Here is a 72,089-nt window from a genome sequence, read left to right on the forward strand (position 1 = left end):
CAGGAAAGTCACTGAATCCAATCAACAACTTCCTTCATTTGATAAAATTTTCAAGGTACTCAACAAAGTAGGAACTATCTACTTTGTTTCATTTGACGACACTCTCTTCATATTTTCTCCAAAAGTGTCTTCTATATCTACTAGATTTAGATTTTGAAGAATTTGACTTTAAGCTTTTTGGAACTGGGAGGCTTTCAAGGATGGTGTTTCCATTTTTATCTCCACCTGTAACGCGTTCTACCGATCGCTTTCTTTTGTTCACAGCAAAAGATATTGCTGGCACATAGTTTAATTCATGAAGGGATTTGAAAGGAGTCGCTGTCGCTGAATTTGCCATTGTGGCCCTTGAGCCGAAATTACAACTTATTATCCCGTTATCATTAGAACTTGTAGCCGATAAAGTTTTCTTTTCTTTGAGATTTCCTGAAGAGGCACAGAAAGGAATTCTTACAGCTGTATTGTTGATTGATGCATCATAAATACTGAAGAGGTGCTCAGGAACTGCATCTGGATTGAAAGGATCGAAACCTCTGGCTCGAAATCCAAATGACCTCTCTATTACTACCAACGCAGCTTTCTAGATGGATAGTCAGGCTTGCTTTTTATAAGCCATCCATTGCCGTGTTTCTCTTCTTGAAATAATGCTTGAGAGACTTAAAATGTGAGCAATCAAGAGATTGAAGTGCCTGAGTTGCATAGCTTGGTAGGCAAACAATTGTGATTCATTATCCTCATTCTAGCATTTCATGTTATCTAAATGTGCTGAATGTTCATCCAAAATTAAGGAAATCTTGCCAGGATTCTTTCTTGGAGTAAAATTTTCCTTCAATCGCTTCATAAATAATTGTGATGGAACATAGGACGATTTTGGATTCATATAAACCCCCGTTTCTGCTAGGAATCCGTCAAAAAAACTTCCATTTTTCGTCTCAAACATTGCCGGTGGAAGAAATGTTCCCTCCGAATTGCAACATGTTATGACAGAATCACTTCCACCTTTCTCGCTTGAAGTTAGACTTCAACATCTTTGAATCCCTTTTTCTCAACCAATTTTCCTTGTAATTTTGTTTAGTTGGATGCCACTTTCCTCTATTTTATGTGGCTTTCCTACAAATTGCCTTCACATAGAGTTGTTTCCAGTAGGTCAAAATACTGCTTGACTTCTTGTCTCGACATACCTTGAACTCTTCAAAGAGATGGATGATCCTTCTGACTGCCTGACAGGTAACTGAAGGTTTCGCTCTAGGAAGAATTGCAGCCATTGGATATTTCCTGAATACTCCACTAGATTTCAGTCGGTGGATTGTTCTCTAAATAATTCCATAACAGTGCGATGCTTCATTAATTCCCAATTCCCCAAAAAGTTACAGTAAGTTTGAAGAAATCTCTGGGATTGCATTGACTAACGTTTGGTCGTGAAACGTCTTTTTCAAACATAACTTTGGACATCCCTTAAAATTTTGAAGGCCCTCAACTTTGGGCACCTATTGAAAATGTCGCTGCAACAAATTTAGAATACCGGTATTCCTTAATATGTTCATGGATTTCAACTTTGGACACCTCTTGAAAAAATGTGATCCTCTAGCAAGTTTTGGTCATCCTTTAAAATTATTGGCCTCTAATACAGTATATAATAATTCTATTCCAATATAATAATTCAATTGAAATTCCAATAAATTCAGCAAGGACACTAATAATAATTAGTTATGTACGGTAATATCATTCTTAAGTACATGGGGCGTCTCTCCCTCAAACAGGTGGGGCATCTCTCCCTTTAGCATGACCATTACGCCTTATGTATTTAAGGGCAACCGTAATGGACAATTACTAAATTTTTTTTTTAGAATGGAGTACAATGCATGTACTTGTCAAATATATTGGATTAAGCAACATACACATACCCATTATCCCAATTACGAATTTTGAAAAATTATAAATATTATAACAAAGCTTACGAAAAACAGCATTTCCTTTTTCTATTCACTTTTCACACACAAAAAAACCGTCACAAAGATTACACTGCTTGCCTTCGAGGGTCATATACGAATTAAACAAATGGTCCTAAGGTCGATTCCTTAGAGATTTTCAGATAAGGAGAAAAGGAGGGTGGGGCAACTCTCCCCGTGGGGCATCTCTCCCGGAATTACCTTACTTATGAATAATTTCAAGTTAGAAATATGGTCGAGCATAAAAAGTCGTATGAAACTTGCCTATAATGGTAATTAAGACGCTCGTATGAAAATTATGAAACTCGCTTACGCTCGTTTCATAAACAAACGTACTCGCGTCTTGATTACTACCATTATAGGCTCGTTGCATAATGTACTATTATTCTTGCATTCTACTTTCTTCTTCTATTCTTGCACATACTCGTCTTTCTTTCAATAAAGGTGTGTTAAATTTACCAACAAAATGGTGTACATATCAGCCCATAAGTCAAGGGAACTAGTGTCGTAAAGGATCAAATACATTTTACGCCACTATATCACTTGACCTATAAGAGATATGAGCAGGAAGATAAATATTGTTCGTCACTTTGCACGGATTCGTTTGTGCTGGGTACCGTATGAAAACCTAAGAATATAGACGAAGATGCTGAGAGAAGAAGCACAAATTTCTGAGCCTAGTACACTTGCAATATAGGAGATATAAACTCGACGATAAAAATGGTCATTCTCATATTCTTCTTGCACATATTATTATTTTTTCAGTATTTATAATTCTATTCAACAAGAGTATAGCATGTCATATCAGCACATAAGTCAGATGACAGAGGTCTGCATCGGACATTTTCGCTCGACCGCCAAGTAGTTCATAGCATAATCCGATAGATAGCGCACATGCATGATGGGTAAAATTGTCACCAGCGATAAATCCTCGAACGGTGTAAGCAGAGCGTTATGTCAATATGTCACTTAAGCGGTAAGAAGAGGGAAATTGTTGTGTGTGTTAGGTTGGGAATACTGAATGTGGAATTTTAGACTTTCCGCGGATTGGTTTTGTACGGAAACCAAGCAAATACGCACGATCTCGCACAAATTAATTTACAAGAATATTGTATATCATATGAAACTAAAGTGACAAAACTGCAGGGAGAAACAAAGTCGTTTTTCTATGTCTGCTTCAATTACCATACAGAATATATGACCTGAATAACAAAATTGCCTTTTTTTTATTCATCTCCATCTTCTTTGTATTGCCTTCATAATAAGTAACTTTACCAATGATGTAAATGCCATATCAGCTCCCAAATCAAATAACGTAGCCTAAGTAAGAATCAAATACATTTTTTCATATAGTCTACAGGAAATAATGCAAAAATGGTAAATGTTCTCATTCTGTCGACTCCCTTCGTTTTCTTGCACATATCTTTCTTTCCTTATTCGTTGGGTATATTAATTGACAATAAATATGAAATACCATGTGAAAACGTAATAAAACTGACCACGTTTCTGGTAGAAACAAGTACATCCTTTTGTGCATCCTTCACTTGCACTATTGGATATACCTGAAATGTAAAATTTGCTATTCTATTTTCTCCTTCTATTTTTGAACATACTATTCTTTATTTCAATACAGGTGAGTTAAATTTGCCAACATAACATACATATCAGCCCATAAGTCAGGAGAAATAGTGGTATGGAGAATCAAATACATCTATACGGCACTATATCACCTGGCCTATAAGAGATATTACTGGGAAGATAAATGTTGTTCGTCATTTTGCACCGAATTTTTTGTGATGGGCAAATTGATGTGCAATAAATATGGAATAGCATATGAAAACCTAAGAAAAGTGACGACTTTTCTGAGAGAATCAATCACAATTGAAGGGTACACGGGAATAACGATCAAGGTCCATTTTAGAAAGTTTCGAGAAAAACGAATTTTAAAGTTTAAGCACTTAATACTTTGTTATGTGTGTATTTAATAGAAATTGACGTAGTGGAATGTCAAGAACGATGATTTCTTATTACTAGCTAGACCACATGATAGTACTCCCTTTCCACTGTAAGATAGCATTATTAACTCAATTTCGATTTTTGATGGACCTTGATCGTTTTTCCCGTGTTTCCTTCAATTTTCTGTGCCTAATTCACTTGCCATACAGGAGATAAAAACTGGACAACAAATATCGTCATTGACGTTCTTATAGTTGTGTTAGTCTTTTGTGCATATCCGTTCATTCTGTAGTGGAAGAATAAGTTATACAACAAATGTAACTTATATATAATTGTATGACACCATAAGGACTGTGGCAGTTGCTGAGAGAAACCAATGCGTCACCCTGTGCTAAATTGCCATGTAGGAGGTATTATCTTGCGTTCTTCTTCCTCTTCATGCACATTATATTTCTTTTCTTCAATAAAACGTATGTAAGTTTGTTTACCAACAATATAAGCTGACTCGTCATCCCATAATTCAGATGCCATAGGAATAGATAGAATCATATAAATCTTTCCACTCCTACGTCACCCGAACTATAAGACACATTGCCACGATGATAAATATTGCTGTTTTTCCAATTCTCTTCACATTTGAGCACATACGCATCTTTCCTCCAATGTTGGGTAAATTAATTTAACGACAAATATGGAGTAACTTGTAACTAGTATGAGGTGAACACGATTGCAGAGAGGATTAAATATATTCTTCAACTTTACTTAGGCTGAAATAGGTGTTGTCTTATTTGAAAACTAGCCGTACTCGTGCGCTCCGCTGCACCCGTTAGAAATAAATATAAAGTAATTATATAATTAAAATAAGACATTTTATCCAGGAAACATTAGTGTTCAATATGTGACTTAATTTAAATTATATTTAAATAATTAAAATGCGATCATTTTGGTCCAGAGATCACTCATTTGATGCAACGACAATTCCTTTAACACGTTTCTTAATTGTTATTACATGCAACCATAGTTTAATGAAGATTGATATCATTTAGATTTAATGTGTATACTTTATGTTACTTGCTATATTATGTTTCCATTGAATTATGGTAATAACTTGTTTTCTACGTCTTCAGTAAATGGCGCTTGGCCCACTATGGTTCTGAACCCTTCAAATAACTTAAATAGTGATACAGAATATGTAGTGACATGTAATTATATTTCTTTCTTTCGAAAATTTAAGAATTCACGATCTCCTATGTACTATTACCATGGAATGAATAAATGTGTTTTTTCTTTCTACTAAAAAATTTTATATTTTGCACATCGGAGTTATTGCAGGAACAACAACGCTATAATCTGAGGGGGCTGTGAAAATGTATTATATTGTTATTTTAAAAGTCTTGTATATCCTTTAATCGATATTACTTCATACAAACACAGAAACATTTTCTATAGTCTATGTTTAGTAGCTTTCGTTTGTTGTTGTCCAAGGCCCCTTATAGATGAAGTCATTTGTTTTTTTATTTCATTACAGCACCTTAGATGGCGTTGTTATATAAATTTTAAAACTCATTTATCTCAAGAAATATCAGTCCTATCAAAATTTTGTATAGAATAAAACTTATCGGAAATAATTTAAAAAAACTTTTGTTATGTAACATTTTTCACGAAAATTAATAATAAGGGAGATATTTCGATTTATTTAATTCAAGTTCCCTTATAACTCCCCTTTTAAAGTATTTTGAATGCCATATAGCCTAAAATCTAAGTTACAACGAACTTAATTTATATTCCAATTTTCATATAAATCACTTCAGCCATTATCGCGTGAAAAGGTAACAAACATCCAGACAGACATACAAAAAAAAATTTCAAAAAAGCGATTTTCGGTTTCAGGATGGTTAATTATACATGTTAACACCAATATTTTTTGGAAAATCGAAAATTACCAGAAACATTTAGGCTACAGATTTATTATTAGCAAAGCTCGGAACTTGGGGACTTGTGTGTCGTGAGCATGAGTAAGGTTAAGGTACAATGTACACAAAGCTCACGGTGCAAGTGCTCAGGGACAGTCGTGTGTACTAAGAAAGTGGTCACATCGAATGACAAGAAGATGGACGAAGAAACTGTGTCATGTCGAATCAAATGACGTTGAGAGAATTACAGGTAAACGGTCTGTTTGAGGAATTAGAAAAATACATATTATTCGAATGGGTATTATAGAAGTTTGAAAATACGTTTTTTAAGTTTTAGGTACAGAATTTCGTGGAGGAATTCGGAGGAGATACGTTATTTTCTTCGAACAGAAAGTTTATATTTTGTAAGTTGTGCCACACACAAACTAGAGGCATTCATTGAAAGATAGTGCAGTCCCTTAAATTGTGCAGTCCCTTGAGTTTGTGGAAAATTTGTCCATAGCCATTGGATCAAGTAGTAGTGACACACAAATTGAAAACTATTTTCGAGAAAAATTGAGGATACACTTATTTTTCTCAGACACGAGATCAGCTAGCAACTGCTCAAAATCGAACGGAAAACAGTGACAGTGAAAATATTCAGTATGTTAAGTTTGCTCTCAGTGGAATTAAATTTTTCTCGTTTGAAATTAGGTTTAACCAACAGGCGAAGAAGTTATGGGTTCGAAAATCTTCGAATGTACGTAGTCATGCACTGTAATATAATATACAGAGGAAAGCAGTAAAGTTAATATAATTCTCATGTTTATTTTTATTATATATTATATGCTAAAAATTACGTGTTTCAACCTACCCTAATACTATCAATACGTTGCTCCATCAGACCTGACAGTACCTCCGTGCTGGAAGCGGAAGATTGTTGATATTGGAGTCCGGTCGCTTAACCACGTGCAAAGACACAAGTTCCCAAGTTCCGAGCTTTGATTATTAGTATACATAGATACAGATCTTCGATTCACTTCTTCCCGTTCTCTGTTTATTTTCTTTTTTCTTCTCTATTTCATTCTGTCATTCCTGTTCTTTCTTTCTTTTCCTTTTTCCTGTTTTTCTCTCTTCATCGATTTCTTTTTCTTCTTTTTCATTTTCTTTCCTTTTGTCTTTCTTTTTTCTTTCTTGTTTTCCCTTCTGTCTATGTTTGGTAAGTAATATACTCGAAATACGGAGATACATATCAATGCATGTGAAAGGTGACGTAGTTGCCGAGAGAATAAAGTATATCACTACAGGAGTAACTCTCTTGTCTTATGGACGATAAAATCTGGATGATATATAAAACTTTCGTTCTTCATTTTCTCCTTTAACTTTGAACATATACATTTCTATCTTTCCTTGCTGGTTGCATTATTTTACAACAAATATGGTGTAACGTGTAAACACATAAGGAAAGAGGCGATGTTTCAAATTAGAACACTGGCATTCTAGTATGACTTATTATTATTATTATTATTATTATTATTATTATTATTATTATTATTATTGTATCTCCAATGGGGGTTAGCCCTATTTTACATATGTGTGTTAGGGATATAGTTTACACAAAAAAATAAGCATAAAGAGAAATGGAAAAGAAAATTAAATTAGCTTACGCGATGTAAACAAATATAAACAATCAGTAAATTAGGCATTGCGATTGCAAAGCAAACACCAGGCATCAATTTGAGACATACAATAGTAATATGCGTTACAAGAGCGGTATGTTGAAGTTTTCATGTTCGAGGAAAAGTTTGAAAAAGCGAAACGTAGTTGAGCTTTTTAATTTCCGAGAATTGAAAGAAAACATACCGCTCGTGTATCGTGCATTATTTTGTGCGAAGATCGTTTATTACATACCTGAAAGAGGAATTTCTAATTAGTTGCAATGAAATCTCCATCTTGATTTCTGTTCAATGACGGCAAATTTGTAAAACAAAAATATCTATCTTCAACATTGTTGCTTTAAAATGTTTTCTGTGTTTACTATACTCCAGCAGGCCGTGATATACGTCTGTTCCCCCCCCCCAGTCTATAAATGCGAACTTAAAACAAACGGTAAGGTTATGTAATGATTTTTGCAAATATTTAAAAACAATAATTAACAGTGCAATTTAGGTGAAATTGCATTGGTAAGTTTCCAATTTATAATTATTATTATATTGAACGTCTCTAAAAATAATATGTTAAAAGCCTAAAGCAGTAAAATCAATATGTCACTTCAGCGGTAAGAAGAGGGAAATTGTTATGTGTGTTCGGTTGGGAATACTGAATGTGGAATTTTACACTTTCCGCGGATTGGTTTTGTGCGGAAACCAAGCAAATACGCAAGATCTCGCACAAAAACCTTAACAACACACATACGTAACACTTCTATAACACAAATATGCAGCTTTCCGTACCATACATCATAAATTAATACACAATAGTCACAGAAACACAATCAAACTATAATTACGACATTGCGACGACATCAAGCATCCCATAACTATGACTCACATACATAACAAATCAAGCATCCGTTACAACACATACACTTCAACATAGTAACCACACTTTTAAAAGTTACAAATTTGGCTCCAAGAAGAATAAATAGGACACTGTTACTAATTACTATTCTTCTACAAGGTCCTAAATACATCTGTAATAAATCTGTGAAATTCCTTTAAGCAACATTGCTTCAGAAAAACTTTTGTTAATGGTGGTAAGAAAGTTGTATCGCACATGTTAAGATGGGTTTCTAGCCGGTATCTCTTGCGTTCTTGTAGCGGACACTCGAATAACAGGTGGTCGACTGTTTGTGTGGGGTGTTCATAGGAACATGATGAGCCGTTTGGGTTGTTAATTTTGAAACGTTCGAAATATGAATTAAATTTTCCGTGTCCACTAATAAATTGCGTGGATATGTATGATGGTTCATAAATCTTTGCGGTTAGTCTATCTTTAACTGTGTATGACTTCACGACTGAATAGGTTATACCTTATTATATGGATGACAAAAGTAGTAATTGCATTTTTCCTCGTGTTCATGCATGTATTCCTTTTTCAGTATGTAGATAAGTCTATATAAATTTGCGGATGATATATCAAGAGTAACACGGCACCGGTATTGTTTGACTGTTAGCATATTTTTTTGTGAAACGATCGGGGCCGGATTCAATTCCAGGTTGCAATAATATACCTGATTTGGAGTTTTTTTTCGAAGTTTTCCCTCCACCAATTGAAGGAGAATTGCTTGGTAACTTTCGGCGGTGAGATTCGAATTCACTTTGCCATCATCATTAGTTCATTACCAAAGCCCGGGTTAAGTTCAGAGTGCGTTCGTACAAGAGCGGGTCCGTTTGGCGACAAATATCATTCACAGGACAGGAGTGATAAGGATAATAGGCCTTAGGCCAGTGATGTCAAAGCAAGCGCATTTTTCTGACCTTGACGTCGTGCGCGGGCATTAAGCGCTAGGAATGCTAGGGGGAATAAGCAGCCTGTTGGATGAAGAAAACAGTGGTGCACAAACTTCAAACGGAACGTGAAATTTTATGTCGTTATTTTTATATGGCTTCTTTCTGTTTGTTATTTTCTATATTGTCTGTAAAACAAAAGTACTAACAGCTATTTCATAGCCTAATATTGCAGTTGTGTTTTAAATGTTAATAACATAATAAAGAGTAAAGAAGGAATATTCACATAAATTCCACAATAACTACAACTATACTGTACTAAGTGAATTAAACACATCATTCATAAAGAAAGTGTTATCCCAAAGAAAGACACTAAATATGACATGATAAGTTGAAATTGATATTGATGGTATCTTTAGCCTTATAAAAGTAATCAAAACAATATTATAGTACAAAGCAAAGTTGTCTAGGTATATGTTTTAACTGTAACTAATATTACATAATAAAGCTCTTATCGCATTATGCTTTTAGGTGATATTGGTGCGCAACTTTCTGTTATCAGAATATTAAATTACCTCGACATCTGCTGAAGCTATAGAGCTGACGTTTTACCAACACATATGCACATATATTTTGTTTGGGATGTAACAGTATTTGCTTTGTTAATTTATTTCCTTACAAACATTTTCCATGCGAATATTTTCAGACATTTTAATACACTATCTTCAGTAATACGTATTTACGATATATTAGATTTACGAAAACATTGTTTTAGTACCTGTAAGGCTACTAAAAAAACATATCTAAAATTTCACTTTTCCGTAAAAAAAAAGTTAAAAAAATATTTCTTTTGAATAAAAATACATACTTGTGAAAAATGAACGTTAAAATTAAAACTTACATTCTTATAATGCACTTATACTTCTCAGACAAATCTAAAAATTAACATGGATACAATTTTAATAAGTTCTCTTCCCTTTATCTATTGAATCAGTGCTGGCCATCCCTGTATATAGCTCGAACAAGCGGCATTTACTACCTCTTTCGTCTGTCTCTTTCCTTTCCGCTGTAAAGCGCTCAGGACCCCCATAATTCAAACAATATAATGTGGAAAGAATCAAATATATTTGCTCATGACATAGCGAGAACTATAGGAATTATTACTTGTATGATAAATATTTGTCCTTTCAGTTCACTTCGTAATTTTGCACATATTTTTTCCTTCTGTTACTGGTGTAATTAGTTTTGAAATATATGGAATATCATAGGAAACTTTGAAAAATGTGGCGAGGGCAATTTTATATTTCTACTTCCATTGCCAAATAAGATATATCTCAGTCTTCTTGTGCATTTTTCCCCTCAATATATCTATACATTTATTTATCAACAATGTGACATGACGTATCATCCTGGAATTCAGTTAACAGTGTTGAAAAACATACAATATATTATCTTCCCACGACTACAACACCTGACCTATAGGAGACATCTGGATGTTCGATATTGAATTCCTTTCAATTTGCTTCGAGTTCTGGCATATATCATTTATTTTTATGTTGGGAAATTTAATTTATAAATATATTAAATATCATATGAAACTAAATTGCCAAAATCACAGGGAGAAGCAAAGTCCTCCATCTATGTCTGCTTCACTTGTCACAATATATAACATGGATGGTAAAATTGCCTTTCTGTATTCATCTTCATTTTCTTCTTCTTCTTCTTCTTCTTCTTCTTCTTCTTGCATTTAACAGATACAAGTCTTATTTGGCAATGGAAGTAGAAATAGAAAATTGCCCTCGCCACATTTTTCAAAGTTTCCTATGATACAAGTCACGATGTAAATGCCATATCAGCGCCTAACTCAAATAACGTAGCCTAAATAAGAATGAAATATATTGTTCCTCAAGTACTCATCTAACTTACAGGGGACAAAGCCAAAATGGTAAATAAGCCAACTCTATCGACAGCCTTCGTTTTCTCGCACATATCATTCTTTCCTTATTCGTTACGTAAATTAATTGACAATAAATATGAAATACAGTGTGAAACCGTAAGAAAACTGACCACATTTCTGGTAGAAACAAGTCCTGTACATCCTTTTGTGCCTACTTCACTTCCACTATTGGAGATATCTGAAATGCAAAATTTTTTATTCTTGCGTTGTATTTTCTCTTTCTATTCTTGCACATATTCTTCTTTCTTTCAATACAGGTGAGTTAAGTTTACCAACATAACATACATATCAGCCCATAAGCCAGGGGCAACAGGTATATTAAGAATCAAATACATCTTTATATCACTGTGTCACCTGGCCCATAAGAGATATTACCGGGGAGATAAATATTGTTCGTCATTTTGCACCGAAGGTTTTGTGCAGGGTAAATTAATTTACAATAAATATGGAATAGGTATCAAATACCGTGTGAAACCGGAAGAAAACTGACCACATATCTCGTAGAAACAAGCACATTCTTTTGTGACTACTTCCCTTGCACTATTGGAGATACTTGTAGTGTAAAATTTGTTATTCTTGCGTTGTACTTTCTCCTTCTATTCTTGCACATATTCTTCTTTCTTTCAATACGGGTGAGTTAAATTTACCAACATAACATACATATCAGCCCATAAGCCAGGGGCAACAGGAATATTAAGAATCAAATACATCTTTATATCACTGTGTCACCTGGCCCATAAGAGATATTACCGGGGAGATAAATATTGTTCGTCATTTTGCACCGAAGATTTTGTGCTGGGTAAATTAATTTACAATAAATATGGAATAGGTATCAAATACCGTGTGAAACCGGAAGAAAACTGACCACATATCTCGTAGAAACAAGCACATTCTTTTGTGACTACTTCCCTTGCACTATTGGAGATACTTGTAGTGTAAAATTTGTTATTCTTGCGTTGTACTTTCTCCTTCTATTCTTGCACATATTCTTCTTTCTTTCAATACGGGTGAGTTAAATTTACCAACATAACATACATATCAGCCCATAAGCCAGGGGCAACAGGAATATTAAGAATCAAATACATCTTTATATCACTGTGTCACCTGGCCCATAAGAGATATTACCGGGGAGATAAATATTGTTCGTCATTTTGCACCGAAGGTTATGTGCTAGGTAAATTAATTTACAATAAATATGGAATAGGTATCAAATACCGTGTGAAACCGGAAGAAAACTGACCAAATATCTCGTAGAAACAAGCACATTCTTTTGTGACTACTTCCCTTGCACTATTGGAGATACTTGTAGTGTAAAATTTGTTATTCTTGCGTTGTACTTTCTCCTTCTATTCTTGCACATATTCTTCTTTCTTTCAATACGGGTGAGTTAAATTTACCAACATAACATAACTTACATATCAGCCCATAAGTCACGGGCAACAGTGATATTAAGAATCAAATACATCTTTATACCACTGTGTCACCTGGCCCATAAGAAATATTACCGGGGACATAAATATTGTTCGTCATTTTGCACCGAAGGTTTTGTGCTGGGTAAATTAATTTACAATAAATATGGAATAGGTATCAAATACCGTGTGAAACCGGAAGAAAACTGACCACATATCTCGTAGAAACAAGCACATTCTTTTGTGACTACTTCCCTTGCACTATTGGAGATATTTGTAGTGTAAAATTTGTTATTCTTGCGTTGTACTTTCTCCTTCTATTCTTGCACATATTCTTCTTTCTTTCAATACGGGTGAGTTAAATTTACCAACATAACATAACTTACATATCAGCCCATAAGCCAGGGGCAACAGGAATATTAAGAATCAAATACATCTTTATACCACTGTGTCACCTGTCCCATAAGAGATATTACCTGGGAGATAAATATTGTTTGTTCATTTTGCACCGAAGGTTTTGTGCTGTGTAAATTAATTTACAATAAATATGGAATAGCGTATGAAAACCGAAGAAAAGTGACGAATTTGCTGAGATAATCAAGCACATTTTTCTGTGTCCAATTCACTTAGTCCTACCATATAGGAGATAAAAACTAAACGATAAGAATTGTCGTTCTCGGATTCTTTTTCTTGCATATGTAATTTTGAAAATTTTATTGAACAACAGTATAACATGTCACATCAGCTGATAAGAAAGATGGTATAGGGCGTGAAAAAAATCAAATAAATCTTTGCGACAGTACATCACTTGTCTTATAAGCGTTATTAACAGGATGATAAATATTGTCGTTCCCTCAGTTCCCTTCGTCTTTTTGAACATGTCATATTCTTTCCTTCTCTATTGTGTAGATTTAGTTTAAAACAAATATGAAATACCTTATGAAAAACTTAAAAAATTATGTAGCTTCGGAGAGAAGGAAATACATTCTTCCGCGTCAGATTCAAAAGCCAAAATCCATTTGCATGATAAAATTGTCATTCTTGCTTTCCACTTTCTCTTCTACATATTGGTATTTCCTTCAACGTAGACAAGGTAAATTACAGATGTGTGAACTGAATAATTGGTAAAATTCTGTGTATTTTTTCAACGTATTATCAGCTGTGTAACAGTGAAAACTAATACGCTTAATAACTTATGTAGGGTAGAGTTGGGTAGTATCGGACATCGGGTAATGTCGGACAGTACATTTCTTTCATCTACCAACAGATGGTAGTACCTGAATGACATGGTTACGTTTCTGTATGAGACATCACAGGAACGTAACCATGTCATTCAGGTACTATCATCTGGTGAAAGATGAAAGAAACGCACTGTCAGATATTACCCGATGTCCAATACTACCCAACTCTCCCCTACTATTTATGAAAATGTACACTATTTTCATGTTTAGTGAAACTCTTATTTAGTTTTTTATAAATGTTTTTACTTAAAAATGGACTTTCGAATGAAAAAAGGAAATGCTGAAAATATTTCAAAGATTGAAAGTGATGGTGTTGATATTTCACTTAGGAATAAATGCTAAAAGGGAAATCAATAACGAATATTGATATATTTTTTTAAATTTTCAGGGAATAGTATATTACGATGCAAGGATAGGAAGTGCTTTTTACAAAATGGAGGAAAAGTCTAAAAAACGAGCAAATCGAATTTCTCAATTTCCGAGATTTTTTAATGTATTTCACAAAAGTATTATTCAACAATGTTTGCACCAGGTATTTCTAAAATTGCAAGTAAAAAATATAATTTGAATTGACACTTTAGAGCAATATTATTCCAAAGCCTTCGCAAAACTGCACTGTGGTGGTAACTAAGTAACAATAAGTGTACTGTAATGGATCTATTTCGGTATAGATTTATGTTATGATGAATAGTTTCCAAAGCAACAATTTTCGGTGTGGGAATTCTAACTTTCAAAGCATAACAACAACTGTAAATACAGCTAAAAACACGATCTTGCAAAAACCTATTGAATGCATAAAATGCAGCTACCCGTAACGGTAATATTTTTACAAGATCTGAAAGTAGAAAACCGGTGCAGAAGTAGCGTGTATTGAGCACATGAAATTTCAAAGTTACAGAGTTATTCATTGGTGAGGAAACAATTTTCAATTTTTCAATTTATCAGTATTCAAAGATTTATTCCCATATCAAATTACCATAACATTACGTATCAGCTCATAATTTACATGACATTGTGTTGGAAAGAATCAAATATGACTTTAAGGCATAACTTAATATATTTTAGCAATAAATTTAAATTATATCAACATAACTCATATTTACTTCGTAGGTGTCACATGTTGACATATAAAAGATTTTTTCGTGAATAACTGTCGTTCAACAAGTCCGCCATGTTAGCCCTGTGGTAGCGTGTCTGCCTCCAGACTAGCCGACCCGGATTCGATTCCCAGCGGGACCTCGAAACTAGGAGAAATGGAGGTGACATTTTCTAATCACTAAATTGTGCACCAATATGCTTGGGTTAAATCCCAAATCTCTCCGCAGTGCATACGAAGGGAAGGCATATGTCATTGTTGACAGTGGTTCGTCCGTCGAATGGAACGTTAAGCCTGGAGCCCCCCTTGTGCTCTTCGACATGACAAAGCCAAAACGGTAAATAAGCACACTCTATTGACCACCTTCGTTTTCTTGCACATATAATTCTTTCCTTATTCGTTGCGTAAATTAATTGACAATAAATATGAAATGCCGTGTGAAACCGTAAGAAAACTGACCACATTTCTGGTAGAAACAAGTCCTGTACATCCTTTTGTGCCTACTTCACTTCCACTATTGGAGATATTTGAAGCGTAAAATTTGTTATTCTTGCGTTGTACTTTCTCCTTCTATTCTTGCATATATTCTTCTTTCTTTCAATACAGGCGAGTTACATTTACCAACATAACATACATATCAGCCCATAAGCCAGGGGCAACAGGGATATTAAGAATCAAATACATCTTTATACCACTGTGTCACCTGGCCCATAAGAGATATTACCGGGGAGATAAATATTGTTCGTCATTTTGCACCGAAGGTTTTGTGCTGGGTAAATTAATTTACAATAAATATGGAATAGGTATCAAATGCCGTGTGAAACCGGAAGAAAACTGACCACATATCTCGTAGAAACAAGCACATTCTTTTGTGACTACTTCCCTTGCACTATTGGAGATACTTGTAGAGTAAAATTTGTTATTCTTGCGTTGTACTTTCTCCTTCTATTCTTGCACATATTCTTCTTTCTTTCAATACGGGTGAGTTAAATTTACCAACATAACATAACTTACATATCAGCCCATAAGCCAGGGGCAACAGGAATATTAAGAATCAAATACATCTTTATACCACTGTGTCACCTGGCCCATAAGAGATATTACCGGGGAGATAAATATTGTTCGTCATTTTGCACCGAAGGTTTTGTGCTGGGTAAATTAATTTACAATAAATATGGAATAGGTATCAAATACCGTGTGAAACCGGAAGAAAACTGACCACATATCTCGTAGAAACAAGCACATTCTTTTGTGACTACTTCACTTGCACTATTGGAGATACTTGTAGTGTAAAATTTGTTATTCTTGCGTTGTACTTTCTCCTTCTATTCTTGCACATATTCTTCTTTCTTTCAATACGGGTGAGTTAAATTTACCAACATAACATAACTTACATATCAGCCCATAAACCAGGGGCAACAGGGATATTAAGAATCAAATACATCTCAATACCCCTATGTCTCCTGGCCCATAAGAGATAATACCGAGGAGATATTGTTCGTCATTTTGCACCGATGGTTTTGTGGTGGTTAAATTAATTTACAATAAATATGGAATAGCGTATGAAAGCGGAAGAAAAGTGACGAATTTGCTGAGAGAATGAAGCACAATTTTCTGTGTCCAATTCACTTATTCCTACCATGTAGGAGATAGAAACTGAGCGATAAAAATTGTCGTTCTCGGATTATTCTTCTTGCATATGTAATATTGAAATTTTACTGAACAAGCAGTGGCAGAATTAGTAGTGTGCAATTTGAAAATGGGTCACAGTTCTGACATCTAACCGAAGTATGCGGAATCCGAATCAGGCAGAGTGAAGTGGGTAGGCATTAGACACACACACACATACACAGTCTTATCACCTTACATAACAAAACTCTTCCATCAGTTGAATTCACATGGGCACCAAATTCACTAACGTAAGCATGAAGTTTACTTTTCAATGGTTTACTGAACTTAGGCATTCTAGCTAACCGATCTTATATCTTGTGTTACCCGACATAACTGAATATTCCTCACTCAAATTTCTTTCACCTACAATAATAAACACATGTAGCACAAAATTGTAACAGTAAGATTTGAAGATATGCAGGCAAACAATTGAAAATGTTACTTGACAACTTCTATGAGATCGAGCTTAATATTTAAAATTATAAAGCTGATTGTTCGTATCCCGAAAACATGACAATATTATGTTTGTAACTGTGGATTGTTGATCACTATTCATATTACACCAGTAATATTAAAGCACAATTACAGTGGACTCTCATAAGTTCGACAAAACAGAATTGAAAGTTCAGTCCAGTAAGGGTAGTGGGTGTGGCAGGTGAAATGAATACAAATTCTTATTGGTTATCCATCAACGAATACAGTACTGTACTTGCATTTCCTGCTCGCCCCGAGATTTGTGTGTGCGCTTCTAGTACCACAGTGGGTTTCAATAGTTCGTCTCCCAAATGGTACAATTCTCAAATAGAAAAAGAAGAGTTCATTAATTTAAAATCAGTGATTAAATATGGATGTCCTAATCAATAAAATATTCTGCTTTCGTTTAACAAAAGTATCACTACAAGTCAAAGAACCAATTCCCAATCAAATGGTAAACCCATTTCTTACTGCCCATATAGTTGCATGTCTAATTCTCCTACTTAAGCAGTCGAACTATAGGATGTCGAACTTAAGAGCTTCCACTGTATTAGCAGATTAAGCTCCGAAATAAATTACTTATATAATGTACTATTGTCAGTTAAGTTAGTCATTGTTTCAAATATTTAAATTTCATACACGTTACATAACAATTAATTAGAATATTGCAAATAAACATGAAATATTGCTTTAAAATGACAAAAAAAGGCATCTATTAGTAAGAAACACCTTAAAAAGGCGAAAGAGGCAAAATAAAAATTGGCCCTATCACTTTGATTTAATCCAAATCACATTTATATCTATGCAAATAATGATTTACTTCCACCAAGTAAAAAAAAAAAAAAAAGGCATTTTGCCAAACATCTGGAATCTAGTGATAAATATTGTCATCGTTTCAATTCCCTTAGCCTTTTCGGTCAGATTAATTCTTTCTTCTATGTTGCGTAAATTAATTTCAGGAAATATAGATTAAGATACGAAACCGTTGGCAAAGTGACAAATTTGCAGAGAGAACCAGGAATATAGTCTACTTTATTTATCTTTCAATTGCCATGTAGTAAACAATATTTGAATGACACAAATTTATATTATTGCATTTCTCTTTCTCTTCTTGAACACATCGCTCTTTCCTTGGGAATGTAATAAATATGACGTAACGGTCCTTAAGGTAAATAACACAGTGTCGGAAAGAATAGACCGCACCTGCATCTTTCAGGGACAACATAACTTGCTCTATAGGAGATACTGTGCGTAAGATAGGTACCTTATCGACTTCCTTTCAGTTGATTTATTCTTTTGTACATACGAGTTCAATCTGTATTGTATAAATATGACACCATAAGGAAAGTGACAATTGCTAAGGAAAACCAGGGCATCATCATGTGTATAGTTGAATTCCCATATAGAAGGTATTGTCTGGATGATCAAAATGAATATTCTTGCGTTCTTCTCCAACTTGATGCACATTATTTTTCTTTCCTTCCATATATGTAAGTTAATTTTCCAACAATATAAGATGACCCGTCATCCCATAAGTAAGGCGTCATAGTGGAGGAAAGGATCACATAAATCTTTCTTCGACTATGACACCAAACCTATAGGAGACATTACCACGATGATAAATATTGCTCTTTTCCTATTTCTTCAGAATGTTGCACACACCGCTCTTTTATTGAGAATGTAACAAATATGACGTAACGGTCCTTAAGGTAAATAACACAGTGTCGGAAAGAATGGACCACACCTGCATCTTTCAGGGACAGCACCGCTTGCTCTGTAGGAGATACTGTGCGTAAGATAGGTACCTTATCGACTTCCTTTCAGTTGATTTTTTCTTTTGTAGGTCTACATATTCGTTCAATCTCTATTATATAAATACACAGCAAATATAGGGTAAAATGTTATGACACCATAAGGAAAGCGACTGTTGCTCAGAGAAGCCAGGGAATCAATCTGTGCCTTGTTGAATTCCCATATAGGAGGTATTATCTGGATGATCAAAATGGACAATCTTGCGTTCTTCCTTCTCCATCTTGATGCACATTATTTTTCTTTCCTTCGATACATGTAAGTTAATTTTCCAACATTATAAGATGATCCGTCATCCCATAAGTAAGGTGTCATAGTGGAGGAAAGATCACATAAATCTTTCTTCGACTATGACACCAAACCTATAGGAGACATTACCACGATGATAAATATTGCTGTTTTTCCAATTTCTTCAGAATGTTTCACACACCGCTCTTTCCTTGAGAATGTAATAAATATGACGTAACAGTCCTTAAGGTAAATAACACAGTGTCGGAAAGAATCGAGCACACCTGCATCTTTCAGGCACAGCATCGCTTGCTCTATAGGAGATACTATGCGTAAGATAGGTACCTTATCGACTTCCTTTCAATTGATTTATTCTTTTGTACATATTCGTTCAATCTGTAGTATATAAATATACAGCAAATATAGGGTAAAATATTACGACACCATAAGGAAAGCGACAGTTGCTGATAGAACCCAGGGAATCAACCTGTGCCTAGTTGAATTCCCATATAGGAGGTATTATCTGGATGATCAAAATGGACATTCTTGCGTTCTTCTCCCACTTGATGCACATTATTTTTCTTTCCTTCGATATAAGTAAGTGTCCACACCTGTGGAGTAACGGTCAGCGCATCTGGCCGCGAAACCAAGTGGCCCAGGTTCGAATCCCGGTCGGGGCAAGTTACCTGGTTGAGGTTTTTTCCGGGGTTTTTCCTCAACCCAATACGAGCAAATGCTGGGTAACTTTCGGTGCTGGACACCGGACTCATTTCACCGGCATTATCACCTCCATTTCATTCAGACGCTAAATAATCTAGATGTTGATACAGCGTCGTAAAATAACCCAATAATAATACTATAAGTAAGTTCATTTTCCAACAATATAAGATGACCCGTCATCCCATAAGTAAGGAGTAATAGTGGCGCAAAGGATCACATAAATCTTTCCGCGACTATGACACCAGACCTATAGGAGACATTACCACGATGATAAATATTGCTGTTTTTCCAATTTCTTCAGAATGTTGCACACACCGCTCTTTCCTTGAGAATGTAATAATTATGACGTAACGGTCCTTAAGGTAAATAACACAGTGTAGGAAAGAATCGACCACACCTGCATCTTTCAGGGACAACATCGCTTGCTCTATAGTTGATACTGTGCGTAAGATAGTTACCTTATCTACTTCCTTTCAGTTGATTTATTCTTTTGTACATATTCGTTCAATCTGTAGTATATAAATATACAGCAAATATAGGGTAAAATGTTATGACACCATAAGGGAAGTGACAGTTCCTGAGATAAGCCAGGGATTCAACCTGTGCCTAGTTGAATTCCCATATGAGGTATTATCTTGATGATCAAAATGGACATTCTTGCGTTCTTCTCCCACTTGATGCACATTATTTTTCTTTCCTTCGATATAAGTAAGTGTCCACACCTGTGGAGTAACGGTCAGCGCATCTGGCCGCGAAACCAGGTGGCCCGGGTTCGAATCCCGGTCGGGGCAAGTTACCTGGTAGAGGTTTTTCCGGGGTTTTCCCTCAACCCAATACAAGCAAATGCTGGGTAACTTTCGGTGCTGGACCCCGGACTCATTTCACCGGCATTATCACCTCCATTTCATTCAGACGCTAAATAACCTAGATGTTGATACAGCGTCGTAAAATAACCCAATAATAATACTATAAGTAAGTTCATTTTCCAACAATATAAGATGACCCGTCATCCCATAAGTAAGGGGTAATAGTGGCGCAAAGGATCACATAAATCTTTCCGCGACTATGACACCAGACCTATAGGAGACATTATCACGATGATAAATACTGCTGTTTTTCCAATTTCTTCAGAATGTTGCACACACCGCTCTTTCCTTGAGAATGTAATAAATATGACGTAACGTTCCTTAAGGTAAATAACACAGTGTCGGAAACAATCGACCACACCTGCATCTTTCAGGGACAACATCGCTTGCTCTATAGGAGATACTATGCGTAAGATAGTTACCTTATCGACTTCCTTTCAGTTGATTTATTCTTTTGTACATATTCGTTCAATCTGTAGTATATAAATATACAGCAAATATAGGGTAAAATGTTATGACACCATAAGGAAAGTGACAGTTCCTGAGAGAAGCGAGGGATTCAACCTGTGCCTAGTAGAATTCCCATATGAGGTATTATCTGGATAATCAAAATGGACATTCTTGCGTTCTTCTCCAAATTGATGCACATTATTTTTCTTTCCTGCGATATATGTAAGTTAATTTTCCAACTATATAAGATGACCCGTCATCCCATAAGTAAGGTGTCATAGTGGAGGAAAGGATTACATAAATCTTTCTTGAACTATGACACCAAACCTACAGGAGACATTACTATGATGATAAATGTTGCTGTTTTTCCAATTTCTTCAGAATGTTGCACACACCGCTCTTTCCTTGAGAATGTAATAAATATGAAGTAACGGTCCTTAAGGTAAATAACACAGTATCGGAAAGAATCGTGCACACCCGCATCTTTCAGGCACGGCATCGCTTGCTCTACAGGAGATACTATGCGTAAGATAGGCAGACTACCTTATCGATTTCCTGTCAGTTGATTTATTCTTTTGTACGTATTCTTTCAATCTGTATTTATATAAATATACAACAAATATAGGATAAAAAGTTATGACACCATAAGGAAAGTGACAGTTGCTGAGAGAATCAACCTGTGGCTAGTTGAATTCCCATATAGGAGGTATTATCTGGATGATCAAAATGGACATTCTTGCGTTCTTCTCCCTCTTAATACACATTATTTTTCTTTCCTTCGATATGTAAGTTAATTTTCCAACAATATAAGATGACCCGTCATCCCATAAGTAAGGTGTCATAGTGGAGCAAAAAATCACATAAACCTTTTTGCTGGCTATGACATCAAACCTATAGGAGACATTACCACGATGATAAATATTGCTGTTTTTCCAATTTATTCAGAATGTTGCAAGCACATCTCTTTCCTCCTATGTTGGGTAAATTAATTTAACGACAAATATGGAGTAACTTGTCAAATAATGTGAAGGTTGACACGATTGCAAAGAGGATTAAATATATCGTTCAACTTTGCTTGGCCTGTATTATCTTTTTCTGAATATAGATCTTCCATTCATTTTCAATATTGTACAAGTCTTTCCTTCGTTCTTTCCCTCCGTTTTCTTCTTTCTTTTGTTATAACTTTTTTGTCTTCATTTCTTTATTTCCCATTTTTATCTTTCTTTCTTTGCTTACTCATTTTTTTTCTCTCTCCTTCCTCACCCTTTCTTCTTTTCCTCCTTTTCTTTATTTCTCCTTTTTTTCTTTTTCTGTCTTGCTTTTTTCTTTCTTTCTGTCTCACTTTCTTTCTCTCTCTCTTTCCCTCTTTCTTTTTCCCCTTATTTCTTTCTTTTTTCTTACTTTCATCCCTAGATCATATATACCCAGATAGGTCGGTCTTATAGGCTTTGACGTTAACAACTTTTGTCAGGTTTACTACCCTGCCATCTAGTTGTTACATAAGGAGTCACGTCATAATTCCCATTTGAATTGCATTAGCGACTGTACTGCCATCTCGTGTTCGTTTACGGCGGACGGGTGGCGATCCTGGCGGTTATTCTCTTCAAAGTGCTGCCAATTTTAACATAGCGATGAGTTGTCTGTTACATATATGATCTAGGTTTCATCTTATGTTCGGTAAATTCTGAGAACAGGAGTGTTGAGCACAATATGACTCAAACTGAGATGCAATTATTCGAGCTTTTCCTTATGTATGTAGCCTATATGAGAAATGAACTTCCCCAAACTCAAAGAAAATAATGTCGAAAATAATCAAATACACCTTCCCGCTACTACATCATGAGACCTATAGGAGGTATTATATTTATGATAAATATTGCACATAATTAAATTCTCTTCGTCATTTCGGACATATTTGCTCCTTCGGTACAGGGAAAATTAATTTAGAAAGATGTGGAATACCATAGGAAAACATGAGAAAATTAACAAGGACATCTTCTATTGCCAAATAAGATACATTAGCTGAATCATAAAAATTGTAGTTCTAACATATTTTCCCCTCATTATAACTATAATATTAATTTATCGACAATGTAACCCGATGTAATTCAGATTATATAGTTTTGAGAACTATCAAATATAATATCTTCCCACGGCTACGTCACCTGAACTATACAAGATATCTGCAAGTTGAATATTGAATTCCTTTTAATGCTTCTCGTCTCCTGGTGTATGTTTTTTCCTTTTATATTGGGAAAATCAATTTACAAGAATATTAAACATGAGAATATGAAACTAAACTGTAGGTTCGTCCTTCAATGTTTGCTTCACTTGTCGCACGGAATATATACTGTACCGGGCCAGGTCGATGGCATTTAAGTGTGCTTAAATGCGACAGGCTCATGTCAGTAGATTTACTGGCATGTAAAAGAACTCCTGCGGGACAAAATTCCGGCACATCCGGCGACGCTGATATAACGTCTGCAGTTGCGAGCGTCGTTAAATAAATCACAACATTTAACATTTATATACTGTATAAGCTTGATGATAATATTGCCTCTTTGTATTCATCTTCCCCTTCAACATAGATAATTCGCTTTACCAACAATATAAATGCCATATCTTCCCGTAAGTCAAATTCATCTTTCCTCAGCTACGTCATCTGACCTACAGGAGATATTTCCACAATGGTAAATATTCCCACTCTATCGATTCCCTTCGTGTTCTTGCACATATCATTCTTTCCTTATTCGTTGGGTAAATTAATTGATATTAAATATGAAATACCATATGAAACAGTAACTAAAGTGACCAAGTTTGTGGGAGAAACAAGTACAATTTTGCTACATTGCCAGACAAAAATGGATATAACTTCTGAATTATTAAAGATACGTGCATGAAATTTAGAACACGCATTCTTTAGACTATTAGGAAACTTTTCTCCGTAACAGAATTTTGTTAATTGATTTCATTTTAAAACTACGTCCGTTTGTTTGCAAGAAAGGAAATTAGAAAAGTGTTATTAAATTTTAATTGCTTATTTTATAAACGTAGAGACAAATATCAAAATTCTGTTACAGACAGTTTGTAGAGCATGCTTTTGCAAGTACATTGCAAAAAACTGGATGACTCTACCTTTAAAAATGGTTTAGATATATCGGTTTTAATAAAATCCTGCATTGGATATATTTTTTCTAAATCTGGGCCCTCAAATAATTTTTTTTTCAAAATATTTATTTTTGGTTGAGTTGCTACAGCTATGAAGTCTCTACATACAAAAAATTAATATTTTACACCAAATAGGAAAAAGGTTAAAAAATACCATCCCCTCCCCTTAAAACAAACATGAAATAGCATACGAAAAACTTAGAAAAGTGACGCAGTTGTTGAGAGAAACAAATACGTCCTTCCGTGTTTAATTCAAAGGCCAAATGAATATCTGCATGATAAAAAATTATCATTCTTGCTTGCCAGATTATTTTCTACACATTAATGTTTCCATCAATATATACAAGGTAAAGTGTGACAAAATAGCTGTGCGTACTGAAAAATGGATTAAATTGAATGTCTGTTTTTTTCTCAGCAATGAATAATTATTGTGTAACAAAAAATTTAATTTGCTTACTATATGTTTTTTTCTGCAAATGTACATACATTATTTTCAGATTTAGTGAAACTAATATATTATGTTCTTATAATTTTTTTTGACATAAAGTAAAGGGATTTAGAATGATAAATAAAAAATTTTATGCTCTAAATATTTCAAAGCTTGGAAGTGATGTTGTTGATGTTATATTCGAAAATAAATTGAAAAAAAATCAAACAAAAGTATTGAAATATTTGTAAATTGTCAGGGAAAACCTATTTTAATGCACAAAATGCGGCTGCCAGCTGCCATTTTGTATTGTCAACTACTAGTAACGGTAATATTTTTACGAAATCTGAAAGTAATAAACATTTGCAAAAACAGTTGTCTTGAGCATATGAAATATCAGTTACAGAGTTATTGATTGGTGATTAAACAGTTTAGATTTTAACCAATTTTTCAGTATTCAAAGATTTATTTCCGTATCAAATTACCATAACATTACCTATCAGCCCATAAGTCAAATGACAATGTGTGCAAAAGAATCAAATAAGACTTTCCAAGTTTACATAATCTAACCTAGAGAAAATATTGTTTTAGTGACAAGGATTGTTATTGTTTCAATTCCCTTAGCCTTTTCTCTCATATTTATTCCTTCTATGTTGCGTAAATTAATTTGAAGGAATATGGAATAAGATATGAAATCGTTGGCAAAGTGAAGAATTTGTAGAGAGAAACAGGCGCATTCTTTCTTTATTTTTCAATTGCCATGTGGGAAATAATATTTGAATGATACAAATTGATAAGGTGTAGTGCCCAATATTCGTCCCCTTGCCTAAATTCGTCCCCCACAGTATTTCGCCCATAATGTGTCGCACCCTGGTGATGGTCAGTAGAGACTATCCCTCTTTATGCAGTAGCAAGCGTGCTTTCAGTTGGAGCGAGTGTTATTGTCTGTTTCGTTGTTATTTAAGTTTTAAATAACTGGAAGGTGAAAAACTATTCTTCTTATATATTCTCAGCAGTATTTCACAGCCTAAGTTACGTATTTTATAACATTTTTTGCTTTTGTATATAGAGCAAAATGTCTAGTATAAGAATATATATTAAATGAACCGGACATTGCAGCGTGCTTAGAACGAGATGCCGCCATACTTTTGTGGTGCACATGCCCAAATTTCGTCCCCCAGGACGTGTCTAAATTTCGTCCCCGGGACGGATTTCGGAATGCTATTTCCGTATCATATAATTTCAGTAAGGCTGTTATCATCAAAGCTCGGAACTTGGGGACTTGTGTCTTTGCACGTGACTAAGCGACCGGACTTCAATGTCAACAAACTCCCGCTTCCAGTACGGAGGTACTGTCAGGTCTGCTACAAAAGTGGTTTCTGGCTGCAACAACATATTGATAATATTATGGTAGGTTGAAACACGTAATTTCATAGCATATATATATATAATAAAAATAAACATGAGAAATATATCAAATTTACTGTTCTGCTGTGTACATTTTATTACAGTGTATGACTATCTACATTCGAAGATTTTTCGGTAGCAGACTTAAAATACTGAATGTTTTCACTGTTACTGTTTTCTGTTCGATTTTCAGCAGTTGCTAGCTGATCTCGTATCTGAGAAAGATAAGTATATCCTAAAATTTTCTCGAAAATAGTTTTCAATTAGTGTGTCACTACCAGGGCAAGCCCCTCTACGTTTCGATCCATGGCTATGGACAGACTTTTCTACAATTTGAGGAACTGCAGTACCGTTCAATGAATTTCGTTTCCAGCCTCTAGTTTGTGTGTGGCACAACTTACAAAATATAAACTCTCCATTCGAAAAAATAATGTATCTCCTCCGAATTCTCCACGAAATTTTGTATCTTAAATTTAAAACAAAATGTATTTTCAAACTGCTATAATACCCATTCGAAATAACATGTATTTTCTATTTCCTCAAACAGACCGTTTACCTCTAATTCTCTGAATGTCATTGGCTTCGACATAACAGTTTCTTCGTTCTTCTTCTTGTCATTCGATGTGATCACTTTCTTAGTACACACGACTGTCCCTGAGCACTTGCAGCGTGAGCTTTGTGTACGTTGTGCCTTAACCTTACTCGTGCGCACGACACACAAGTCCCCAAGTTCCGAGCTTTGGTTATCATTTATATTTCTAGTTGCCTTCAAATGGGAAAACGGAAACTATGGGGCAAGGAGGAAATGGTAGAAGCCGTAAAACCTGTTAGGGAGAAAAAGATGGGCTACAAATTGGTATCTAATCGACATCAACCTACCCAAGTGACAGAACATCAGGAAACTGAACCTGAAACTTCAAATTTTGTGATCAGTCCAGAATATATTCGGAAAGTTCCAGTGATAGAGCCATCGTTTTCCGCTAGGCGTGGTACAGCACTTCTAGTAACGAGTACACCCCATAAGAACAGTGTTCACACAGCAGCAGAAAAGAAAAGAAAAGTTAATGAGTATGAAAACCAAAAACAAGAAGCAGACGACAAGAAATTTTAACGTCGACTTCTGTACCACTATCGCTTCACAACCTGCAGCCTCAGTTTGAACCAAAAAAAGTGCACCGAGAAAACAAAAAATAAAAATTTCCTGCGAGTCTTCTAGCGACAGTGGAAGTGATGATGAAGACAATAATGATGAAGATGTAGTATTCCCGTTATGTGGGGAAAATTTTCATATCATAAACAAGGACAGAAAGGGATCAAATGCACGGAATGCTGCCATTGGTCCCACGAAATGTGCTCATATTGTGAATACAAAAAATTTATTTGTGACGTGTCTGAATGAGTGAAACGCAAAATTGAAAGGTTTTAGTTCTATTGGACGTAATGAACTATTTAATGTTAGGTTAAAAAGTTGAACTGTAATTTTTTTTTTTTTGGAAGTGCTAAGAACCTTAAGAAAATATCACATGAAGGAGTTTTTAATTTACAAAATGTAATTTAAATAATTTTCTGAATGCTCTCTTACATACTTTCTATAATTATTAGTCATTAATAAACATTCTTGGTGTTCTATGTTTTTATTTAATTGTACTGTTGAAATAATTGTCATTCAATATATTAAAGAGTATAGGGGACGATACTTAGACCGCTTCATTGAAATGTAAAAAATTGCATAATTTCATTCTTCATGTTTTATAATCAATTCGATTCCAAATTTATGAATTTACAATTCTGTGTCTTGTAGTTAAATGTTGAAAGTTCTTAACTAGATTAGTTTCAAGTTTTCAACTTTAATGGTATATGAATGGTGAGACAAAACTAAATATGGGACGATAAATGGGCACACTACCTTATTATTGCATTTCTCTTTCTCGTCTTGCACAAAATACTTTGCATACTTCCACTCGGTAATGAGTTTTGGAATAATATTCTGGGGAAATTCCACAGATAGTATATTCCTATTACAAAAAAGAGTAATTAGAATAATAGTAAGTGCCAAATCTAGGGAATCTCGCAGGACTATTTAAAAATATCAACAAATAATGCCCATGTCTTGTCAGTATATCTTTTCATTAATAATATTCCTCTTATGTAATCGTGAAAATTTTGTAACTAATTCAACAGTTCATAACATAAATACACGTCAAAAACGACTTTCATACTCCATCGGCAAGTCTATCATGCTATCAAAAAGGAGTGCGTTATATGGCACTAAAAATTTTAATACCCTCCCTATCGATATAAAAAATGAAACTCAAAACATAAGATTACTTAGGGCCAAATTAAAGAAGTACCTAATTTCTCACACCTTCTATTCTGTAGGTGAATTCATGACATTCAATAACGTTTCATGAAATTAATACTAAAACTTTGTGTTTTACTAGTAGACTATATTGTAAATCTCTTCTGTATATATTTAATCTAGACTGTGACTACAAATTAAGACTTTATAATAGTATTAAGTTTTTTTACTTGTTCCATATTCTAGCTGTGAAGCAATGTATGAATACCATGGAATGTTAATAAATACAATACAATACACCGCTCTTTCCTTGAGAACAGATAAGTTAATTTGCAACACTGTAATAAATATGACGTAACGGTCCTTAAGGTAAATAACACAGTGTCGGAAAGAATCGACCACACCTGCATCTTTCAGGGACAGCGTCTCTTGCCTTATAAGAGATACTAGGCCTATGCGTAAGATAAGTAACTTATCATCTTCCTTTCAGTTGATTTATTCTTTTGTACATATTCGTTCAGTCTGTATTGAATAAATATACAGCACATATAGGGTAACATATTATGACTCCATAAAGAAAGTGACAGTTGCTGAGGAAAACCGGGGCATCGTCCTGTGTCTAGTTGAATTGCCATATAGGAGGTATTATCTGGATGACCAAAATGGACATTCTTGCGTTCTTCTCCCTCTTGATGCACATTATTTTTCTTTCCTTCTATATATGTAAGTTAATTTTCCAACAATATATGATGACCCGTCATCCCATAAGTAAGGTGTCATAGTGCAGCAAAAAATCACATAAACCTTTTTGTTGGCTATGACATCAAACCTATAAGAGACATTACCACGATGATAAATATTGCTGTTTTTCCAATTCTCTTCAGAATTTTGCACATACCTCTCTTTCCCCCTATGTTGGGTAAATTAATTTAACGACAAATGTGGAGTAACTTGTCAACTGATGTGAAGTTTGACACAATTGCAGAGAGGTTTAAATATATCCTTCAACTTTACTTGGCTTGTAACATTTATTGTCGTCTTGTAAATATAGATCTACCATTCATTTCCAACTACAGTAGAACTTTGTTATAACGATATCCAAGGGACCTTAAACATTATGTTGTTATAAACGAGTGTCGTAGTAACCGAGATTCACATTATCAATCTAGTGAGGTGGAAATTGAAAAATAACAAACTTAATTAGACTTATTTTAGATTTATATATTGACTTTAAGCCTACAATGAACAATAATAAAATACACGTAGGCCTACAATTATAAATATAGTATTCTGTATTAAAACAGTTTGTTCAGTACTCACCAAACTACTTTACTTAGAAGTGAAGTAATCAGTCATTTTACTCTGTTATCCTCTACTTGCCCCTTCCCTAGCTTCATAGAACATGTTCATAATTCTAATGACTTCTAAAGCGTCACTCACTTCTTTTAGTGGCCATACAGCGTTAAATTGCGTGCACTTAGTGAAAACTTCCTGTCGAAACTGATCTAATACCGCATGAATTCGGGCAGGTTACAATGGGGTGGGGAATCCGCCTGCATTCCAGAGGTAGGCTACATGACAGAAGGTGACTGTAAAGAATTTGTCAGTGTCAGATTTCAGCAAAATATTTCTTAAAATACTTTGGTTCTTAGAAAATCTTATTCCAAACTGAGTTTGAAAATGTCGTTATATGCGAGGTAGACGCATATGCGTTTGTCGTATTAAGCAAGCTAGGAAAGCATATGTTTTATGGGGAGTTTGTTGGAACCACAGAATATTTGACGTTATAGGCGAGGTGTCGCACAAAACGAGGTCGCTGTAACTAAGTTCTATTGTATTTGTACAAATCTTTCCTTTTTTCCTTCCTTCCTTCTTGTTCGGCTTTCTTTCATTCTTCATCTTTCTTTTTTTCCTTATTATTACCTACTTTATTTCTTTCTGTGTTTACTTATTTCTTTCTCTCTCTCCTTCCCCTCTCTTTATTCCTTTCCTTCCTTACTTTCTTCCCTCTTTTCTCTCTTTATTTATTTATTTATTTATTTCTCTCTCTCGCTTTCTTCCTCTCTCTTTTTTCTTTCTTTGTTTACTTTCTTCCTTTCTTTTGATCTTCATTTCTTTCTTTCTTTTCTTGTTTCTTTCTCTTTCTTTTCTTGTTTCTTTCTTTCTTTTTCTGTTTTGTAAGTAATGTTTCCAGGCGTGGAGTTACATATCAGTGCATGTGAAAGGCGACTCAGTTGCCGAGGGAATATCATACACCACTAGGCAGAGCTAAGGCCAGTAGGTCTTCTCTTCTATCCAGCCAGACTCAAATTCTAATTGTATACAATTGGCCTACAGTAGTTTTTACATTAATAGTCTATCTAGATCGCAAAACATTAAAGTAAATAATGAAAGTAAAAGTAAATAATGTAAAACGAATAAGTAGGCCTAATGTTAGTGAGACAATAATAAGCATTGGTAATAAATACTAATAATAATAATAATAATAATAATAATAATAATAATAATAATAATAATAATAATAATAATTGTAATTGTAATAATAGTAATAATGATAATTCGATAATTTAAACATTAATTCTTTGATGTTATATATATACAGACGTGGACAAGTTATTAGACTAAAACTTTTTCTTGGAAACATAATATAATTCGTCATATCAACTATCAGTATAATTCGGAGAGCCTCTATTGTTGTAAATATTGTTTACATCTTCTGGTATATTTTTCCAATGGTTAAGTATATTTTTTTACTGGCTGTGTTGGTACTACTGGCGTTTTAATTATATACTGCAGAAAATATTCTCCAATGGCCTGCAAGAAGCCCGGACATGAACGAAATGTAAAATCTGTGATTTATACTGAAGAAGAAAGTGAACAAAAAGAGGCTTACAACAAAACATGGACTCATTTAAGCACCGTCTGATATCTGGCTAAATGATGCTGATATTTAAGGAAAGTGTCAAACTTTGGTTTCCAGCATCCCTGAAAAATCAACGTGTTAATAAAGAATAAGGGAATGTTCACAAAATATTAATAACTAAAAGACTAAATTTTCTGTTCATTATTTCAGCACAAAATTCATTTTTGTTCATTATTTCTGCCGATAAATACAGCTTTGTTGCACATATAATTAATTTAGTCTAATAATTTGTCCACGTCTGTATATATAGAAGTAGGAACAGCTATTATTATTATATAACCTGGATGATAAAATTGCTTTTTCGTTTTCAACTTCAGCTTCTGCTTGCCTTCAACATACATAAGTCGTTTTACTAACTATGTACAGATGCCTCAAACTAGGAAGCTGCCTGGAGAGGGGAGGTAGTAGAGCTAACGGAGGGGGCCCACCTAGGCTCCTATACCCAGGTATAGTCATATTATCTGAAAAGTTGACCTCTTGACAATGTATTCAAGATGTACCCTCCCTATGCAGCCTTTTCAACTGTTATTAGAACTGAGCTGTACCGTTCTAGTCCACAGTGCACAGCAGTAGGCGGACAGTGGTAGGGGAGAAGTGCTCGATGCGCCTGCGCGAACGAGGCAGCTTGCTAGTTTGAGGCATCTGTAAATGCCACATCTGCCCCAAATTCAAATGGCGTAGCCTAAGCTAGAGTCAAATACATTTTTCCTCAACTACGTCACCTGACCTACAGGAGATAATACCAAAATGGTGAATGTTCACACTCTATCGACTCCCTTAGTTTTTTCACACATCATTCTTTCCTTATTAGTTGGGTATATTAATTGACAATAAATATGAAATACAATGCGAAACCGGAAGAAATATGACCTTGTTTCTGCCAGAAATAAGTACATCCTTTTGTGGTGTTATAGGAGATACCTGAGATGTAAAATTTATTACCCTTGTATTTTACTTTCTCCTATTCTTACACAGACACTTCTTTCTTTCAACATAGGTGAGTTAAATTTACCAACATAACATAATATCGTCCCATAAGTCAAGTGAAACAATGTGATAAAGGATCAAGTACATCTTTACTACATTGTGTCACCTGTCCTATAAGAGATATTAGCACAAACATGAATATTGTTCGTCATTTTGCACAGATTTCTTAATGCTTGGTAAATTAATTTACAATAAATATATGGATTATCCAATGAAAGCCCAAGAAAAGTGAGAAAGTCACTGAGGGAAACAAGCACAACTTTCTGTACCTAAATACAGTAACTTAACATGTAGAATACTCGTATATAAATTAGACAATAAAATATTCATTATCGATCTTTCTTTTTGCACATGCGGTTTTCTTATTTTTCAGTATTGATAATTTTATTTAACAGTACTGGGTGTTCATTTCAAAGTGTGTCATGACGTCACTGTTGTGAGTCAGCGATTTGAAGCGAGTTTCAGCTTTTATGTCAGAGAAGTTGCCTATTAATCAAGGCGTTCAATCTGAAGTTGAGAACGTGTATGGTTTACCTTCAAAGTCGTAGCAACAGATGGCTGTCTGTAAAGTCTGTGTGCTACCATAACCTCTTACGAACTGTGTTTTGCGCGGGCAAGTCGTACGCAAGATATTTGTTATCATCGGTTGCGTACGGCAACATTCCACAGTACAAATGAAATGCTCCGTGTCCATGTTGACCGTCCAAGTTGATGTCAACAAATACGTAAGTAATCGTCTTAACCCTCTCCCCATATCCCGACAGTAAGAAAAAAAACTCAGCTCAGTACGTGTTTCCAAACAGTTCACATTCCTGCCACTACAGACGTTACCGTACGTATCGGTAAGTACTCTTCAGAGTGAACGCCGTACTTGCTAGGCAACTTCTCTGGCACATAGGTAATACGCCTCTGCGGAAGTGTAGGAAGATTGAATTCTCTAGGCTCATCGGCTAGCCACATGACGGCATACAGCGAGCCATGACACACTTTGAACTGAACACGCAGTATAACATGTCATATCAGCCCTTAAGTCAAATGATAGAGCGTGAGGAACAATCAAAAACATCTTTCCGATAGTACAACACCTGTCCTGTAAGCGATTGTATTGTATTTATTAACATTCCATGGTATTCATACATTGCTTACAGCTAGAATATGGAACAAGTCTAAAAACCTTAATACTATTATAAAGTCTTAATTTATAGTCACAGTCTAGATGAAATATATACAGACGAGATTTACAATATAGTCTACTAGTACAACAAATATTTTTAGTATCAATTTCATGAAGCGTTATTGAATGTCATGAATTCACCTACAGAATAGAAGGCGTGAGAAATTAGGTACTTCTTTAATTTGGCCCTAAGTAATTTTATGTTTTGAGTTTCATTTTTTATACCGAAAGGGAGGCTATTAAAAATTTTTACTGCCATATAACGCACTCCTTTTTGGCAGCACAATAGACTTTCCGATGGAGTATGAAAGTCATTTTTGACGTGTATTTATGCTATGAACTGTTGAATTAGTTACAAAGTTTTCACGATTACATACGAGGAAGATTATTAATGAAAAGATATGTTACTGACAAGCCATGGACATTATATGTAGTTTTTTGAAAATAGTCCTACACGATTCCCTACATTTGGCACCTACTATTATTCTAATTACTCTTTTTTGTAATAGAAATATACTGTTACTATCTGTGGAATTTCCCCAGAATATTATTCCAAAACTCATTACCGAGTATGCAAAGTATACGTATCGTTTTTAAAGTATTGATATTTACTATCTTTTGCATAGATCTAATAGCAAAACAAGCTGAATTTAGTTTGGGGGTAATTTCTTTAATAGGCCTATGATTTTTCCAATTTAATACATTATCGATTTTTAAGCCAAGAAATTTGGTTGTTGTTGTTGTTTCTAATAGGGATCTATTGTTAATTATTGCCCTAGAAATATTTAGAAGATGATAAATATTTTCGTTCCCTCAATTCTCTTCGTCTTTTTGAAGATGTCATATTCTTTTCTTCTGTTCCGGTAAAATTAATTTACAAGAAATATGAAATACCATATGAAAAACATGGGAAAGTGGCGTAGCTGCTGAGAGAAACAAATACATATATCCCTCCGTGTCTAATTCAAAGGCAAAACAGGTATCTGGTCGATAAAAAAAATTGTTGTTACTGAATGCCACTTTCTTTTCTACACATTGATCTTTCCTTCAATACAAAGTAAAGGGGGACATAACAGCTGTGCGAACTGAAAAATTAAATTCAATATGTAGTTTTTTCTCAGCAATGAACAACTGTGTAACAATAATATCTTACTTACTTACAAATGGCTTTTAAGGAACCCGAAGGTTCATTGCCGCCCTCACATAAGCCCGCTATCGGTCCCTATCCTGTGCAAGATTAATCCAGCCTCTATCGTCATACCCCACCTCCCTCAAATCCATTTTAATATTATCCTCCCATCCACGTCTCGGCCTCCCTAAAGGTCTTTTTCCCTCCGGTCTCCCAACTAACATTCTATATGCATTTCTGGATTCGCCTATACGTGCTACATGCCCTGCCCATCTCAAACGTCTGGATTTTAAGTTCCTAATTATGTCAGGTGAAGAATACAATGCGTGCAGTTCTGTGTTGTGTAACTTTCTCCATTCTCCTGTAACTTCATCCCGCTTAGCCCCAAATATTTTCCTAAGCACCTTATTCTCAAACACCCTTAATCTATGTTCCTCTCTCAGAGTGAGAACAATAATATCTAATATGCTTAATATACAGTATAGACTACTGTTTCTGCAAATGCACATCATTTTCAGATTTAGTGAAACTACTACTGTTTTTATAAATATTTTGACTTAAAAATTGACTTTAGAATGACAATTAAAAGAAATAAGAAAAATTCTGGTGAAAATATTTCAAAGATTGGAAGTGATTTTGTTCATGTTACATTCAGAAGTAAATGGAAAGGAAAGAAATCAATGAGAGATATTGATATTTTTTTGGAAATTTTCAGGGAAAGTCTGTTTCAGCACACAAAATGCAGCTGCCAGTTGCCACTTTGTTTTGTGAACTACCCGTGACTAAGTCTGATAGTAGTAAACAGTTGCAGAAATAGCGTGTATCGAGCACATGAAATTTCAAACTTACAGAGTTATTAATTGGGGAGGAAAAGATTTTGATTTTAATAAATTTTTCAACACTCCAAAATGTATTCCCCCCCCCCCCTTAAATTACCATATCATTACGTATTAGCCTATAAGTCAAATGGCAATGTGTGGGAAAGAATGGAATATATCTTTCCACGGTTGCATTATACTAACTTAGAGAAGATATTGCCCTAGTGATAAATATTGTCATTGTTTCATTTTCCTAAGTTTTTAGCACATATTTTTCCTTCTATTATGTTGCGTAACTTAATTTCAAGATATATGGAACATGGTTTATGAAAACATGAGGAAAGTAACGAATTACCAGGAAGAAACAGGCCTATAATTTCATTGTTTACAGTTGTAGTATAAGAATTGAAGAGTCCACTGCAAGAATGATGGATGTCATTTAGAATACATTTTTCAGGAGAAGCAATTGAAAGTTTGAAATGCTTAGCGCTCAAAGCTTAACTGTGATTTTCCGATCATTACTGGACAATGTCTATCAGTGTTAATGCCATATAACTCTCTATGTAGGGGAAAGTAGCCTAAATCGTACCGGCACCGAAATCGTACAACTATTAATATTGAGGAAAGTATTGCATGCAGGGACCATCTGGGGAGTTTTCCATGAAAAACAAATAGAAACTGATACTCGTTCAGTTTTCCGCCTTTCAACCAAGACAACAGCGGTATTAAATAGCGCTTAATAGTAAGTTCTGATTTCTCATATAAGATTTTGTTACTCTTTCGTAAGCTTTTATTGAAACGTTGAGTTAGTTTAATGAATGTGTTTTATTACACCTAGTAAGCTTATATTAGATTGTTTGCATTGTTTAAACGGTAAAAATGGTCACTGTAACAGCTTTGTTTAGGTTATAATCTGAATAGTTCGCTTTGAGTGCTAGTTTCCTAAATCGTACCTTTAAAAGGTTACTCATATCGTACCAGTACGATTTTGGCAACGTTAACAAATAACGTTAGGTGCATAATGTGTTCAAATTCCAGAATAGGTAATGACCAAACGAGAATACGGAAAATCGATACCAAGTGCTTTACTTAAGGCAGTGGATGAATTTCGATCCGAAGCAGTGGGATTGAATGAATGTTGCCGTAAGTACAAAATCCAAAAATCGATTTTCAAGCCATATTTGATGAGCAAAGTGAAGAGAGGTATGGATCGTCCTGTAATGGGTTCGTCAACGGGAGGAATACAGCTATTAAATACGATTTAATCTTGAGTGACCCTTCGTGTTTTCGTTTTATTAGATCTTGATAATGGCCTATTTAAGATTTATATAAGCTTCTTACAAAAATCTTTGTATCTTAAAACATCTTTTTTTCTCATTTGTATTAATAAAATATCATAGTAAATGACAATAACATAATGACATAAGTTACTTTTATGTAGTTCTTATTTTGAAAATTGTGAATTTTACAAATGGGTACGATTTAAGCAACCTCTAGGTACGATTAAGGAAACTAGGCGCACAAATCGTACCACTTGCAGAGTTTTAAATAATGTCTTTTAAAACAATTGATAATTATTTAAAAATTCAGAAAAAAATATAAGTTTTTGTGTCCCAAGGTCCTGTCTCAATGTTTAACAGTATATGCAATTAAAATTCCTTCCCATATTTAAATAACTAAAGAAAAACTGAAAAGTGGTACGATATAGGCAACCTTCCACTACATTCTATATGTCTTAAGCTATCCATTGACAGTCTTGGTTCATTTTCGACAAGAAAGTGACATCCATCATTCTTGCAGTGGACTCTTCAATTATTATTTGAACGATATAAATTGTCATTACTGCAATTTCCTTTTTCTTCTTGCACATATCCTTCTTTTCTTTAGTATCTATAAGTTATCAACAATATAATATGCCATATCTGTTCGTAAGTTAAATAATACAATTTCAAAGATTTGAGCAGACCTCCATATTTGACCGTTTTACTTTACATGAGTCATTTTAAGATAAGTATCGATGTTCTTTCAGTTCCTTTAGTCTTTTGTACATATTTTTTTCATTCTCTTCACTCTATTGGATAAATATACAACAACTATAGGGCCTAAGGACAAATATTATGCCACCATAAGGAATGTGACTGAGTTGCTGAGAGAAACCATAGAATCAGTCAATTGTCATAGGCTATACGAAGTATTATTTGATGATGAAAATGGTCATTCTTGCATTCCTCTTCTTCTTCTTCATTCACATTATTTTTCTTTCCTTCCATATAACTGTAAGTTACTTCGCCAACAATAGAAGATTATTCATCATCCCATAAGTTAGTTGCCATAGGAGTAGAAAGAATCACATAAATCTTTACCCCCCTGCGGCACCTGACCTATAGGACACATTACCACGATGTTAAGTGTTGCTGTTTTTCCAATTCTCTTCAGATTTTTGCACATACATTTCTTTCCTTCTCTTTTGGGTAAAATAATTTAACGACAAATATGGAATAACTTGTCAACTAGTATGAAGTTTGGCACGATTGCAGAGAGAATTAAATATATCCTTCAACTTTACTTGGCTTGTAATATGTATTACCTTCTCTGTAAATATTGATTTTCTTTCTGTTGTACAAGTCTTTCCTTCTTGTTTCTTTCTATCTCTCTTTCTTTCTTTCCTTCTTTCTTGCTTTTGTAAATTAATGTTCTCAATTTTGTGGTTACATACGAGACCATAAATAAGTTGACGCAGTTGCAGAGAAAGTGATGCATATCCTTCTGTGACACTTCGCTTGCCGTAGAGGAGATATATTTTGAGTGGTAAACAATGTTCTAAAATTCCTCTTCGTTTACCTACATGTATGTATGTATGTATGTATGTATGTATGTATGTATGTATGTATGTATGTATGTATGTATGTATGTATTTATTTATTAACACTACAATTCGGTGTACACCCGGTGGTAGTGATATATAATATACAATAATTACAGTTACATGAAATAAAATGAAATAAACGTAAATGGAAATAAAATAAAATAAACGTAAATCTATAAATAGTAGATGTAATAAACCTAGGACTATAAATAAAAACTATTCTATAATAACGCCTACGATAAGCAAAAGTAAATCAAACTTATAAGTACTTTTATTTCACCCAACTATTAGTCTATCAATTTAAGTAATTACATATCACCTTAATTAATTACATATGAACTTAATTACATATCATCTTAGTTAATTACATATCACCTTAATTTATTTACTTATCAACTAAATTACATAAGCTTATCATCTTAATTAATTACATATCAACTTAATTATTTATATATCAACTCAATTAATTACATGACCCAACATAAATAATTACACTGCATCTCCAATTAAATTTTCAGTCTAATCTTCTCAACCTTTCCTTGATTTTAAGAGGATCACCCTGAAAGATTGGCGCAGGTAAGCTGTTCCAGTCTAGGCCTACTATTGTGCGGTTAACAAAGGAAAATTTTGCCACGTCCGTTCTTTGTTTTCTACATTTAAACTTCCTGATATGATCAGTCCTTCCTAAGTATGATGGTGTTGCTAATCTAGCATTGATATCGGTCCATGCTTTGTATCTCATTTGTGCCTTAAACAATTCGGTGAGTCTGATTTTTCGTCGCCTTGATTTGATAATTTCCCACCCTAAGTCTTTTACTGTCTCCTCACCATGTCCCTTCCCTATTTTGACATATTTTGCTGCCTTGCGTTGGACCTTTTCTATTGAATCGATTTGGTTTTGTCTGTACGGATCCCAACCTACTGCTCCATATTCCATAATTGGGCGAACAAGGGTTTTGTACGCTAATTCTTTTGACTTTCGGTTAGATTTCTTCAGAATACGCATAGAGAAATGTAGTGCTTTCCAGGCTTTCCTTGTGGTATTAGTGACTTGTTCCTCCCAACCCAGTTTGTTACTTAAATATATACCTAGGTATTTACAAGTGTTCACTTGTGGCACCGATGTACCAATGAGGTGATATCCGAGACAAATTTCTTTATGCGTTCTACAGAAGGATATTGACTTACTTTTACTGACATTGATTTTCATTTTATTTTCTGTCGTCCAGGTTTCAATAACGTTAAGATCGTTTTGTAAGGCGGCGATATCGGATTCATCATTACTTTGTCTAGGCTATATATTACACAGTCGTCCGCGAATAACCTTATCTGAGACGTAGTTTTTCTATTTATATCGTTTATATATATAAGAAACAAAAGAGGTGCAAGGACCGCCCCTTGAGGCACGCCTGATGTTACATTTCCTAGTTCCGATATTTATTTTCCTAGTCTGACTTTTTGGGTTCTGTTCTCTAAGAATTTATTTATCCATCTTACTACTCTTTTATCTATTGGAAGCCTGCTTAGTTTCTCTAAAAGTTTTTCGTGAGGCGTAAAGTGTGTTTATGTTTTAGGTAAAATAATTCACGACAAATATGTTGTAAGATACTAGTCTGTAAGGAAGGTGATGCAGCCGCAAAGAGAATCTAATCTATCCTTCCGCGTATAATTGACTGGCCTCGTAGAGGATACCTGCGTGGAAATTGTTGTTCTTTCATTTTTCTTCGTCCTCTTGCATAGGTATTTTCCTCTTACATTCTATACATTAGTTCACAACAAATATGAAGTACCTAATCTTTAAACCCATAAGGAAAATGATGCAGTTACAGAGAGATTCAGCAGGTCTATAACGTTCTTTGCTTGTAGTTTGTACAATTTCCTCGTGAACAAATCGCTGACTTTGAATGTCGACTCTAGAGATTTACGACTTCCTACCCAATTAGCTCTGGTCACCCTCCTTCATTTGCGAGCACAATTGCCACATTCCTAGCGACCTTCGACCGCTGGATGACTGCTCCTTAAGTGAAACTCAACATCCACGTGTAGTTGAAGGGAAGCTGTCAGTTTTTCTAAACGAGGGTTGTGTTTGGTTATTGACAAAGACAAGATTTCTGCCGGAATAAAGTAAGACATTTGTTTTTGACAACCAATTAGTAGAGGAAGGTAGAAGGTAAGTCGGTAAATTCTTTTCTGTGAAACTGCACTCGAGGAAATTGAACGAACTATACTTCATCGACAGTATAGGAGGAAATGTCTGGATGATAATTATTCTTCCTTGCACAAATTAGTACCTTTTCCTTCTGTTAGGAAAATTGGTTTTTACTGTATAATTGGAGTAACATGTAAACCTATATGAAAGTGATGAAGCAGCAGAAGAAGCAAATACATCCTTCTGAAACTTAAGTCGTGTAGGAGATAATGTTGATAATATATCCTTTCCTCGCATTTCTGTTCCTCTGGTTGCTATCGATTTCGTTCTCCCCTTTTCTGAGTACGTTAGTTCACCACATAAGTCGAGTAATGTAGTGGGGATTAGTTAATTAATATACACTAATCTCACTACATCACAAGACATACAGATGATATTTTCTGGACGATGCATCTTAAGGTTTCCTTACATTTTCCCATTCTTAAGGTTTCCTTACATTTTCCTATACTTCTGTAATTTGCTTTTCCTTCAAAATGGGTTACTTTCCCAACTGTAAAGCAACTAGGCCTACTAACGATCTTAGGAGAATAAAATTCAATCTCTGGCGAATACTTGTAATGTCAATTAGTTACATATTCCAAACAATGAATACTTCCTGTCAATCTTATCTCTGTACAGTATCACTTATTCTCTATTCTCTCAGTATGGTGAAGATCAATTTGTTACAACTATCTAGTAACATTTGCTCCCGAAGGCGAGTACCCCAGAGACTGAATTTGAATAAAATGTAATCTTCTGCGACTACATCTCCTATATAGCCTATACTGTAGAAGAAAATTCGGGATGACTAAAAATGTCTTATAGGCCTATTCTTTCTGCGTTTTTAGCGTTCATGTATCATAATGGAGTAAAATATACAGCTATAACTTAAATAATACAATGAGTGCCGAGCACTAAAATACAACCTACAGTCCGCATTTCACGAGAAGATCCGAGCAAGGAATGCGAGTTATTCCCCCACTCCTATAACCCACCCCCGACACGGAACCGGCTGGCCATTGACTGAGTCTTGCTTGTCCCAGCCGGCCAATGACATCACCCCCATCCACCTGCTCCTTCAAGAACGCTGAGTTACTGGCTTATTCTCTCCTCTCACCCCGCAAGGACCGTACTCCCCTCGTAGGGATCCTCTCGTGAAATTTGGACAGTACATCACTTGTATAGGAGAAAACTTTTTGATAAGAGCTATCTCATGTCATTGATGAAACTACATAGTTCTTGTTCCATTTTGCTCTCTTGGATAAATCGCAATATAGCGAACGCCAGTAGGGGAAGTTATCCCCACCCACATGAAATGTGCATTCGACACAACACTCGCCTGTCACGTAGCGTGTCTGGTGAGCTAGTAGGGGAAAAGTGGAAGGGGTCGTGGGCGGAGCTTCTACGTTCGCTATATTGGGATTTGCCAGCTCTCTTTGTTGTTAAAGTAATTTATTACATATAAAGGAGTAACACTTCGCCCATAAGCCTAAGATAAGTGACGAAGGTGATGAAGGAGAATCTAAAATATACTTAAAAACTACATTAACTGCAGCATGTGAGACTTTATCTCGGTAACAAATGTTGCCAATCTTTCTTTTCCTTCGTCTTCTTAAATTTAATCTCTCTTACTTTATTTGTGCCGTATCAATTCTCCAGTAATAGAAGCCCTTCGTTCAAAATGTACAGTTCTTTTTCTCGTGTCCTCTTACGTTGGATAATTTAATGTAGTTCAAATATACAGGAAAATTCTTAACCGTAAGGCAAGCTATGCAGGAACTCCAGGAAACTTAAAAAGAACTTGGTCACCACATCACTTGCTAAGCTTATGTAGAAGAATACCTGGACGATATACAGTAAGTTATGTTCGTCAGTTAGATTCTTCGAAATTTTGCAGTACTTTTTCTCTTTTCGTTTTGATTAGGGTAAATTAATTCGTCTTAAATGCGTAGTAATATTTGCACCGATTACTTAAGTGATGCTAGGATGGAGAACAAAAAAAATGTTATGAAACTACTACGTCATTTAATGGATAGGAGAGATTAACTCGACTTAAATGCTTTTTCGAAATTATGTGGTTCTCCTTCTAGGTTGGGTAAATTAGTTTAATAGATATATGGAGTAATATTTCGATTCATGAGCCAAGTGAAAATTATAGAGAAACTTCTGTAGCTACATAATTTGCATAAGTGACGGGATAAATCGCAATATAGCGTACGCCAGTAGGGGAAGTTATCCCCACCCACATGAAATTTGCATTCGACACAACACTCGCCTATCACGTAGAGTGTCTGATGAGCTAGTAGGGGAAAAGTGGAAGGAGTCGTGGGCGGAGCTTCTACATTCGCTATATTGCGATTTGCCCAAGTGATATTTCTACAAGGTAAATGACGCAGTTACAGTAGAAGTGCTTCATTCTGCTAATCTAAATGATGTAGTCCTTCACTTGTCCGTCTACTTTGGGTAAATTAATTTAGTTCATGTATGGAGAAAAATTTTACTCATAAGGCAAGCGATAAAGTGCTTAAAGTGAAATAACAACTTTCACCAATACATCACCAAGTACGCTATAGAGAAGACATACTGTCCGCATTTCACGAGAAGATCCGAGCAAGGACTGTCAGTTTTTCCCCAACTCTTATAACGTATCCCCGACACGGTACCGGCCGGCCATTGATCGAGTCTTGTTTGTCCCAGCCGACCAATGACATCACCCCATCCACCTGCTCCTTCAAGAACGCTGAGTTACTGGCTTACTCTCTCCTCTTACCCCGCAAGGACCGTACTCCCCTCGCAGGGATCCTCTCGTGAAATTTGGACAGTAGTCTGAATGATGAATGTTCAGTTTCTTCCATTTTATTTGTCTTGTCACAGTCATTCTTTTTTCCCCCTATGTTGACAATTAACAGAGCACAAATTTAATGTGCAATAACGCTTCTACCCATAATGCACGTCATTTGCTGGTAGTAGTGAAATAAAGAGAAACCTTTCTACATTGCATGACATATAGTGGTAGAAATTTCCTATGAAGGCGACACGTTCTATCAACCCTAGATCTGCTCCGGATGGGCATTCATGTGCTATATAAATGCTATTTTCGGGACGGTAAATGTCAATCTCCTTTCATTTCGTCCTATGACACATTCTGTTGCCTCTACTGTGTGTTCATTTCAAAGTGTGTCATGACGTCACTGTTGTGACTCCACGATTTGAAGCGAGTTTCGGCTTTTATGTCAGAGAAGTTGCCTATTAATCAAGGCGTTCAATCTGAAGTTGAGAATGTGTATGGTATAATTTGAACGTCGTAGCAACAGATGGCGGTCTGTACGGTCTGTGTGCTACCATAACCTATTTCGAACAGTGTTTTGCGCGGGCAATTCGTACGCAGGCTATTTGTTATCATCGGTTGCGTACGGCAACATTTCACAAGACAAATCAAATGCTCCGTGTCCATGTTGACCGTCGAAGTTAATGTCAACAAATACGTAAGTAATCATCTTAACCCTTTCCCCATATCCCGACAGTAACAAAAAAAACTCATCTCAGTACGTGTTTCCAAACAGTTGACATTCCTGCCACTACCGGCGTTACCGTACGTATCGGTAAGTACTCTTCAGAATGAACGCCGTACTTGCTAGACACCTTCTCTGGCACATAAGTAATACGCCTCTGCGGAAGTGTAGGAAGATTGAATTCTATAGGCTCATCGGCCAGCCACATGACGACATACAGCGAGCCATGACACACTTTGAACTGAACACGCAGTAATTGTTAAACTTAATCTACTACAAGCAAGGAGTAACGTTTCAGCCCACAGGGCAAGTACAGTGGTGTTGGGAACAATACAGTACAATATTCTGCTATTACAACACCTATCATGTACGAAAAAATTTCTAGATGGTTAGAAATGCAGTTTTTCCATCTTCGTAATTTCAAATTCCTCTTCGTCTTAATATTAGGCCTACATTTTATAAAGTACTTTAATGAGTAGCCTAGTGAAATTTGCTACATTAACGTATATAATTATCACCTAGCCTGTTGAAAATCTACTTAGAAAATTTGGTGAAGAATTGTTTTCGGAACACGAAGAAGTGATAGTAGAAGGAAGAAGAATAAACTGTAACTTAAAAGATTTGCTGATGATACGGCGTTATTACCAGAAGAGGAGATGACACTAAGGGATATGCTACTGGAGCTAAATGACATCTGTCAGCAGTTTGGAATGAAGATAAATGCCAACAAGACGAAGACCATGGTAATAGAAAGAAAAGTAAAGGTAAACTTGAGAATTCTAAATGACGCAGTAGAGCAAGTGGACAGCTTCAAATACCTGGGGTGTACTACAAGCAGTAACATGAGCTGCTGCCAAGAAGTCAAAAGGAAAATAGCAATGGCAAAGGAAGATTTTAATAGAAAAAGGAGCATCTTCTGCGGACCTCTGGAGAAAGAACTAAGGAAGAGACTAGTGAAGTGTTTTGAATGGGGTAGAAACATTGACATTACGACGAAGTGAAGAGAAGCGAATGGAAGCATTTGAAATGTTGATATGGAGAAGAATGAAACGTGAGAATTGGACAGACAATAAGAAACGAAGCTATGTTGGAAAGAGTGGATGAAGAAAGAATGATGCTGAAACCGATCAGGAAGAGGAAAACTAATTGTCTGGGTCACTGGCTGAGAAGGAACTGCCTCCTGCAGGATGCACTGCAAGGAATGGCGAAGCAGAAGAAGATATCGGACGACATTGAGATATATGGATCATAAGTATGAGGAGACAAAGAGGAAGGCAGAAAATAGGAAATACTGGACAATGCTAGATTTGCAGTGAAAGACCTGCCCTTGAGCAGACCACTATGAATGAATGAAGGTATGTAATACAAAAGCTTTTCGTGGTCTCCCTCAATCACACCAGACAAACGACGGGAATGTTCCTTGAAACAAGAGTCACGACAGCAAAGTTTTATTTTTAGACTTGGTACGTATTTGTACATGTACACATAATATTTAGATATGTACCGTAAACTGGGTTTACTTTGAACACAGAGGAAACTTTGACCATTTTTTCAGAAAATTATATTTAGGTTTCTACATGCTGCATTTGTTATAGATGGAGGTAAATCATCATAAAATCATTCTCATACCAAATTTACCTCCATCTATAATAAGTGCAGCATGTAGAAACCTAAATATGATTTTCTGAAAAAAAAAAAGTGTCAAGTTTCCTCTGTGTTCAAAGTAACCCCAGTTTACGGTACTCATAAGTGTTTAGATTCTTAGCGTATGTTCTTCTTGCATTTATCTTTTTTGTTTTATTTATCTTTTTGTTTGTTTTCCCCTTATTGTAGTATGTTTCGTTCTCATTATTTTTAAATTCCACCGGTGTAAACCCATTCGTAGATTATAAGTAGTCATTAACAATGAAAAGATGTAAGTTATTAATTAATAAAGTTCGCATAAAGTAGCTGTATCAGGATAGGCTATATAGCTGTATAGGATACGGCCTTGACTTGCTTCAGACTAATAAACCCTACCCCCTTCCACTAGCTAAGCCTCTGCCTGCTGGAAAGAGCGCTCCCCACCCCTAGCTAAAACATTAGTCAGTGGGCAGTACATGCCGTCACTACTGTCGGCTGGGGGGAGGGGGCACGCCACAACAAGCTAATGTTTGTGAAGAAAACGCACGGACCAAGGATGCCTATCCTGAGGCAGGTAATTTATCCGAACATTATTAATAAGTTATTCAGATGCAGAGAATAAATAGGCCTATTCCTCTTGTTACTTACAAGTTGATACTTGCAGATATAATGTATGATGAAAATGAACTGATATGATTAGTTACACCTTGTACGTAAGGTAGAATTTAATGTTATGCACTATGTTACATGGACATTAAATATGGTCTGTCATACAGTAATACACAACGAATATGTAGAATCCAATGCTGCAAACACAATTATTGCTGTCTATTAAAGAAATCGCCTAGAAATGTTGGTTCAAAAGTTTACAAAGAAATAGACATTTCGTGAATAGTTCTTGAGATTACAGTCGAAGACTATTTTTTACTTATCCTCCTGAGTCCTGAGACATTTTTTGTCGTATTTTTGAAATTCAATATTGTAATTCTACACTTAAAAAAAAGTCATTGACACGAGGAAAAATGCTGAAAACAATTATGGGATACTATACTTCGGTTCTATGCACATACCATAATGATGTATGAAGTATAGTATAGTATACTAGTATAGTATAGTATACTATACTGTCAGGACTCAGGAGGATTACATAAAACACAACCATGTAATAGCATGTGAAAGATACTGAAAAATGTTAACATAGGCCTACCTTTTCTTCAACACGTCACAGGAATTCCTTTCCATATGCCAAGTGAGAAGGATGTTGGATGGATGTCAAACACTGCGACTTCATCTCTAGTTCCCATGTTCAGCTATATTCTCGTGTAATTCAGGTTACACTTTCGTTGTTGGCCACATTTGCATCTCGTTTCTCCTTTGATCACCAAAGCCTTAAACAAATGCCATTCTTTTAGAAGAGGAAAGCATTTCCTTAAAGCTTATTTTACACACACATAACAATTCCGTAACAAAAATGCGACAATTTCCTCTTTCCTCCAAGCTACTTGCACACAATCAAATTTTTCTTCCAGTTCAATAGGCCTATTATAAAAAAAATTATAAAATTTTAAACGATTGATCATTATTCAAGAAGATTTATGAAATACTGATTCAGATTGTTAAAAACTTGGGAAGGTTTTAAAATATGTGCTTTAAGTGCTTTGTTACCAGCGCAGTAATAATAATACTGACATTTATTTATTTTATTTATTTGTTTATCTATTTGTCTTTCTGTCTGTCTATCTATCTATCTATCTATCTATCTATCTATCTATCTATCTATCTATCTATCTATCTATCTATCTATCTATTCATCCATCTCTGTCTGTCTGTCTGCCTATCTATTTATTTATTTACTCTAGAGGAGTGAAGGACATCAGGCCTTCTCTTCCACTCAGCCAGACGTACCTATCAGATATTATAGTATAAAAATGCAAATTCCTTTGAGAGTAACTAGACTATTCAAAATAATAATTTTATTACTTATCTGTATGGTACAATAAAACGAAGAATATTATGAATATATCTAGATTAAAAAATTATGTTTAATGGTAGCCTGCTTAACTCGAGGTATCTGTCATGCAATTTCCTCTACAAAAGTTTTTTTTCCTTCATCTTATTGTTGTATAACATAGAATCCACGGCGTATAATGATTGGTTTAATTCATGTAAGTCACTAGTTCTTCTAGTAATGGAATATGGTGCTGTATGTTGGGATCCTTACAGATTAGAACATATTAAGACTTTGGAAAAGATTCAAAAACGGGCTCTCAATTGTTGTAATAATTCACCATTAAAATGGGACACACTCACGGACATGAGAACGCGAATTCGATTATGCGCAATTTTCAAAACATACAGAGGTGCGCCTGCCTGCCTGGAGAGAAATAAAAAATAGGTTGCAGCCGCTAAATTACTCTTCAAGGAACGACCACCTTTATAAATTGAGGGAAAGAAGACAGAGGACGGAGACTGGAAAGTTTTCTTTTCTCAGTCGTACTATCAGTCACTGGAATGCTTTACCTACAAACTTACTAAAGGATTTACCAATAACCAAAAATTTATTTTAAATAGGCTTAAGGACTCATCTCATTCAGAAGCTAAATAAAATAAGCTGTTGATAAAGCGTCGTAAAATAACCAAGTAAAATAAAAAAAAATAAAAAGCCTTGTACCTAATACAAAATAGCCGTTGACAATTTTATTGTTTACCGTAGTAAGGTTCCATAGTGGATTAAACAATTTTCGTGTGATTTTGAAAATTGTCGGCATCTTCATTCAAAATGTGTGTAGTAGAAATTAACGAATGCTAACTCAAATGAAAAATAATGTAACTCAACATCACTCATTACTGCAATGACTGAAATGCTAAATGAAAAAAAACGTAATTAAGTAGAATCCATAAAAAATAACCTAAATAATATGTTGCATATTGTATAATTCCACCTATACGCACCTGGGTAGGCCTACATAAATGATATTGCATCGCACAGAATTTCAAATAACCGTTATCCTCCAACATACTTTGTCATTTTGCACAACACAAGAACAAAGGAAAAAAATGGCGGATGAGAAAAGTTCTTTGTATGCTGGTGGGCCACGTAGAAGGAATCATACATTCTTCGTGATTCTTCGAAAGTTTTCAAAATCTTCACTTGAAATATGTCTAATATAAAATAAGGAAAATATTCTACTAATTAAATATAAAATAATTCAACACTATACCTTAATATAATCACTGAAATTCTCTTCCGAATTGCATAACGACTGATAACACAAATGCTTGCGTGGAGCCCAATGCTACCAACGTTGTAGACCTATCATTATACCAAAGAGAACAGGATGGGGTCCAACATACTTCGTCATTTTGCACAACACAACAACACAGGAAGAAAATGGCGGCTCGGAAATGTTCTTTGTACGCTGGTGGGCCACGTAGAAAGAATCACACATTCTTCGCGATTCTTCGAAAGTTTCCCAAAATTTCACTTTAAATATATGTAATATAAAATAAGGAAAATATTCTACTGATTAAAAATAAAATAATTCAACACTATACCTTAAAATAATCACTGAAATTCTCTTCCGAACTGCATAACGACTGATAACACAAATGCTGACATGGAGCCCAATGCTACCAACGTTGTAGGCCTATCATTATACCAAAGAGAACAGGATGGGGTACAACGTACTTCGTCATTTTGCACAACCCAAGAACAAAGGAAGAAAATGGCGTCTCAGAATTGTTCTTTGTACGCTGGTGGGCCACGTAGAAAGAATGACACATTCTTCGTGATTCTTCGAAAGTTTTCAAAATCTTCACTTGAAATATGTGTAATATAAAATAAGAAAATTATTCTACTAATTAAAAATGAAATAATTCAACACTAAACCTTAAAATAATCACTGAAATTCTCTTGGGAACTGCAAAACGACTGATGACACAAATGCTGACATGGAGCCCAATGCTACCAACGTTGTGGGAATATGATTATACCTAAGAGAACAGGATGGGGTCCAACATACTTCCTCATTTTGCACAACACAAGAACAAAGGAAAAAATGGCGGCTCAGAAATATTCTTTGTACACTGGTGGGCCACGTAGACAGAATCCACATTCTCCGAAATTTTCCAAAATCTTCACTTGAAATTTGTGTAAAATAAAATAAGAAAAATATTCTACTTATTGAAAATAAGACAATTCTACACTATACCGTGAAATAATCACTGTAATTCTCTTCCGAACTGCATAACGACCGATAACACAATTGCTGACATGGAGCCCAATTTTACAAACTTTGCACGCCTATCATTTTACCTAAGAGAACAGGATGTGGTCCAACTTACTTCCTGATTTTGCACAACACAAGAACAAAGGAAAACAATGGCGACTCAAAAATATAATTATCCTTGGTGGGCCACGTAGAAAGAATCACATATTCTTCGTGATTCTTCGAAAGTTTCCAAACTCTTCACTTGAAATATGTGCAATATAAAATAAGGAAAATATTCTATTAATTAAAAATGAAGTAATGCAACAATATACCTTAAAATAATCACTGGAATTCTGTTGCGAAATACATAACGACTGATGACAGAAATGCTGACCTGGAGCCGGATGCTACCAACGTTTTAGGCCTGTCATTATACCAGAGAGAACAGAATGAGGCCCAACATACTCCGTCATTTTGCACAACACAAGAACAAAGGAAAAAATGGCGGCTTAGAAAAGTTCTTAGTAACGCTGGTGGGACACGTAGAAGGAATCATACATTCTTCGTGATTCTTCGAAAGTTTTCAAAATCTTCATTTCAAATATGTGTAATATAAAATAAGGAAAATATTTTGCTAATTAAAAATAAAATAATTCAACACTATACCTTAAAATAATCACTGATATTCTCTTCCGAATTGCATAACGACTGATAACACAAATGCTTGCGTGGAGCCCAATGCTACCAACTTTGCAGGCCTATCATTATACCAAAGAGAACAGGATGGGGTCCAACATACTTCGTCATTTTGCACAACACAACAACACAGGAAGAAAATGGCGGCTCGGAAATGTTCTTTGTACGCTGGTGGGCCACGTAGAAAGAATCACACATTCTTCGCGATTCTTCGAAAGTTCCCCAAAATTTCACTTTAAATATGTGTAATATAAAATAAGGAAAATATTCTACTAATTAAAAATAAAATAATTCAACACTATACACTACAATAATAACTGAAATTCTCTCCTGAACTGCATAACGACTGATGACACAAATTATTGCGTGGAGCCCAATGCTACCAACGTTGTAGGCCTATCATTATACCTAAGAGAACACAAGAACTAAGGAAGAAAACAGCGGCTCAGAAATGTTGCTTGTACACTGGTGGGCTACGTAGAAAGAATCAGATATTCTTCGTGATTCTTCGAAAGTTTCCAAAATCTTCACCTGAAATATGTCTAATATGAAATAAAGAAAATATTCTACTCATAAAAAATAAAATAATTCAACACTAAACCTCTTAAATAATAATCACTGAAATTCTCTTCCGAATTGCATAACGACTGATAACACAAATGCTTGCGTGGAGCCCAATGCTACCAACGTTGTAGGCCTATTATTATACCAAAGAGAACAGAATGGGTTCCAACATGCTTCGTCATATTGCACAACCCAAGAACAAAGGAAAAAATGGCGACTCAGAAATGTTCCTTCTTCGCTGGTGGGCCACGTAGAAAGAAACACACTTTCTTCGTGATTTCTCGAAATTTTCCGAAAACTTCATTTGAAATATGTCTAATATAAAATAAGGAATATATTCTACTAATAATAAAATAAAATAATTCAACACTATACCTTAAAATAATCACTGAAATTCTCTTCCGAATTGCATAACGAATGATGACACAAGTGCTGACCTGGAGCCCAGTGCTACCAACGTTGTAGGCCTATCATTATACCAAAGAGAACAGGATGGGGTCCAACATACTTCGTCATTTTGCACAACACAACAACAAAGGAAGAAAATGGCGGCTGGGAAATGTTCTTTTTACGCTGGTGGGCCACGTAGAAAGAAACACACTATCTTCGTGATACCTCGAAATTTTCCGAAAACTTCATTTGAAATATGTCTAATATAAAATAAGGAAAATATTCTGCTAATAAAAAATAAAATAATTCAACATTATACCTTAAAATAATCACTGAAATTCTCTCCCGAACTGCATAACAACTGATGACACAAATGCTTGCGTGGAGCCCAATTCTACCAACGTTGTAGGCCTGTCATTATACCAGAGAGAACAGGATGAGACCCAATATACTTCCTCATTTTGCACAACACAAGAACAAAGGAAAAAAATGGCGGCTTAGGAAAGTTCTTAGTAACGCTGTTGGGACACGTAGAAGGAATCACATATTCTTCGTGATTCTTCGAAATTTTTAAAGATCTTCACTTGTAATATGTGTAATATAAAATAAGGAATATATTTTACTAATTAAAAATAAAATAATTCAACACTTTACCTTAAAATAATCCATGAAATTCTCTTCGGAATTGCATAACTACTGATAACACAAATGCTGACATGGAGCACAATGCTACCAACGTTGTGGGAATATCATTATACCAGAGAGAACAGGATAGGGCCTAACATACTTCGTCACTTTGCACAACACAAGAAGAAAGGAAAAAAATGGCGGCTTAGAATTGTTCTTTGTACGCTGGTGGGCCACGTAGAAAGAATCACACTTTCTTCGTGATTCCTCGAAATTTTTCGAAATCTTCATTTGAAATATGCCTAATATAAAATAAGGAAAATATTCTACTAATTAAAAATAAAGTAATTCAACCATATACCTTAAAATATTCACTGAATTTCTCTTCCGAACTGCATAACGACTGATAACACAAATGCTGACATGGAGCCCAATGCTACCAATGTTGTAGGCCTATCAATATACCAAAGAGAACAGGATGGGGTCCAACATACTTCCTCATTTTGCACAACACAAGAACAAAGGAAAACATGGCGGCTCAGAAATGTTCTTTGTACGCTGGTGGGCCACGTAGAAAGAATCACACATTCTTCGCGATTCTTCGAAATTTCCCCAAAATTTCACTTTAAATATGTGTAATATAAAATAAGGAAAATATTCTACTAATTAAAAAAAATAATTCAACACTAAACACTACAGTAATCACTGAAATTCTCTCCCGAACTGCATAACGACTGACGACACAAATGCTTGCGTGGAGCCCAATGCTACCCACGTTTTAGGCCTATCATTGTACCTAAGAGAACAGGATGGGGCCCGACATACATCATCATTTTGCACAACAAAAGAACAAAGGAAGAAAACAGCGGCTCAGAAATGTTGCTTCTACGCTAGTGGGCCACGTAGAAAGAATCACATATTCTTCGTGATTCTTGGAAAGTTTCCAAAATCTTCACTTGAAATATGTGTAATATAAAATAATGAATATATTCTACTAATTAAAAATGAAGTAATGCAACACTATACCTTGAAAAAAAAAACACTGGAATTCTCTTCCGAATTGCATAACGACTGATGACACAAATGCTGACCTGGAGCCCAGTGCTACCAACGTTGTAGGAATATCATAATACCAGAGAGAAAGGGATGGGGACCAACATACTTCGTCATTTTGCACAACCCAAGAACAAAGGAAAAAATGGCGACTCAGAAATTTTCTTTGTTCGCTGGTGGGCCACGTAGAAAGAAACACACTTTCTTCGTGATTCTTCGAAATTTTCCGAAAACTTCATTTGAAATATGTCTAATATAAAATAAGGAAAATATTCTACTAATAATAAATTAAATAATTCAACATTATACCTTAAAATAATCACTGAAATTCTCTTCCGAATTGCATAACGACTGATAACACAAATGCTTGCGTGGAGCCCAATGCTACCAACGTTGTAGGCCTATCATTATACCAAAGAGAACAGGATGGGGTCCAACTTACTTCGTCACTTTGCACAACACAACAGCAAAGGAAGAAAATGGCGGCCAGGAAATATTCTTTGTACGCTGGTGGGCCACGTAGAAAGAAACACACATTCTTTGCGATTCTTCGAAAGTTGCCCAAAATTTCACTTTAAATATGTGTAATATAAAATAAGGAAAAAATGGCGACTCAAAATGTTCTTTGTTCGCTGGTGGGCCACGTAGAAAGAAACACACTATCTTCGTGATTCCTCCAAATTTTCCGAAAACTTCATTTGAAATATGTCTAATATAAAATAAGGAAAATATTCTGCTAATAAAAAATAAAATAATTCAACATTATACCTTAAAATAATCACTGAAATTCTCTCCCGAACTGCATAACAACTGATGACACAAATGCTTGCGTGGAGCCCAATTCTACCAAGGTAGTAGGCCTGTCATTATACCAGAGAGAACAGGATGAGACTCAATATACTTCCTCATTTTGCACAACACAAGAACAAAGGAAAAAATGGCGGCTTAGAAAAGTTCTTAGTAACGATGTTGGGACACGTAGAAGGAATCACATATTCTTCGTGATTCTTCGAAATTTTTAAAAATCTTCACTTGTAATATGTGTAGCATAAAATAAGGAATATGTTTTGCTATTTAAAAATAAAATAATTCAACACTATACCTTAAAATAATCCATGAAATTCTCTTCGGAATTGCATAACGACTGATAACACAAATGCTGACATGGAGCCCAATGCTACCAACGGTGTGGGAATATGATTATACCAGAGAGAACAGGATGGGGCCTAACATACTTCGTCACTTTGCACAACACAAGAAGAAAGGAAAAAAATGGCGGCTTAGAAATGTTCTTTGTACGCTGGTGGGCCACGTAGAAAGAATCACACTTTCTTCGTGATTCCTCGAAATTTTTCGAAATCTTCATTTGAAATATGCCTAGTATAAAATAAGGAAAATATTCTACTAATTAAAAATAAAGTAATTCAACAACATACCTTAAAATATTCACTGAATTTCTCTTCCGAACTGCATAACGACTGATAACACAAATGCTGACATGGAGCCCAATGCTACCAACGTTGTAGGCCTATCAATATACCAAAGAGAACAGGATGGGGTCCAACATACTTCCTCATTTTGCACAACACAAGAACAAAGGAAAAAATGGCGGCTCAGAAATGTTCTTTGTACGCTGGTGGGCCACGTAGAAAGAGTCACACACTCTTCGAAAGTTTCCAAAATCTTCACTTGAAATTTGTGTAATATAAAATAAGAAAAATATTCTACTATTAAAAATAAAGTAATTCTACACTATACCTTAAAATAATCACTGAAATTCTCTTGGGAACTGCATAACGACTGATAACACAATTGCTGACCTGGAGCCCAATACTACCAACGTTGTAGGCCTATCATTATACATAAGAGTACAGGATGATTTCTAACGTCATTTTGCACAACACAAGAACAAAGGAAAAAAATGGCGGATCAGAAATGTTTTTTGTACGTTGGTGGCCCATGTATAAAGAATGACACATTCTTCGTGATTCTTCGAAATTTTCCAGAATCTTCATTTTAATATGTGTAATATAAAATAAGAAAAATATTCTACTAATTAAATATGAAATAATTCAACACTATACCTTAAAATAATCACTGAAATTCTCTTGGGAACTGCATAACGACTGATGACACAAATGCTTGCCTGGAGCCCAATGCTACCAATATTGTAGGCCTAACATTATACCTAAGAGAACAGGATGGGGTCCAACATACTTCGTCATTTTGCACAACACAAGAACAAAGGAGAAAAATGGCGGCTCAGAAATGTTCTTTGTACGCTTGAGGGCCACGTAGAAAGAATCACACTTTCTTCGTGATTCCTCGAAAGTTTCCGAAATCTTCATTGAAATAGGCCTATGTCTAATATAAAATAAGGAAAATATTCTACTAATTAAAAATAAAGTAATACAAAACAATACATTACAACACTGATTGAAATTTTCTGGGGAAATGCACAACGACTGATAACACAAATGCTTGCCTGGAGCCCAATGCTAGCAACGTTTTAGGCCTATGCATATGATTATACGTAAGAGATCAGGATGGAGTCCAGCATATTTTGACATTTTGCAGAACAAAGGAAAAAATGGCGGCTCAGAAATGTTCTTTGTACGCTGGTGGGCCACATAGAAAGAATCACACTTTCTCGTGATTCCTGGAAATTTTTCGAAATCTTCATTTGAAATATGTCTAATATAAAATAAGGAAAATATTCTACTAATTAAAAATAAAGTAATTCAACGATATACCTTAAAATATTCACTGAATTTCTCTTCCGAACTGCATAACGTCTGATAACACAAATGCTGACATGGAGCCCAATGCTACCAACGTTGTAGGCCTATCATTATACCAAAGAGAACAGAATGGGGTACAACATACTTCGTCATTTTGCACAACCCAAGAACAAAGGAAAAAAATGGCGGCTCAGAATTGTTCTTTGTGCGCTGGTGGGCCACGTAGAAAGAATGACACATTCTTCGTGATTCCTCGAAATTTTTCGAAATCTTCATTTGAAATATGTCTAATATAAAATAAGGAAAATATTCTACTAATTAAAAATAAAGTAATTCAACAATATACCTTAAAATATTCACTGAATTTCTCTTCCGAACTGCATAACGACTGATAACACAAATGCTGACATGGAGCCCAGTGCTACCAACGTTGTAGGCCTATCATTATACCAAAGAGAACAGGATGGGGTACAACATACTTCGTCATTTTAAACAACCCAAGAAGAAAGAAAAAAAATGGCGGCTCAGAATTGTTCTTTGTATGCTGGTGGGCCACGTAGAAAGAATGACACATTCTTCGTGATTCTTCGAAAGTTTCCAAAATCTTCACTTGAAATATGCGTAATATAAAATAAGAAAATTATTCTACTAATTAGAAATGAAATAATTCAACACTACACCTTAAAAGAATCACTGAAATTCTCTTGGGAACTGCATAACGACTGATGACACAAATGCTTGCGTGGAGCCCAATGCTACCAACGTTGTAGGACTATCATTATACCTAAGAGAATGGGAAACGAAATGGCCGCCAATAATTGCACTCCTAGTATAGTGGGAAGATACCATAATTGAGTAGATATGTTTAGTGAGATTTAAAAAAAAATCAACATATTTACTGGAAAATAACGAAAATATTAATACAAATGAAAAGTAACTTAATTGAACAGCATTTTATCTTACAGCCACTGACATACTAAAGGAAAAGAACATAATCCAATATAATTCATTAAATTCACCGAAATTTTATGTTGGCATTAAGCCTACGTGTATTTAGGGATATGGCGAGTAAAATTGTTACATCTCGGTACATAAAAATTTGCTTACTTTCGGTGTTCATTCACACAAAACGAAAGAAAACCTAAATTCATAGTTATTTCATATTCCAGAAATCCAACTTTTTTAACGTTCGTCGTGTAAAATGGATTACTGCATATTTTTTACAAAGGCTAGATATATGTATCACAAAATATATTATATATGTTTACATCTTTCAATCGGCAATTAACTTATGTACATTTTGTGCAGAAAAATTTGTATAACAGTCTCCCATGCTTTGTAAGAATAATAGGCCTATAAACTAATACGTAGGCCTACTGCACGATATTCGGGCTATATACGCAATATATTTGAAAATAAAGCCAATCGGAATGCAATCGAAATAATAGATTCAAAATTCTGCATTGAAATAAGGTTCGAATATGAAATTGAAAATATTGTGCATGTAATATTAATTTCTGTGGAATATAAATTATAATTTCTTAAGAGAAAAATTGAAATTTCTGTTCAAAAGTAGGGGAGAGTCGGGTAGTATCGGACATCGGGTAGTATCGGACAGTGCGTTTCTTTCATCTACCACCATATGGTAGTACCCGAATGACATGGTTACATTCCTCTATGCCACATCACAGAAACGTAACCATGTCAATCAGGTACTATCATCGTGTGGTAGATGAAATAAACTCACTGTCCAATATTACCCGATGTCCGATACTAGCCGACTCTCCCCTACTGTTTTTCGAATAAATTAGTGCCAAAACAAAAAAAAATTCGCCTTAATTAGCGTGTTCAAACTTACGGTTTTGGAGATGGAGCGATTTATACATAAAATGCTTTCCTTTATGAATAAAAAATTATTTCGTCAATCCATGGTTTGCCGAAAAAGTATGTCGGCCTATATTATAAAACACATTTACGAAGCTGGATTACACAAAGTGTACTATGTTAAACAATTGTGCCATACCTTCAAACTGCTTAGTCATTGTGCTCTACACACACAAAGGAAAAAAAATGGCGACTCAAAATTCTTCTCTTAGTAACGCTGGTGGGTTCCGTACAAATAATTAAATATTTTTGGTGGCGATTCGTAAGTTTCGAACATCTTTATTCGAAATATGCGTAATATGAAGTAACAAAAATATTAATACTAATTAAAAATAATGTAACTCAACAATATGCATTACCTCAATCGCTAAAATACTCCTCCAAACCGCATAACGTCTGACACGAGAAGAACTTACGTGGAGCCCAATGCTACCAACATAATGATATTATACTTCAGAGAACAGATTCAGAAATGGCGGCCAAGTATTATAGGCCTATTCTTATTATCGTAGGAGGCTACCGTAATAGGTCAGATATTTTCGTGACATTTTTCAAGTTCTCGGCATCTAAACTGGAAATACGTGTAGTGACAAATGAAGAAAATATGACTAGGCTAGTAATGAAAATTGACGTGATTGAAGAGCATATATTATCAGAAGTCACTGAAATTTACGTTCATATTATGCACAACACACGTAAGAAAAGAAAATGGCGAATGAGAATGTTCTGGTAACTGTTGGAGCCCGTACAAGAAATTAGAACATTTTCGTGACACTGAGTAAGTTTACAACACCTTTACTGGAAATATGTGTAATATGAAATAACCAAAATATTTATACTAATTAAAAATAACGTAATTCAACACCATACCTTACTAGAATCGCAAAAATTCTCCTGCAAAATTGGTGACGCTCCATAACAAAAAAATGATTACGTCAAGTCCAATTCTACCAACATAACGTCATTTCACCTAAGAGAATAGATTCAGAAATGGCGGTCTAGTATTACATTGTCATTATCGTAGGAGGCTACCGTAATGGATCAGATATTTTCGTGATATTTTGAAAGTTCTCGGCATCTAAAGTGGAAATATGTGTAGTGACAAATAAATAAAATATTAATAATAACGAAAATTGACGTGATTGAAAAGCATCTATTTTCACAGTCACTGAAATACTAATGAAAGGAACATAATTCAATATCATCCATTAAGAGAATCACGGAAATGTTCTGCTGCCATAACATTTATTTAGAGATGTGGCGAATAAAAATCTGAACATTTAGGTGTAAAAATTTCTTTTGGTTGCATGTTATTAGGCGCAAAAGAATCGTAAATTTGGTGTTATTCGGCATTTCAAAAATATTATTTTATAGTTCTCGTTCTGTAAAATATATTACCATATATTATATTATACCTAAAAACTAGAAGTTTGTATCATTTTGCCTTTTAACAATAGACCTACGTGACAGTTTTTTCTGTCGATATTTACGTTCATGTTATGCACAACACACGTAAAAAAAGAAAATGGCGTATGAGAATGTTCTAGTAACACCGTTGGGTCCCGTACAAGAAATTAGAACATTTTCGTGGCACTACGTAAGTTTACAACACCTTTACTGGAAATATGTGTAATATGAAATAACGAAAATATTATTATTAATTAAAAATAACGTAATTCAACACCATACCTTACTAGAATCGCAAAAATTCTTCTGCGAAATTGATGACGCTCCATCACAAAAAATGATTACGTCAAGTCCAATTCTACCAACATAACGTCATTTCACCTAAGAGAATAGATTCAGAAATGGCGGTCAAGTATTTTACTGCTTTTATCGTAATTGATTAGGCCTACATATGTTTAGTGAGACTTAAAAAAATGTCAACAGTTTTACTGGAAAATAACTAAAACATGAATATAAATGAAAAGTAACGTAATTTAACTGCATCTGGTCTTAGACAGCCACTGACATACTAATGGAAAGAACATAATTCTATAGGCCTATAATTCATTAAGTAATTCACCAAAATTAATTGTTGGTATTACGGCAAAATGAAAGAAAACCTAAATTAATTCATTGTTAATTCACATTCCGAAAACACGTGTTTTTAACCCTCGTCATATAAAATCCATTATTATATATTCTTACAAGGACTAGATGTCTGTCATTAAGGAAAACAAAAAACTATTTTTGTGTAGGCTATTTTGACAACACATTACAATTCTCTGTCTGCAATTACGTACATAGGCCTACAGTGCAGAGAAATTTGTGTAACATTGTCCCATTTTTTATGTAAATAACACGAACTAATAGTCACCACACAACATTGAGGCTATCTTATACTTAATGCACTTAAAAGTAAAGCTATTCACAATCCGATGGAAATGTTAGATTCAAAATTCTGCATTGAAATAGGGTTCTAATTTTGAACTAACACAGGCCTATTGTACATTTAATATCATTCTTCGGGCACTTTAATTTAAAATTAGGCTACGTAAAAATTGCAAATTTCTCTTCAAAGGACTAATTTCGAAAAAATTCGTGTCAAAACAAAATTTTCGCCTTATTTAGTGGGTTCAAATTTATGATATTTGGATCTGGAGAAGTTTATACATAAAATGTTTGCCTTTATGAGTTACAAAAATTATTTCGTCAATCCGTGCTTTACGAAAAGAAGTATGCCTATTTATAAATCCACTTTTACGAAGCTGGATAATACAAAACATATTCCACCATACAGCTATAGAATGCCTTCAATATGCTTAGTCATTTTTGCACAACAGTAAAAAAAAATGGCGACTCACAATTCTTCTCTTAGTAATGCTGGTGGGTCTCGTACAAATAATTAAATATTTTTTTTTGTGGCGAATCTAAATTTTCCAACAACTTTAGTCGAAATATGCATAATATCAAGTAATGAAAATATCAGTACTAATTAAAAATAATCTAATTCTACTCTAGACCTTACCTCAATCACTAAAATTCTTCACCAAACAAAATATCTGATAAAACAAGAGCTTACGTGGAACCCAATGCTGCCAAAATAATGTCATACTACGTGAAAGGAAAATGCTGGATTTGGCTGCCAAGTATTTTACAGTCATTATGTAGGAGGGTACCATAATGAATGAAATATTTTGGTGAGATTTTGACAATTCTGGGCATCTATAAATGAATATATGCCTAACCTAGCGGCAAATAAAGGAAATATTAATAGCAATGAAAAAGTCACATAACTCAACACCATCCATTAAAAAAATCCACATTTCCTCTTTCTTTTTATGTATAATTAGGGTTACGGTGAATAAACATTTTAAACTTGGGAAAAATGATTATTTTCGTTGTTCTTTTGCACACACACACACAAAAAAGGCAAATTCGGTGTTATTTCACATTCAAAAATATATGTTTTAACTCTGGTCGTGCAAAATATATTATTGTAAGTTATATTATTCCAAAGACTAGATGTCTTTATCATCAAATGAAACCTAAGTTCCTTTGTGTGTTTCAAGAATAGGCTACATTACTGTTTTTCATCGGCTTGTGTAGAGAAATCTGTGTAACTTTTTTTCCATTCTTTCGTATTTTCTGCCTTCCTTTATTGCTACTTTACATTTTGATAAAGGCATTCCGATTACGACTTGAATTTTAGATTCAAAATTTTCTATTGAAATAGGGTTTTGAATATTAAATCCAAAATTTTTACATTTAACATCAATCGTTTGGTACTGTCAATTAAAAAATCCGAATAGAAAAATCGAAATAGCCTATCTCTTCAAATCATTGTTTCGAAAACATTCATACAAAATAAAATTTCGCGTGTACGCTAAACTTTGCGTTATTTAGCGAGTGATATTTTGAGATCGAAAGGTTTTGAACATAAAACTCTTGCTTTCATCAGCTGAAAAATTGCTTTTCGTGAATCCGTGGTTTGCGAAAATTACATATCTATATGCACAGAACCACCTTTTCGCAGCTGGAGTACAGAAATTATAGTCTATTCATCACGCAGAATGTAAAATATTCGTGTAGTCGCGTGGCAGACGTGTCATTGTGCATAACACGTAAAAAGTAAAGAAATGGCGGCTGGGAATTGGTCTCCTAGCAACACTGTTGGGTCCCGTACAATTAATTACGGAACTGTCGTAATATTTCGAAAGTTCATAACACCTTTACTCGAGATATATGTAATATGAAATAACGAAAATATTAATACTAATTAAAAATATCATAATTAAACACTATACCTTATTAGAATCACTAATATTCTCTTGCGAACTTCATCACGCCTGATCACACAAATGATTACGTAAGCCCAGTGCTACCAATATAATATAATTCTACCTAAGAGAACAGGGTTAAAATGGCCGCCAGGATTTTTATTCTTATTATCGTAGAAGGGTACCATAATGTATTAAATATATTTCGTCAGATTTCAATATTTTCAGCATATCTACTGAAAATACGTGGAGTGGCAAATAACGAAAATATTAATTGTAATGAAAAGTAACTTAATTTATTACTACAATGGCAGAAATAGTAATGAAATTAACATAATTCATAACCATACATTAATAAAACTACCAAAATTTTCGGTTATGTACACTATAATTAGGGATACGGCGAGTAAAAAAAAAGTTGAATTACTGTATTAAACTTGCTTGATTTCGGTGTTCTTACGTACAGGAAAGTCGGAGTTCTTTCACTTTCAAAAATACATAAGCTTAAGTTAACCTTTTGAGTGTTGTTGTGAAAACACATTACTGTATGATGAACATTATTTTAAATCCTATTATGTTCAAGAAGCAATTTTTTTAAGGAATGACGAAAAATTGAATTAGATCTACTTTGTACAGAGTACAAGTTTCCATTGCACTACACACAACCGCTTCTAAGATCTTGTGTTCACGGTTTACAAATTCCTCGACTTACTGTAAAACGAGCACGCTTCACAACATGAAGATAAAGTATGAAAAAGTGTCAAATTGCATTTGATCCATCGGTAGATTTAACATGTTTTGGAACGATGCTCCTGGTAGGGGTAGGCCTATTCTTACAAAGACTAGAGCTCAGTATTGTCAACAGAGGCTTAATTTTAACAATAAGCTTACGTTACAGTTTTCTCTCGGCAATTACGTACGTGTTATGTAGAGAAATTTGAGTAATTATCTCTCATCTTGTGGGTCATATGAACAATATAAACTAATAGGCAGCATACAACATTGAATCTATTTCTATGTTACAGCATCGGATTGCGATTCGAATAATAGATTCAGATTTCTGTATTGAAATAGTGTTTGAATAGGAGTAGGCCTATTATATTCAAAATTTTGTACATTTAATACCAATCTTTGGCCACTTTACATTAAAATTTCCTAAAATAAAATTGAAAAAATGTCCCTTGACAAGTATTAATTTCGAATAAATCCATGCTAACGAAAAAATTCACACAGTAGCCTATTTATCGTCATTTAGCATTTTATCTAACGGTAATTTGAGTTGGAAAGACTTGAAGCAAAAAATGTTTGCTTCTATCAATTCAAAAACCGTATTTCGTGAATCCGTATTTTGCGAAAACCAGGTAGGCCTATATTTATTTATGAAACTCCTTTTCGCAGTCGAGGTACACAGATTATATTCCATCAGACAGAACGTTAAATATCTAATTATGTGGAGCCACTAGCACACTTTTTCATTTTGCATAACACATGTTTAAAAGTAAAAAATGGCAGGTCAGTATTGTTCACTTTGTAACGCTGATGGGTCTTCTACAAATAATTACACATTTTTCTTGACACTTCGGAAGTTTCCAAAAGCTTTGCTCCATATATTTGTAATATGAAATAACGAATTTATTAATTCTAATATAAAACAATAGATATACATTACCACAATCGCCAAAATTCTCCTGCGAACAACACCTGATCACACAAATGATTACGCGAAGCCCAATGCTACCAACATAATGCCATGCTGCCAAACATAACAGGATTAGAAATGGCCGTCAAGAATTATATTTTTTTTATTGTAGGAGGATTGAATAATGGGTTAATTATTTTCGTGAGATAAAAAATTAAATCCTTACTCGAAATAGGTGTAGTGGTATCGAAAATATTAATACTAATGAAAAAGCAAACATGCTTTAACATCATTCGTTACCAAAATCACCGAAATTTTTGTTGCATAATGTAGGCCTATAACTAATTGGTTTACTTGAATAATTACAATCACTCAGAACGTTAGGCCTACACAATTTTCGTGACACTTAGAAAGTTTCCATAATCTTCACTCGAAATATGCGTATAGGCTAGGTAGTAGGAAAGGTTTTTAATTTCCCCCTCTCCACTTTTGAGCTATACAAAGTAGGAACACCCTTAGATGTAATGCAATGTTTGAATAATTTGAATACCACTAATATTAGCAATACGTAATTCAAAATACACGGTAGATGCTCATTGTTTCTGGCATGTTTTGCAATTATACCTATAACTTAATTAAAATATGAAGAGTTCACTGCTAGGATGATGGATGTCACTTTCTTGTCGAAAATGAACCAAGACTGTCAATGCATAGCTTAAGACATACAGAATGTACTTACAGAGTTATATGGCATTAACACTGACAGTCATTGTCCAGTAATGATCAGAAAATCACAGTTAAGCTTTGAGCGCTAAGCATTTCAAACTTTCAATTGCTTCTCCTGCAAAATGTATTCCAAAAGACATCCATCATTCTTGCAGTGGACTCTTCATATTTATTCAAATGTAATTTTTTTTATCTGCTAATTGCTAAATAGACCTTTGGATTTCCAAGTAGGCTGAATATTTTAGATACGCCTACCCTAGAATGGGCAGCTATCTCGTTTGGGATTATCTCTCAAAATAGATAGAAAATACTTTTGTAAATATAACATTTTTCATACGTTAAAACTCATTCCTTCTAGCTCTGACCCAGGCAAATTTGTCTGTTACTCCTCCGAAGTCCAACTTCTAGCCACGAACTGCTCGATGGATAGAAGTGTTGCATTTTCCAGTCCAGCCACCCTGACTGTAGCCCATGGAGAGCATTGGCCCAGGGATTCTGTTTCACGGTGAATGAACCTCTCAAATTTCGGCATAAAAATTTCTAAACTTCGATGTTATATCCAATCACAAACGTAAATTCGTGTTATTTCACGTTTAAAATTTTTAATTGTTCTTCTTTAGTACAAAATACATTACTGTATATTCCTACAAAGACTGTAAGTTTGTGTAATCTATGTAGTCTTAAGATTCTTTGCACATTTTAACGATAATTAGGCCCTACATTTCTCTATCAGCAATTGCATGTTGTGTAGAGAAATTTGTATAAAGGTCCGGTGCGAGAATAATTGTCCTGTAGGCCTAAACAAATAAGCCTCAATAAAACATTCAGGGAAATTCTACATTACATATTTATATGTAGGCCTAAACTCGAAATCTCGTTTGAATATTAAATTCAAAATTCTGTATTCAAATAGGGTTTGAATATAAAAGTCAAAATTTTGTACTTAAATATCAGTATATGGGCACTTTAAATAAAAATGTCGTAAAAATTAAATAAAAACATCACTTGAAAAACACTAATTTCGAATAAATTCGTGTTACAAACAAATATCTCGCGAATTCACAAAATGTCTCATTATTTTGAGACTTCAAAAATATGATTATAATCAATAATTATGGGCCTGTAAGTGTTGACATAAAATGTTTGCTTTTATCAGCTGAAAAACCGTATTTTTGAATATGGTGTTTGCGAAAACTGGTCATCACTATGTATAGACTAATAGATAAAGATGGCAGATTTTAGCACCTTAAAATAAAAATAGCACTTTCAATGTTTGAATTTAGCATTTTGTAGCGTTTTGGGTTATAACATTTTTTTGTGAAAAACTTTGTGATAAAAATTCAATGTCATCATTGTGTTAATATATCGTCGTTGTTTCTGGAATAAGTCCCATTTTCAAAATATAAAATTTTTCAGTAGAAAGTTAAAACACATTTATTCATCCTATGGCAGCCGTACATAGGAGACTGAATTCTTACACTTTCGAAACAAAGAAATATAATTACATAGAGGAGATTTTATTATTTGCTGTATTACTATTTAAGTTATTTAATAGAGCAAAGTATGCCATTAGGAAAGTCCAGGGTAACAGAGAAGTTTTGGAATTGAACAGTTACATTAGCTGCTCGTCTATGCGGATGACATGAATATTTATGTTAGGAGAAACTCCACAAACGATTAGGGAAAATATTGGAATTTTACTTGAAGCAAGTAAAGAGATAGGTTTGGAAGTAAATCCCGAAAAGACAAAGTATATGATTATCTCTCATGACGAGAATATTGTACGAAATGGAAATATAAAAATTGGAAATTTATCTTTTGAAGAGGTGGAGAAGTTCAAATATCTTGGAGCAACAGTAACAAATATAAATGACACTCGGGAGGAAATTAAACGCAGAATAAATATGGGGAATGCCTGTTATTATTCGATTGAGAAGCTTTTATCATTCAGTCTGCTGTCAAAAAATCTCAAAGTTAGAATTTATAAAGCAGTTATATTACCGGTTCTTCTTTGTGGTTATCAAACTTGGACTCTTACTTTGAGAGAGGAACATAGGTTAAGGGTGTTAGAGAATAAGTTGCTTAGGAAAATATTTGGGGCTAAGAGGGATGAAGTTACAGGAGAATGGAGAAAGTTACACAACACAGAATTGCACGCATTGTATTCTTCACCTGACATAATTAGGAACATTAAATCCAGACCGTTGAGATGGGCAGGGCATGTAGCACGTATGGGCGAATGCAGAAATGCATATTATGTTAGTTGGGAGGCCGAGACGTGGATGGGAAGATAATATTAAAATGGATTTGAGGGAGGTGGGATATGATGATAGAGACTGGGTTAATCTTGCTCAAGATAGGGACCAATGGCGGGCTTATGTGAGGGCGGCAATGAACTTCCGGGTTCGTTAAAATCCAGTAAGTAAGTAATAGAGCGAAAATCTGAAAATCGATAAATATGTCACATAGGAGTTATTGCAGGAACAATAACGATATATATTTTGTAGATATTCATGTTAAAATTCTTGAATGGAGAAGTAAAGGATCATGAAATTGTGAACATTAAAAAACGGGCCAGAAGTTTGATGTGGTTTTTCCTCATTCCATCTTGTTACTCAGTCACAGACACCCTATACCACACAAAAGTTATTTGAGAGGCAACACTAAGCCTAAAGAGATCACTAGGCAGCCAGTATTCTATTACTAACACAAGGAAATTAGTTGAAAACTTGAGATAACGATACAGATGACAAAGAAGGTATCAGATGAGTCACATTCCTGTGCTACTCGTTGTAAAAACTGGGGGCATATCAGTTCTGCCCACGTAACATATTTACACAAAATACTTGCGTTAATTCTGTCCATGGTTTCCAAAATACCTATACCAGTCAATTCTTCCAAAAGTCCTGCATCTATTAGGCCTACCTGCTATTAAAGAAATGTTAAATTTGTTGGACCGTATTTGAAATTGTTTTTCGGTTTGCCGTTTTTGGACACCACATTTCTCGAGACAGGAGACATAATTCCTTTACAACCAGAAGATCCCTGGGTACACAATTCTGGGATTATATCTGTGAAATATGCAGTAAGTTATAGTGTATATTTCCAGATGCCAACTTTCCTCCAAGACGGGCAGGTATTGCAGCAACAACAATGAGAGCTACAAATTGCTGTGAATCATTTCATTCCATACTTAATAGTCCCATGTATTCTGCTCATCTTAATGTTTACAGCTCTATAGGGCATTTCAAGGACATAAAAAGTTAATTTTACTAAAAATGTATAAGTTAGTAATTAGGTTCTACCGTTTAAAAAGGAAAGGAGGGAGGAAGAATTGCTTCTTCGTGGAAAAATGGCAGAGATTCAACAAGGACGGATTGATGCATTGAATTTTATCATATAATTTTTTTTTCTTAAAGAATTTTAGAAGTTGGCTGTATCGTAAATTTTACGTAAAGAATTGTGTAACTTCGCTAATGGTTTGAAATACCAGTACAATTTAAGGCGAAAATTCCACAAACATTGTAACCTAAATGTAATGTTCATGAATACCGTAAAATTGTTACGTTTCACATACGACTAATTCTACATAATGGGAAGGGGATTTTTTGTATAAGCATTGAAAGTAAAGCTGAAAAGAACTCTGACGGAATTGAATAGCGACCTAAACATTTTTGGGACGGGACTGACGCCTGACCCAAAAGTTCTGTGGTCGGAACTGAGGTAGAGAACTGACCACGAGACGGAATCGACTGTCTCCGTAAAAGCCAATATCGAGAGGTGACCAAACTATTTGAACAAATTTAAGAACCTCTATGTGGCGTGGCCTTTAGATAGATTCTGACTTCTTTTACAGAAACATTGAAATATCAAATAAAATGTAATTTGGCTCTCATATCGCAGAAACACATTTCACATCTCCCTTTTTAACTGAATTTCGTGTTTTATTTAGGAATAAAAATGCTATAATAATATACTTAACGTGCTTTTAAACATAGAATTAATAATTTTGACAGCGTTTGGGTACATTTCGCATTTATCGTGGTTAGGCCTACGAAAATCTACCATCTCTAAATAGACTACACAATTGTCGTGACACTTAAAACGTTTCTGAGTTATTTATTCGAAATATGTGTACTAGAAAATAACGAAAATATTAACACTAATTAAGAATAACTTAATTCATTACCGTAATTACTAAAAATTGTGTTTCGAACTGTAAAACACTTCACCAGATTAGTGGCTACGTCAGCTTAAGAAAATTCCACTACTGCCAACATAATAGCATGTGCAAAACAGTAAATTTCAGAAATGATCATCGACAAATAATATTGTTATTATTATAGTATTGAGGATACCATAATTATTTAAATAATTTTGCAAATTTCCAAGATATTCACTCGAAATATAACTAATGTGTAGTAAGAAAGAATGATACATAACGCAATTCAACACCACCCATTACTGCAATCACTAAAATGATAATGAATAAGAATATAATTTAACGCCTTCTTTACAAAACTTGCCAAAATCATCTTTTGCATAATATGGAACTTCCTGATGTGTACCTGTGTTAGACTATATTCCATCACACATAACGTTACAGCATCTGTGTGGCCGCCAGCACAGACGAAAATGGCAACACTGATTCATTTCAATTATCGTGAAACTTAGAAATTTTCTAAAATATTTACTCGAAATGTTTGTAATATAAAATAACGAAAATATTAATTAAAAATAACGTAATTAAACACCAATTACAACAGTCACTAGAATTCCATTCCAAACTGTAAAACTCATCACATAGGCCAAGTGGTTACCCAAAGTCAATCCCAATGCTGCCAACATAATGCCGTTCTACCAAAGAGAAAACGATCAGAGATGGTCGTAGGAATTGATTATTATCGTAGGAGTGTTCAATCATATATTGAATAATATTTGTGAGGTTATGCAAATTTCCAACAAGCATGTGGTATGAAATAACGAATATCTTTAGACTAATATAAACGTAATTTGACTTCCTTATTTACTGGCTTTTAAGGAATCCGGAGGTTCATTGCCGCCCTCACATAAGCCCGCCATTGGTCCCTATCCTAAGCAAGATTAATCCAGTCTCTACCATTATATCCCACCTCCCTCAAATCCATTTTAATATTATCTTTCCATCTACATCTCGGTCTCCCCAAAGGTCTTTTTCCTTCCGGCTTCACAACTAACACTCTATATGCATTTCTGGATTCGCCCATATGTGCTACATGCCCTGCTCATCTCAAACGTCTGGATTTAATGTTCCTAATTATGTCGGGTGAAGAATACAATGCGTGCAGTCCAGTGTTGTGTAACTTTCTCCGTTCTCCTGTAACTTCATCCCTCTTAGCTCCAAATATTTTCCTAAGCATCTTATTCTCAAACACTCTTAACCTATAATGATAATTATATAAATATTTGGCCTATGTCTCTTTTAGTTGAGAATAATGCAGCTGAATCAACCTAATCGGTACAGTTATGCTTTTCGGTGCACTAAAATAAATAAAGTATCTTCTTTCTCGCAAGGGAAGGTACTGTGCTGTTCTAGGAAGCTATATCTATTTTCTCTCCTACCGAAAAGGCAGTTTATGTCATGTCGCCATTATTTCTGTTTACAGCGATTTCTCATAAAGTGTCTGTATCCATATCAATGGAAGGAGTGGGAGGTGAAACATTAAAAAGATACGCAAAACGCATATTTACAAGGGATTTTGGGGCTGAAAAATACTGAATATGTGAGCTCCAAATCTGTTGGCCACTTGTAGCACTCCGAGTTTCGCTGGTCCACTGAAAGAACTTCATTAAGATCATAGAAAATGGACGTAACGTAATAGCAAGACGGGAGAGAAGCAAGACAGGAAAACCGAAAGACGTTGTAAGTCTGCACGTAGAGGTGGGAATGCCACAGTCCTCTCAAGAACAGAGTATTTGTCAGTTCGGTTGAGCCGGATTTCTGTTAAGCGAAGTTCGATTAACTCGGATTTATTGTATTTGAAATAAAAGAAAATTATATGAAATAACGATTAACTTGAAAACACTATCCCAAGGATGTAACTTATTTATTAATTATTTCTTACATGGGTTGGAAAGAAAGGTGGGCTGCATAAGCATCTCAATGTGTCTCAAACCCCCGTAATTGGGAGAGATTAAATTGTAACCTTGTGCAATTTTTTTGTTGCGAATTGCTTTGAATAGTAGACTATGGAACGCCCTGAGACAACATTGGTGAGATACCTTTCCTGTCGATTGTAAAACGATGAGGATCACATATGGACCACAATTAACACCAAGACAAATATCACGATAAGGATCACGACATGGATAACGACAAACAAGACAAGGATCACGGTAGGAACCACGACATGGACAACGATAAAGACTTCGAAATTTACCAAGATAAGGATGATGACAAAAACAAGAATACCACTATAAATATCATGACAGAGACAAGTGAAACGATAAAGATCATTACAATGGCAACAAGCGTTATGATAAGGATCATGGAGGAAATGAGGACCGCTCTAATGGCTGCGATAAAGACGAGGACCATGATAAGCACCATGACAATGATCACGATAAGGACCACGACATGTAGAATGATAGGTACAGCGATAAGGATCACGTCAGGGACCACGAAAGAACTATGATAAGAACCAAGGAATAATCATGAAAGAATCACGAAAGGATGGCGATAAGGACTGCGTCAAAGATGACAAGGACCAAGACAAGGCAAAGACAAGGACCATGATAAGGATGACGATATGGGCCACGTACGCACTTTGATAGGGATCACTATAAAGACCACGACAATGATCACAAGAAGAACTATGATAGAGATCACAAGGACCACGATTGCAATAAGAATTATGAGAATTACAAGGACCACAACAAGGACAAAGACAAGGGCCACGATGAGGATCATAACATGGGCTACGAAGAGCACCACGAGAATTATCATGAAAGGGACCACGACATTGGGCCACGATAAGGATCACAAGGAATAGGATTGCGATAAGAACAATGAGATTTACAAGGATTGAGATTCAAATCTGTCTTCGGACAGTTGACTATACAACAACATATAGGGTAAATTAGGGTCTGTTGGACTCGTGGCTACTTCCGTCATTGACTTCTAGCAGAATGTGGTGCCCACAAGTGGCGAGGTAACACGTTAAAGTACAAAGTGTCCAACATGCCCGACTGTCCAACAGACCCTAATTTACCCTATGTTCATTTAATTTCATTTTGTTTCCAAAATATAGGGGAGAGTCGGGTAGTATCGGACATCGGGTAATATCGGACAATGAGTTTCTTTCATCTACCACACGATGATAGTACCTGATTGACATGGTTACGTTTCAGTAATGTCGCATAGAGAAACGTAACCATGTCATTCAGGTACTACCATATGGTGGTAGATGAAAAAACGCACTGTCCGATACTACCAGACTCTCCCCTAATTTTTGTTCTTGTATTACATTCCCAAGCGTTATTATATCGGACAAGGTGGCTCATTGCCATTCATTTCATCGTCATAATTGACGCTTTTGACGTGTAACATCTGTATTCGACCAACGGTAATAGAAAAAATATATCATCCCAATAACTAAATAATGTGAACGA

This window comes from Periplaneta americana, chromosome 10 (genome assembly GCF_040183065.1).
Source record: "Periplaneta americana isolate PAMFEO1 chromosome 10, P.americana_PAMFEO1_priV1, whole genome shotgun sequence".
In the NCBI taxonomy this organism is placed as follows: Eukaryota; Metazoa; Arthropoda; class Insecta; order Blattodea; family Blattidae; genus Periplaneta; species Periplaneta americana.